At 51.4% G+C, this 69060-nt stretch overlaps 6 protein-coding genes across 11 annotated transcripts in view; 1 reads left to right on the forward strand and 5 right to left on the reverse strand.

The window, feature by feature from the left end:
- Positions 1-2152, reverse strand: part of EPS15L1 (epidermal growth factor receptor pathway substrate 15 like 1) — a 36231-nt gene extending 34079 nt beyond the window's left edge. For all 5 annotated transcript variants that reach the window (XM_081846078.1, XM_081846079.1, XM_081846077.1 and 2 more), the window contains exon 1: positions 2065-2152. In XM_081846078.1, the coding sequence (XP_081702204.1) occupies positions 2065-2115 (51 nt within the window). In that variant the 5' untranslated portion in view covers positions 2116-2152. The remainder of the gene's footprint in view (positions 1-2064) is intronic.
- A 3024-nt stretch (positions 2153-5176) lies between these two features.
- CALR3 (calreticulin 3) lies at positions 5177-13089 on the reverse strand. Its single transcript, XM_081846549.1, is given in 11 exon segments — positions 5177-5273; positions 5276-5281; positions 5283-5381; positions 5736-5828; positions 6091-6234; positions 6838-6951; positions 7277-7486; positions 8522-8616; positions 9248-9451; positions 10287-10388; positions 12938-13089. Coding segments are annotated over 11 exon segments (1248 nt in total). The 5' UTR covers positions 13038-13089; the 3' UTR covers positions 5177-5192.
- A 269-nt stretch (positions 13090-13358) lies between these two features.
- Positions 13359-19641, forward strand: LOC309332881 (uncharacterized protein C19orf44 homolog). The gene is made up of 8 exons (XM_081846187.1): positions 13359-13458; positions 15240-15809; positions 16264-16564; positions 16920-16993; positions 17724-18225; positions 18344-18442; positions 18685-18854; positions 19349-19641. The coding sequence occupies exons 1-8, from the start codon at positions 13375-13377 to the stop codon at positions 19430-19432; spliced, it is 1884 nt and encodes a 627-aa protein (XP_081702313.1). The 5' UTR covers positions 13359-13374; the 3' UTR covers positions 19433-19641.
- Positions 19642-19786: 145 nt separating this feature from the next.
- Positions 19787-35547, reverse strand: CHERP (calcium homeostasis endoplasmic reticulum protein). 2 transcript variants are annotated; one of them, XM_081846094.1, is made up of 18 exons: positions 35453-35547; positions 33093-33266; positions 31994-32178; positions 31218-31355; positions 29982-30133; positions 28995-29106; positions 28809-28898; positions 27694-27928; positions 27412-27590; positions 26298-26727; positions 24799-25037; positions 24502-24635; positions 23633-23719; positions 23219-23371; positions 22423-22533; positions 22222-22316; positions 20925-21110; positions 19787-20367 (listed from the first exon to the last, which is right to left on the reverse strand). In XM_081846094.1, the coding sequence occupies exons 1-18, from the start codon at positions 35490-35492 to the stop codon at positions 20363-20365; spliced, it is 2745 nt and encodes a 914-aa protein (XP_081702220.1). In that variant the 5' UTR covers positions 35493-35547; the 3' UTR covers positions 19787-20362. The 2 variants fall into 2 exon arrangements, with proteins under 2 accessions (XP_081702220.1, XP_081702219.1); XM_081846093.1 differs by having other exon boundaries at positions 28809-29106.
- A 2084-nt stretch (positions 35548-37631) lies between these two features.
- On the reverse strand, positions 37632-50184 carry SLC35E1 (solute carrier family 35 member E1; the record flags this gene model as incomplete). The annotated part of the gene is made up of 7 exons (XM_081845963.1): positions 37632-40690; positions 40959-41204; positions 41983-42108; positions 42853-42990; positions 43832-43902; positions 45739-46395; positions 50145-50184. The coding sequence occupies 7 exons, from the start codon at positions 50182-50184 to the stop codon at positions 40433-40435; spliced, it is 1536 nt and encodes a 511-aa protein (XP_081702089.1). The 3' UTR covers positions 37632-40432.
- On the reverse strand, positions 48898-58339 carry MED26 (mediator complex subunit 26). The gene is made up of 3 exons (XM_081846217.1): positions 58163-58339; positions 54945-55019; positions 48898-51857 (listed from the first exon to the last, which is right to left on the reverse strand). The coding sequence occupies exons 1-3, from the start codon at positions 58235-58237 to the stop codon at positions 50193-50195; spliced, it is 1815 nt and encodes a 604-aa protein (XP_081702343.1). The 5' UTR covers positions 58238-58339; the 3' UTR covers positions 48898-50192.
- Between the last annotated feature and the right edge of the window lie 10721 nt (positions 58340-69060).

Here is a 69060-nt window from a genome sequence, read left to right on the forward strand (position 1 = left end):
ACGTGCCGTGGAACCGGGACCCCCCCATGCCCATTGAGTCCGACCCCCAACAACACAGCACTCTTAGCTTTTAAAATACCCCACCCTCAGAGAATACTGGGAACTATAGTTCTCCCCTTCCCAGAACTACAATTCCCAGGATTCAGGAGGGGGGGGGGTCTTTGAGGTGTGCAAATGCCCCACCCTCTCCTGCTTCTGGCTGGTTCAACCGCTGTAGGGCAAATCAGTCAGATGAGTGGGGTATTAATTATTATTATTATTATTATTATTATTATTATTATTATTGGCTGGGGGGGGCACAGGGCCAGGTGCATGGCTTGAGGTCTCCCCCCAGCCAAAGGTCTGACTCCTCTCCAGCCCTTATTTCTCAAGAGGGGGTCCAATTATTATTTTTTGGGGGGTGCAATTATTATTATTTGGGGGGGAGGTGTTCAGCATCTTCCTAAGAAAGGCCTAAGGGGGGGTCCTGCCTCCATCCTTCTCTCTTACACACACAAACAGCTGGTTCCAGGCCCAGGAGCTTCTTGGGGGGGGTCTTCTGCTGGGGGGAGACCCTGCCCATACACCCCCACCCCACCCCCCGGCGGCAGATGGAGCCCATCTGGCGGATGACCCCCCCACCCCATGCCGCCAGATGGACGGACAGGCAAATCCGGGCCGCCGAGCCCTGGCCTGGCTGAGGGTGACCCCCCCCCCCAGAGCCGGGAGGGTTTTGGGCCCACCTTCACCCCCCCACTCCCCCCCCCAGGACAGCCCTCCAAGGGAGACTGGCCTGAGTCACCCCTGAGGGTGGGGGGCTGCAAGATGGAGTTGGGGGGCGGCTTTGGAGCTGCCTGCTGGACCCTGGGGGCCTTCCCCTTCCCCCCCCCCACCCCAAGACATGGAAGGAGGGGCCCCTTCCCCAGGCCCAGTGGTGGTGGGGGGGTGAGAGAGAGGGAGGGGCAGTCAGAGGGGAGGGGAGAAAGGTCTAAAGCCCCCTCTCCCTCCCTCCCCAGGCACTTGGGGTGCAGGAGGGGGGGCTGTTGCCTGGGGACCCATTGGGTGGGGTGGGGGAGAGACGGTGGGGGGCTCAGACCCCTCTGGTAGGGGGGTGGGAGGAAGGGGGAATGGTTTGAAGATGTGGGAGAGGGACCTGTTGGGAGGGGGGCTCAACCCCTCTTGTGGGGAAGGGAAGGAAGGGGGAATTTTTTGAACCCCCTCCCTCCCCAGGCATTTGGGATGTGGGAGGGGGACCCAGTGGGTGGGCTGGGGGAGAGAGGGGGGCCCAGCCCTTTCAGCCCCTCTGGTTGGGGGGGTGGGATTAAGGGGGACCCAGTGGGTGGGGTGGGGAAGAGAGGGGGGGCCCAGCCCTTTCAGCCCCTCTGGTTGGGGGGGTGGGATTAAGGGGGACCCAGTGGGTGGGGTGGGGAAGAGAGGGGGGGCCCAGCCCTTTCAGCCCCTCTGGTTGGGGGGGTGGGATTAAGGGGGACCCAGTGGGTGGGGTGGGGAAGAGATGGGGGGCCCAGCCCTTTCAGCCCCTCTGGTTGGGGGGGTGGGATTAAGGGGGGAAGGTTTGAAGCTCCCCTCCCTCCCCAGGTACTTAGGATGTGGGAGGGGGATCCATTGGGTGGGGGGGGGCTCAGCCCATCAGCCCCTCTGGTGGGGGGTGGGGGGAGGAAGGGAGAATGATTCGAAGCCCCCCTCCCTCCCCAGGCCCCTGGGATGGAGGAGATGGACCCATTGGGGGGGGGAGGGGGGCTCAGCCCTTTCAGCCCCTCTGGTGGGGGGAGGGGGAGAGGTGGGGGAGGGGGCGCCCCTCCTCCCTCCCAGCAAACCCTCCAATGCATATCATTGCGGGGTGGGGGTGGGGGGGGGAAATGAGGCGATCTTCCAATTTGGGGTGGGGGGAGGGTCTCCCTGCCTGGCTCAGCCCCCCCCCCCGCAATTTGGGGTGGGGGGCGCCCCCCAGCTGCTGCCCCCTCCCCTCCGGTGGGGAGGGGTCTCCCTGCCCTCGCCCCCCCCCACAAGGGCCCCTCCTGGCCCCCAAGGGGACACCTCCCCTCCCCTCCCCTCCCCTCCGGCTACCTGCGCTCCGCCGCTGCCGCTTCCTCCGCCGAGGGGGCCAAGCGCCGCCATCTTCCTCCTCCTCCTCGAGGGCGGGGCGGGGGGCGGGGCCACCAGGGGGCGGAGTCAAGCGAGAGGCGGAGCAGCGACACCTGCCGGCCGGGATGGGAAGAGGCGCCGCCGCCGCCGCGCGAGGAAGCGCTCTTTGCACAGGCTCAGAGGCAGGGGATGCAATGCCCTCCAACGTTTCTCCCCTGAAAAGAGGGACGTCCTATTCCATCCCCTTCAACGTTTCTCCCCTGAAAATAGGGACGTCCTATTCCATCCCCTCCAATGTTTCTCCAGTGTAAATAGGGACGTCCTATTCCACCCCCTCCAACGTTTCTCCCCTGGAAATAGGGATGTCCTATTCCATCCCTTCCAACGTTTCTCCCCTGAAAAGAGGGACGTCCTATTCCATCCCCTCCAACGTTTCTCCCCTGAAAAGAGGGACGTCCTATTCCATCCCCTTCAACGTTTCTCCCCTGAAAATAGGGACGTCCTATTCCATCCCCTCCAATGTTTCTCCAGTGTAAATAGGGACGTCCTATTCCATCCCCTCCAACGTTTCTCCCCTGGAAATAGGGATGTCCTATTCCATCCCTTCCAACGTTTCTCCCCTGAAAAGAGGGACGTCCTATTCCATCCCCTCCAACGTTTCTCCCCTGAAAAGAGGGACGTCCTATTCCATCCCCTCCAATGTTTCTCCCCTGGAAATGGGGACATCCTATTCCATCCCCTCCAACGTTTCTCCCCTGAAAAGAGGGACGTCCTATTCCATCCCCTCCAACGTTTCTCCCCTGAAAAGAGGGACGTCCTATTCCATCCCCTCCAACGTTTCTCCCCTGAAAAGAGGGACGTCCTATTCCATCCCCTTCAACGTTTCTCCCCTGAAAATAAGGACGTCCTATTCCATCCCCTCCAACGTTTCTCCCCTGAAAAGAGGGACGTCCTATTCCATCCCCTCCAACGTTTCTCCCCTGAAAAGAGGGACGTCCTATTCCATCCCCTCCAACGTTTCTCCCCTGAAAATAGGGACATCCTATTCCATCCCCTCCAACGTTTCTCCCCTGAAAAGAGGGACGTCCTATTCCATCCCCTCCAACGTTTCTCCCCTGAAAATAGGGACGTCCTATTCCATCCCCATTCCATTTTTGATGGCAGAAAGTGGGGAGGGATTAAAGAACCTTTTAATGAGGGCGAAAGAGGAGAGCGCAAAATATGGTCTGAAGCTCAACATCAAAAAAATGAAGATCATGGCCACTGGTCCCATCACCTCCTGGCAAATAGAAGGGGAAGAAATGCAGGCAGTGAGAGATTTTACTTTCTTGGGCTCCATGATCACTGTAGGTGGTGACAGCAGTCACGAAATTAAAAGACGCCTGCTCCTTGAGAGAAAGGCGATGGCAAACCTAGACAGCATCTTAAAAAGCAGAGACATCACCTTGCCAACAAAGGTCCGTATAGTTCAAGCTCTGGTTTTCCCAGTAGTGATGTATGGAAGTGAGAGCTGGACCATAAAGAAGGCTGATCGCCGAAGAACGGATGCTTTTGAACTGTGGTGCTGGAGGAGACTCTGGAGAGTCCCATGGACTGCAAGAAGATGAAAACTCTCCATTCGGAAGGAAATCAGCCCTGAGTGCTCAGTGGAAGGACAGATCCTGAAGCTGAGGCTCCAAGACTTTGGCCACCTCAGGAGAAGAGAAGACTCCCTGGAAAAGACCCTGATGTTGGGAAAGATGGAGGGCACAAGGAGAAGGGGACGACGGAGGACGAGATGGTGGGATAGTGTTCTCGAAGCTACAAACATGAGTTTGACCAAACTGGGGGAGGCAGTGGAAGACAGGAGGGCCTGGTGTGCTCTGGTCCAGGGGGTCACGAAGAGCCGGACACGACTAAACGACTAAACAACATTCCATCCCCTCCAACGTTTCTCCCCTGAAAATAGGGACGTCCTATTCCATCCCCTCCAACGCTTCTCCCCTGAAAATAGGGACGTCCTATTCCATCCCCTCCAATGTTTCTCCCGTGAAAATAGGGACATCCTATTCCATCCCCTCCAACGCTTCTCCCCTGAAAATAGGGACGTCCTATTCCATCCCCTCCAATGTTTCTCCCCTGAAAATAGGGACATCCTATTCCATCCCCTCCAACGCTTCTCCCCTGAAAATAGGGACGTCCTATTCCATCCCCTCCAACGCTTCTCCCCTGAAAATAGGGATGTCCCAAGGAAAAGCAGGACATTCCGGGATCAAATCAGAAACCAGGACAGTTTCTCTAAATCTGGGGTTGATAAATAGGAACCCTTGGAGGGTCTGGCATAGCTCAGTCGGTAGAGCACGAGACTCTCAATCTCAGGGTCGTCTGTCATAGACATGGCCAATGGAGGGACAGGGGGGCAGCTGTGTCCCCCCAATCAATCAGAATCAATACAAATCTGAGGTTCTGCCCGCCCCTGCAAAGCCTGCCTACCAAAAAAAACCCTGGCTAAGCCCATGTCGTGGGTTCGACCCCCACATTGGGCAAAAAGATTCCTGCCCTGCAGGGGGTTGGGCTGAATGACCCTCGGGGTCCCACTTCCAAATCTAGGATTCTGCAATTCTACTAGCAAGCTGTGAGACAACCTCTGCTGAGCAGGCCCCCCCCACAAAGCGTTCTGGGCCGCAGCTGCCGTCAGCCCAAGATGATGCAAAGATAAAGGATGCCCTTTCCCTGGACAAGTGAAGGCAGGAGTGGGATTTCTCACCCCCCCCAAAAAAGAAACCTGATTTCTTTGGGCCACATGCAGGTGGGGTGGGGAGTGGGAGAGAGGAAGGGGCCGCTAGAGGGGAGACAGGACGGAGCAGCTCCCTGGTTTGGTGCCCCCCCCCAAATACACACCCTTTTTGCCCAGGAAAGCAAAGAACATTTGAACGGGGCAGAGGAACATTGCCTGTTTATTGAACTTTTCCAGAGCTAAGTTCACTGAAAAGCCCCCCCCCCCCCGCACCCCTCTCTTCGCAATAAGACTTTTTCAGGAACGTTTGAACAGCGTAAAAATAAATACAACCCTTTCCTGCCCCTTCCCTCCCCCAGCCCCAAATTTCCCAGTCCAGGTCTGAGAAGGAGATTCAGAGCTCCTCCTTCTGTGCCACAACCCTTGTCTCTGGGATGGTTTCCCTCTTCTTCTTTTTCTCCTTCTCCTTCTTCTTCTTCTTCTCCTTCTTTTTCTTCTTCCTTTTGGCCTCCTCCTCGGCTTCCCTTCGCTCCCGCTGCTTCTCCTCCTCAATCTGCTGCTTACTCATTTTCTCCTCGGGCTCCTGGAAGGGGATTGCGGATCAAAACCTGCAGAGTTTTCCGCCCAGCAAACAAGTCCGAGGGAGAATCCTCTCCGCTGCCCACCTCACCTGGAGGAAATTGGGCACCTGGGGGAACCGGCCGGCCCAAGCCCCCCAAACACGACCCTCCAGTGTCCATTGAGCTGGAAAGAGCCTCATTTCAGGAAGCAGAGAAGCCCCCAGTCAGGGACCAGAGAGGCTGGGTCAATTGGTGGCCATGCCAGGGCCAGCGACCCGTCTCAGAGAGCGGGCGATGCGCAGAGATAGATAAACCCAGGAGAGGAAGCTGCCCCCTTTTTCCCTGGGCCCTGCTGGGTCGGGCAGGACCTCTGATACCTTTGTTTCTCCCCAGGTCTCGTCCCCAAATTCTTCCGCGTATCCTTCATCATCCGTGATCAAGAAGTTGTCGAAAATGGTCCCCGATCGCACCTGCAAGAGAGTGTGCCTTGTTAGACCCTGGACACCTTGCTCCCAACCAAAGATTTCCATTTATTTGGGACGTTCATGCCCCGTTTTGAAAGGCCACCAGAACAAAAAAACGTGTTCGATCGTGAGGTTGCCCTGGCAGCCTGGCCTGCCCTCATCCTGGCTCTCCAGCCCTTCCTGGCCACAGAGCCCACTGCAGATGACCTCTGGGACAAAGGAGGGAGAGGAGCTGAGCAGAAGCTGGAGGCTAGTCCCCCCCACTGACCTGCCACAGGTCCAGGCCGATGACGCTGATGTTCTCGTAGATGGAAATGGTGGCATCTGGCAGGTACTCCGGATTAGCGATTTGCGGGTGAGGCCAGATGCCTTTGAATCTGGGGTTGGGGATCTTCCGGGGTTGCCATTCCCCCTGGAAGAAGCCACAGGATGTTAGAAAACCCCATCGTCCAGCCCGGACACCGGGGTCCAGCTCTGAAGACCTTCTGGCGGTTCTCTCCCTGCGAGAAGCCAAGTTACAGGGAACCAGGCAGAGGGCCTTCTCAGTGGTGGCGCCCGCCCTGTGGAACACCCTCCCAAAGAGAAAAACAACTACCAGACTTTTAGAAGACATCTGAAGGCAGCCCTGTTTAGGGAGATTTTTAATGTTTGAAATTTTATTCTGTTCTTAATGCTCTGTTGAAAGCCGCCCAGGGTGGCTGGGGAAACCCAGCCAGATGGATGGGGTACAAATAATAAATTATTATTAATTATTAATTATCATTATTATTATTACAGGGCCTCAGCACTCGTGGACCAAGCTAGCCATTTCTTCTTGCAATTTAATTTCACTTATGAGGCCTCTCAAAACGACTTGCGGCACGGCGGAAACAAATGCGATTTAGAAACAAAAGACAGTTACTGTACGCAGAAAGCGAGTTTAAAAGCTAAACCAACAGTTAGACAAAAGCAAAGAGCCACCCAGCTACCATCTCCAAGGCCCCCCCCCCCATGACTGGAAAAGGAGCTGCCCTACCCGGTAAAGTGGATTCTTGAGCTGGGGGGGCTCCCAGGGGCCTTGCGCCGCGGCATCCCAGTCCTTGGGTTTCTCTGCGCTGTTGTCTACAATGTACTCGGGGATGTCCCAGTCCTTTTGCAGAGGGAGAAAGAGAGTGGAGCAGGGGAGAGAAAATAAGCAAAATCGGCAAACACTGCCCAGGTCTCAGGGAAAGCCACAAGGGATGCGACTCAGCTGTTCATTAAGGTGACTGAAATGCTAGCAGATGACAAAGGGGAGGATTGAGAGGCCCAGCTCCTCATCTGCCTCCACCTTCAGCCCAAAGGGGGATCAGAGACTGTAAAGACACACCTGTTCTGCCTGGGGTGGGCTGTCTGGGCTCCCTGCATCCGAGGCCTTATAGCCAGCAGCTCTAGGGCATGGCTCACCCACACCAGAGCAAGCCAGTCATAATCACCTCCGGCTTGGTGTCCTCTGGGTCGTCGATTTCGGCAACGTCATCCCAGTCCTCCGGCTTCCTCACCATCGGGTCGTTTATCTTCCGCGGGGGCAAGAAATCCCAGTCGTCTTCCAAGTCGCCGGACGCTACCCTCTTGTTATCGATTTTCACTTCGTACGTGAGGTTGGGTCTTAGAACCAGCGTGTACAGGTGAGTGTATCCGTCCACCTGAACCCCAACGAGAGGGGGAGAGAAACGCGGTTTTCTATCAGAGTTGACGTTGCTAAAATGCATTCCAGCAGTGTAGCTGGACTCAGGGCCGCATTGAGGCTTGATGAGGCCCTAAGCTACTGAAGGTAACGGGGCCCTTTATATGTCCAGGTATCCTTTTGTCAACAACAAAATGTCGCTGTTTGACATCTGAAGGCAGCCCTGTTTAGGGAAGATTTTAATGCTTAATAAGGGACGCGGGTTGCACTGTGGGTTAAACCACAGAGCCTAGGACTTGCCGATCAGAAGGTTGGTGGTTCGAATCCCCGCAATGACGGGGTGAGCTCCCGTTGCTCAGTCCCTGCTCCTGCCCACCTAGCAGTTTGAAAGCACGTCAAAGTGCAAGTAGATAAATAGGGTCCACTCCGGCGGGAAGGTAAACGGCGTTTCCGTGTGCTGCTCTGGTTCGCCAGAAGCAGCTTAGTCCTGCTGGCCACATGACCCAGAAGCTGTACGCCGGCTCCCTCGGCCAATAAAGCGAGATGAGCGCTGCAACCACAGAGTCGGCCACGACTGGACCTAATGGTCAGGGGTCCCTTTACCTTTACCAATGCTTAATGCTGTATTGTGTTTTTAATATTTGATTGGGAGCCGCCCAGAGTGGCTGGGGAAATCCAGCCAGGTGGGCAGGGTATAAAAATAAATTGTCATTGTTATTATTAATGAACTCTCTGGACCCAACAAAGGTCACGTGTGCTCATATGTGTTGGTAAGGCTTTCGGGGGTCCAGGTTGGTTCTGGAAGCTCAAAACTGGCCAGCAGAGCTACAAACGTATGAGAAGCTGCCCTTTTCCCTGTCACAGGAAAGGCTGCTCTTCAGGTAAAAGGCAGGGAGAAGTGAGAGGCAGCGAAAGGTAGCCACAATGTCACTTTCCTCTCAGGGCTCCTTATCACCCTTCCAAGGACATGCCCCCCTTCTCCACAAGCCGCTCCCCAGCTGACTGCCAAGAAGGATATTTCAAAACGGAACTCAAAAACGCTTCCTGCACTTACTTTGCAGCGGATCTGCCTCTTAATGGGATAGAGTTTGTTCTTGTGGTTTAAAATGACGTGGACCTTCTTGATGTCGGAGCCGCAGATGTCAGGCCCTTAAAAGAGAAAGAGTCGGGTTTTGCCTCTCGGGCGCTACTTGAAGCTTTCAGAAACTGGCTCCCCTCCCAAAACACATCGGATAAGATGCTGGGTATTTTAAGGAACAGTTTTCTAGCCGTTCCTAGCACCTACGCCCAAATGCAGCAGGTTACAGGAGCTTTGCAAAAGTGGGGAGAGGGGGGGTATCCCTAATGAAACCACAGAATGCGAAGGGGCTCTCAAGAGGTTTTGAATATACCGTATTTTTTGCTGTATAAGACTCACTTTTCCCCTCCTAAAAAGTAAGGGGAAATGTGTGTGCGTCTTATGGAGCGAATGCAGGCTGCGCAGCTATCCCAGAAGCCAGAACAGCAAGAGGGATTGCTGCTTTCACTGCGCAGAGATCCCTCTTGCTCTTCTGGCTTCTGAGATTCAGAATATTTTTTTCTCCTCCAAAATATTCTGAGATTCATAATATTTTTTTTCTCCTCCAAAAACTAGGTGAGTCTTATGGTCTGGTGCGCCTTATAGAGCGAAAAATACAGTATTGGGGGGGGGGCAGAAATTCGGGACAGGCTTGAGATCAAATTGACACCCGGTGCCATTTTTATCTGGTTCGGGTTTTTTAGAACACCCCAGCCATCTCACCGAACATGACATAATACAAGGATTCCCCGCTCATATTCTTCTGGTCCAGGTCGGAGGGGAAGATTTTCACATATCCGCCACCGCAGTCCATCTTCTGCTCGTGCTTGACCGTGTACTGAATGACCAAGGGCTTTCCCCTGTTGCTGAAGGGCTTGAACCGCGCCGAAATGGCATAAAACCTGACGTTTTCCGTCGTCTGCAGACCTGCAACACACAAGGCAACATCTCAGACCCACAGGCGATAAATGTGAAGCCTTACCAGTACAGTCAAACCTCGGTTTCCTAACGTCTTGGCTGCCAAATGTTTCGGAAGCCAAACGCCAGAAACCCAGAAGTGAATGCTTCAGTTTTCAAACTCGCCTCGGAAGTCAAACGGATTTTGAAGGCGTGTTTTTCATTCTCCCCCCCCAATTGATTTTGAAGCCCGCCCTTTGATCCTCGGTTTTCGAACGTTTCAGAAGTCGAACGGACTTCCAGAATGGATTACGTTCGAAAACCGAGAATCCACGATACTTTATTCCCTTCCCGATAATGAGCACAGCTCTGATTTTGTGGGGACTATCATGAAAATGGAGAACACAACGCTTATCGTCAGTTATCTGTGATTCGAAGCCGCATTTTTGAAACTAATTTGTGCGTATTCAGTTTTGTCTGGCTGGGAATGTGTCTTTGGACTCTCCTTTGCCTAGATGCAGAATAAAGAGAAATGTTTCAGCATATATTTTGGGACTACAATTCCCATTATCCCTGACCATGGGTTCTGTTAACTAGGGATGGTGGGAGTTGTAGTCCCAAAACATCTGGAGGGCCGAGTTTGCCTATGCCTGGCGTATGTAGAAACAAACCAGCTTTAAAACAATAAAACTAGCAGTAACTGCCCCACCTCATGTTTGCCTCTAGTCCAACCCCACACAGGTATGTGGCCCCTGGAAAATGGCTTAGAAGCTAATGTGTCCCTCGGTTTTGAAAAGCTTAACAGCAGGGATAAGTCAAAGCTGATGTTGTGTTGCTAATGCCTCCTTGGAGGACGTTCCCAAACCTTTGTCCGTTTCGCGATCTCCGTAAAAGCTCCCGGCCGTCAGCCGGAACTTCCCGTAGTTGGATTTGTGCTGAGAGAGCACCCACCTCTCTTTCCATTTTGCTGTTGAGAGAGAAGGGGAGACTCGTCACGACAGGTGGAAACGCAAGCAAAGCCTTAAAACCCTTGGAAAAACGCAACACCCCCCCCCCCCGAAAGGCGAATTGTTCAGCGACACACGTCAGGAAGCCAGCGAGCAAAACACACCCGGGTGCTCATGCAATGCACTCAAACTGTGTACCTGTGTGTCTGTATTTGTGTATCAGTTGCACAACACACTGGTGTTATTATTAATAATAATAATAATAATAATAATATGCTGGGAGCTGCCCAAAGTGGCTGGGGAAACCCAGTCAGGTGGGCAGGGTATAAGTAATAAATAATGATGATAATAATAATAATTAATTACAAGGGGTGAAGCTACGGGGAGCCAGGCAGAGCGCCTTTCTGGCTGTCCGCCCTGTGGAATGCCCTCCCGTCAGATGTCAAACAAAATCAACAGCAGTGTGACTTTAAGACATCTGAAGGTAGCCCTGTTCAGGGAAGTTTTTCAAGCGATGTCATATTGCGTTTTTACTGTTTTTTGGAGAGCAAATGAGTGAATCCGTGTTGCGAAACGACACACATCTAAAAAGTGTGTCCCCAACATGAAAAGTGTGGGAAGCTCTGGGTTTCAACAAGGACCTGGAGAACCTGGACTCAAATCCCCAGCCGGCCATCAAGCTTACTGGGCAATGTTCGGGGCCAGTCCCTGACTCTCAGCCAACCTCAAAGGGGTGTTGTGAGGATAAAATGGGGGGATGCAAGGAGAACCGGGCAGGCCGCCCTCAGCTCCCTTGGAGGAAAGGAGCGGAGTATAAAGGTGACAAGTTCATTACTGTATTTTTTGCTCTCTAAGACTCACTTTTCCCCTCCTGAAAAGTAAGGGGAAATATGTGTGCGTCTTATGGAGCGAAGGCAGGCTGTGCAGCTATCCCAGAAGCCAGAACAGCAAGAGGGATCACTGCTTTCACTGCACAGCGATCCCTCTTGCTGTTCTGGCTTCTGAGATTCAGAATATTCTTTTTCTTGTTTTCCTCCTCCAAAAACGAGGTGCGTCTTGTGGTCTGGTGCGTCTTATAGAGCAAAAAATACGGTAAATAAATGGTGTGGCTGTTGTTTTCTAAATTTGGTAGCTTTTAAAGAAACACAAAGTTTTATTGCCCTGTCCATCTTTTCTAATCTCCGAATGGGTTATTTTAAGGCCCCTTTCATTTTTGTGCAGCGCCTCACACTTTTGAAAGCTCTTTCCACAAGTAACAACACTTCTTGGTAGCTCAGCTGTTGGAGCATGGGACTCTCTCAGGGTTGTGGGTTCGAGCCCCATGTTGGGAAAAAGGATTCCTGCATTGCGGGGGGTTGGAGTAGACGGCCATAGGGGGTCCCTGGGGCGAATGCACGTGTGAACAGGGACCCAGAAGCGTGTCAAGGGGGAGAACACTGCCCTTGCCACACCAGGCTGCCTCTGTTACGATATGGATGCAATGCAGCTGCAAACTGCTAGCTTGAAAGCAAAACATAATGGGAAAGCAAAACATAATGAGCCGTCAACAGGCTCATCACAGCTATCTGCCAATCACCCATTCCCACCACCCTTCTGAGTAATACCCCTCCCCACCTTCTCACTATATAGAAGGGTCTGGTGACTTCTGTTTCAGTGTATCTGAAGAAGTGTGCATGCACACGAAAGCTCATACCAAGAACTGACTTAGTTGGTCTTTAAGGTGCTACTGGAAGGAATTTGTTTTGTTTTGACTATGGCAGACCAACACGGCTACCTATCTGTAACTGGCATAATGGGAATGTTGGGACTGCCCGTGGGAAACAGAGGGACAGTCAATTCACAGTGCGAAGCACCGGAATTAGCTCAGAGTGTAATATGAGTTCTTCTGTTTATTCCTGTCCAGGAAGTGCAGGAAGTTTTTGTCTCTAGACTGCTGGAGTTTGAAGAGAGCAGTCATGTTTTTTGTAATGCTGCAAAGACAGAAATAAAGGCATGTAAATACGTTTCTGTCTATCTCTTTCCCCTGCCCGGGGGGGGGGGCAGGAAAGAAGGGGGGGGTGTTCTTCTCACGCTGAGAAGGATCGCCTATTGCGACCTCGCCTGGATCTTGCTGGGGAATGCAGCCAGGGAGGTCAACAGGGAATCATGCTGGGTGCCTGGGAGAGTTGCCAGTTTCTCCTGATATGGGCTTGATTTCCGACAGCCTCCTCCCTGATCCTGGGGGAAAGGATGGAAGGAGCTGAATTCGAGAGTGCACATGTGAATGGGCCCCCAGACGCGGGTCAAGGGGGAGGACACCGCCCTCGCCGCGCCAGGCTGGCTTCTCCCTCCTCCCTCCAAGCAAAGCCTGGGAAAAAGGCAGGGAAGGGGCTGAACTCGCGAGTGCACGTGTGAACGGGGCCCAAGAGGCGTGTCAAGGAGGAGAACACCGCCCTCGCCGCGCCAGGCTTCCTCCTCCCTCCAAGCACAGCCTGGGGAAAAGGCCGGAAGGTGCTGGACTCGCGAGTGCACGTGTGAACGGGGCCCCGGACGCGTGTCAAGGGGAAGGCCCCGTCCCTGCCTCCTCCACCTCCGTCCAGGAACTGCTCCCGGAAGTAGACGGTGCCTCGGGCGGGCCGGGCCAGCGCCACGGCCAGGGCAGCCAGCAGCAGCCGGGCGAAGCGGCCCATCGCGAGGCGGAGGCGCAACGGCCGCTGAGGGGAGAAGCTGCCGCCGCCGCCGGCCGGCCGGTCGACGGCCGCTCCCTATTGGCTGCCTGTTTTCCCGCCTCGCGCCCCATTGGTCCGCGTCCCACTCGCGCTGCGCTCCGATTGGTGCTTTCCCTCTTCCCCCTCCCTCGCCGCCTCCCGCGCCGCCGCCCTCGAGCTCGCGGATTGGCTGCCGCCTCTCGCCAATGAGAGAGAGAGAGGCTCCGAGCGGCGACTCCGGACCAATCCGGGTGGAGGATATTGCCCCGTCGGGGCGGTTGCTAGGCGACGGGGAAAGGGCCTTCCGGCGGCGGCGGCCATGGCGGTGCGGCGGGCGGAGGGCAGGAGCGCGGCGCTCGCCCGGGCTCAGGCCCAGCTGACGGGGAGGCGCCTCACGGGGAGGGTAAAGGGTTTGCTTTCTAAAAATGAAGGTGCCGCCGCCGTGACGTCTTACGCCGCTGCTGCGACGTCAGAGGGGCCGGCTGCGTGACGTCACGCGCGTCACCCCATGGGGTTTCCGAGGGTGGAGGGTGTCTCTGAGCATGTGAAGAGCGCTCATCCTGTTAGGCGTCGCTACTCTGCGCCCCGCAGGGAGAGCAGCAATAATAATAATAATATATATGTATAATAATAATAATAATAGTAACAATAATATATTATTGTTAAAATAATTGCTATTATTTGTAAGGGATGAAGGGGGGGGGGAGATACGAAGGTCCTAGTAACGTGGAATTAAAAGCCACGCACTGAAAGCAGGAAGAATAATAATATATGTCTAATAATATTTAACAAAATAATAATAATGACAACAATAATACATAATATATAATAATATATAGTAATGGCAACAACAATATATAATAAAATATAATATTTGTAGCCCGCCCATGTGACTGGGTTCCCCTACCCGCTCTTGGGCAGCTTCCAACATATATAAAAACAGAAACATTTTAAATCATAAACCTTGTTTTTTTGCAAATGCAGCTTTTAGGGACCTGCAGGAGATTGTCCTCTCCCATGGAGCCTGGAGGAGATGCGCTGCTTGGCTTTGAAAGCGCGGCTGTAGTTAAAACGCAGAATTGCATATGTAATCATTTCAAAATCTCTATATGCGTAATTCTGTTTTTTATTGCAAGTCGCTTCAGGAAGCCTCAGGGAAAGGAATTGAAATCAGTAGTGATGATAAAGACACACCCAGGTAGGGTTGCCTGGCAAAATTCAGGACAGGGTGGGGCGATTTTTCTTTTTCTTTCCATCTGGTGTTGAAGCGACTTCAGAGCAATCCATTCCAATCTCTTGCAGCCCAGCAGGATGGCCCCTCTGGAATTTGTAACACATGTACACATACACACATGAATTTGTAAATCTGTCTGTGCTGGGCTACCTAGAGCTTAAATACATGATGTTTCATACACCCATTCAAACACATGCATTTAGAGAGGATCCCTAACTTGGCAGAGAGAGAGAGAGAGGACCTGAAATACAGGACCAAATTATATCAAAACAGGATGAAATATGGGACAGTCTTGTATTATACAGGACAGGTAGCAACCCTACCCAGGTGAACCCTGTTACTCACTTTTTATTTATTGCATTTATAACCCAGCCTAAGGAGGAAAAAAGAGCTTGATTAGGCTGAGAGCCGGTGTCTGGCCCCAAAGTTCACCCGTTGAGCATTATAAGCAAAGGTAAAGGGACCCCTGACCATTAGGTCCAGTTGTGACCGACTCTGGGGTTGCTGCACTCATCTTGCTTTACTGGCCGAGGGAGCCGGTGTACAGCTTCCGGGTCGTGTGGCCAGCAGGACTAAGCCGCTTCTGGCGAACCAGAGCAGCGCACGGAAACGCCGTTTACCTTCCCGCTGGAGCGGTACCTATTTATCTACTTGCACTTTGAGGTGCTTTCGAACTGCTAGGTGGGCAGGAGCAGGGACCGAGCAACGGGAGCTCACCCTGTTGCGGGGATTCGAACCACCAACCTTCTGATCGGCAAGTCCTAGGCTCTGTGGTTTAACCCACAGCGCCACCCGCGTCTCTGTTGAGCATCATGGCCAAGTGGGAATTTGAAACCCTCTTCTCCCAGGTCCTAGTTTGACATTAACCACTATGCCACCTTGGCTCTCCTGTCGTCCCCAACCGTCTTCCTAATATGACACCTCTTAACCCTCCGTCCTTCTCCCTGCAGGAGGAGCTGGACGGGGCTCCCAGGAACAGATTGGCAGCCTTGGAGCCCAGCAAAAGCCCTGGCCTGTCTGCCATCCACATGGCCAGTGACCTGAGCGACCTCTCCGACCTGGGAAGGAGGGAGCTGGAGGGGGCCAGCTTGGCAGAGACCCCAACACCACCGCAGACTGGACCCCGCCGCCGGTTTGTCAAGCAGAAACCGCAGGAGGTGGTCCTCGACACCCAGCAGGCAAGGCCCACTCCTGCCACAAGGACGGGGTTTGCCGCTGCCTCCAGAGGGGAGAGGTCAAGCGCCGTCCTCAGGAAGCTGGCGCAGATCGAGAGCAAGATCCGCAGGCGGAAGGCCGGGCGGGACGTCGGCCAAGCGCCCACGATGGACGAGGAGATTTCCCTGAGCGACTTCAGCCGCAGCCCTGAGCTGAGGCCGGGAGGACGAGGGAGCCTGGGAAAAGCCACGGGGCTGAAGGAGACCGCGGCCCCCGTCCGAGGCAGCAGCCAGGGTGGCACAGAGGGACGCAGGCAGGCCCCTCCCAAGGAACCGGGGGAGCAGGAGGACCTGCTGGGCAGGAAGGTAATTCGGGGGCCATGCCTAGGCTTCACAGCACTGCTGGGGAAAATAAGGTCGTGTTTTACTGACAATGGCAGCCTGGGTTTTATTGGCCGTCCAGGCCGAGCCCACAGCGTGTTGGGCTTTGAACCCTAACATTTCCCCAACAGCGCTTCTGTCTGAAAAGATGTTTGTGGAAAAGGCAGGGTGGGGGGCGCTCAGCAACTTGCCGCTTGGCCCTCTGCTCTGGCCCGCGAGGCAGTGGCCCCTCAGCTGTTGGCTTCTCCAGATCCTAACTCAGATGAGAAGAGCAGATCCTGGCAAGAAGAAGTGAAGAGGCCAACTTGGCCTCTGCAAAGGACAGCATCTGTGGCGGGTTCCATTCAGCTGCAGGAGGAGGTGGTGGTGGTAGTGATCATTTGGGGGATGCTCAGAGCCGCAATGACCTAACCCTTTCCCTCCCCTTTGCTTTCTTAAGAAATGGATCCAGTCCCCCCCAACCCCACCTTCTTCCCTCCCGAAGTCTCCTTTGCCCGGCAAAACTTTCCTGAAGAGGCCCACGCCCAGAAGTCCTTCCCCACCCGGCAGGCACTCTCCGGCACGGCTGAGCAGGGGAGCATTTCGTTCCTCGACCCCCGCAGGCTCCTCTTCCCCCGACGCGAGCTCCGTGCCCCCGAGGGAGGCGTCTCTCTCCGAGCGAAGTGTGGTGCGCTCCCTCGACGAGCTCTTCTTAGCGGCGGGCGGCGGGCCCAGCGACGACGACTCCAGCAGCAGCAGCAGTGGTGAGTCGCCTGTGCGAGAGATGCGCCAGCAGAGGAATGCGTGTCTCTGGCAAAGGGAGAGCCAAGTTGAAAGGGAGCAGGAAGCAAGTGGAGGGAGCTCTGTGGGCAGAATCCGCTCGAGGGGGGCTGGTCGAGGGTGAGAATGAGGTGACCCGGGTCCTTGCCCTGGCCTGGGCACTCCTTGGCTAACAAACGGCTGTGGAGGCTGCTGTGGTGAGAAGAGCAGCCTCTGAGGTCACAGACTTCCTGTGGGGAATTGCAGGGGAAAGGGGGGCAGCTCCTGGACCCCGGGAGGTGGAGAGAGACTCCCTGCCCCCCCGCTGCTGAATGCCCATCTCATTCCCTGCTGCAGATTTCCGAGTGAACGTGTTGAGCCTGGACGACTTGGCCCCTGCTGCAGCCAGCCAGACCGAAGTGTCAGGAGCAGTAAGTTTAGGGAAGTTTTCAACGTCTGATTTTTTTATTGTGCTTTTAATTCTGTTGGGAGCCACCCAGGATGGCCGGGGAGGCCCAGCCAGATGGGCGGAGTATAAGTCATAAATTATTATTAATATTGCTGTTATTTCGCCCCATCCTCAGCAGGAGCCAAACATTTGCCACGTCTATTTCTTTCTGGTGGCGTGAGCATTGCAAGGAAACCACAACCAAGAGTCTTAATAACAATTATTATTATTTTTATTATTATTGTCAGGGGTTTTTTTTCCCTCTGCCAGCTTCTGGCCAAAAGAGGTCCACCATGAAGGGGCTCAAAAAATCAACATCCAAATTACGAAAGAAAAAAATGCAACTTAGAAAAATGTAAAGACAACGTAACCTTTCAGAAAAAACTAAAAGAGCGAAACGTGCTCATTTTCCTCCTATGCAAAGGCAAATAGAGGCGCCCCCCCCAAAAAAAAAACTTGCCTGAGGGAGCAGAGCTCCTCTTCCTTTTCAGGGTGCTAGGCCAGTGGGGGGCAGGCAGGGAGAAAGTCTTGCTGTCTCTGCAAGAGACTAGTCGGAGTCGCCTGCCTGGGGGTGAGGGGTGGGTTGTGACTCGAGTTGCTAGCATGGAGTTTGCCATTCCAAGGTTGGCGGTTTGGGAGGGGGGTGCTGTGCTTCAGAGATCCTCAATGCCTCCGCGTCTCACATTATACTCACAGAAAAACGTCCTTTCTAGGCACCTGCGATGCCTGTAGAGTCAAAGGAGGAGCTGGGAGCCTCCCCCTTTGCTGCCGTCAGCCAGAGCCCCTTCAAAGCCCAGAGCCCCCCCAGGAGAGAAGCTGCTTCCCTGGAGGAGGAGGAGGAGGAGGAGGAGGAGGAAGAAGAGGAGGAGGAGGAAGAGGAGGAGGACACGGAGGACGATGATCCAGGAGACACTGAGATTTCCGAGCGGCTAAACAGCACTTCTGCTGGGAGCTCCCATCCCGAGGAGGAGGAAGAGGAAGAGAATCCCACCAGCGCACAGTATTCGGAGGACTTTGAGTCCTCGGCAGCATCCGGGGAGCGACCCTCCTCCAGGGACCCTTCGGGTGCCTGGACGCCTTCTGAGCATCCTGCCTCGTCCTCCCTCACCTGCCCTCCAGGGGGCGCCAGGACCACCTGCCTGCCAGCGAGGGTCCTCGTGAAGGATGCTGCCGTCCAGACAGTCCGCTCCTCTCTGGCCTATTGTTGGCTGCAAGGTAAGCCGTTCCCGGCTGAGGCTGGGCGAGATCCGTGCAAAGCTCCGACATCCTTCTAGGCCTGGCCCAGGTGCCTCAGGTGTGCCTGCTGGTCTCCCAAGAGTGTCTCCTCCTCCAGGCGATGCTCCTGCAGCTCTGGACCCAACGATGGGAGCCGGGAGCCTTCTGGAGACCCCGCCCATCGCCAGCCACGTCGTGAGCTTGGAGACGCTGGAAGGTACGCCTCTCCTCCCGCTATCCTTGAACCAAGTACCACCTCGCCCCAGCCTTTGGCTGCCTTTGAGCTGCATGGCATGCAGAAGGGTGCAGGAACGGGCGGCAGAGACCTCCAGGAGAGGTCCCTTCCCTATGGGGCCTGAGCGAAGGCTGCCCTAGAGCTAAGTCTGGGGACCTGGGAGCCTTTGGCCCTGCCAGGCCTCTCTTCCTCCCCACACCCACCTCCCGTTCTCCCTCCCGCAGCGCTGACCACCTACAGCCCGGCCGTCTTCGCCCTGAACGAGCTGCTGAAGCAGAACGTGCTGCTCATCCGGCAGTTTGCAGACGCCGCCCGCCAGCTCCACGCCTCCTGGGTGGCGTCTCTGGAGGAAGAGAGGGGCTTCCACTACCACACCCTGGAAGAAGCCAAGGAGGTAAGGCTCGCTTGCTCGCAGGCCCTCCTCCTCCTGTTCAGGGCAGCTGCGGCCAGCCTGGCACCCGGCAGGCGTTTGGGACCGCAGTGGCCGTGCTGGCTGGGGGAGGGTGGGAGATGAAGTCCAAAATGTACCCACGGGCCCGCCTCTCCTGGTGTGCCCCGTGGAGCACAAAGGTCCACAAATGACAACACTTTGGAGGTCCCAGGTCACAAGGTGGTTAGATTGGTCTCAACTAGGGCCAGGGCCTTTTCAGTACTGGCCCCGACTTGGTGGAACGCTCTGTCCCAAGAGACTAGCGCCCTGCAGGACTTGACATCTTTCCACAGGGCCTGCAAGACAGAGCCGTTCCGCCTGGCCTTTGGTTTGGACTCACGTCTGACCCTTACGGTTTTGATCTATGGGCTACTTTTACAATGAGGCTGCATTTTAAATTGTATTTTAACCTGTATTTTAAATCCCTGTGGGTCTCAACCCGCTTTGTCCCTTTGCAGTACATCGAGCGCCACAAGCCCCCGCCTCTGACGGTGGAGCAAGCTTTGCAAGAACTGGAGCACGCAGGGCAAGCTGCCTTTTGAAAAGCGCACGGGAGGAACGTCAGAGCTGGCCCTCTGGAACGAGAAATAAACCGCTCAGGAACCGACCAGCACTTTTACCAGAATGAAGAGCTGGGCTCTTTCGGAACAAGAAAAGCAGACGCCCTACAAATCACGGCAGAGCGGGGGGGGGAGGCCATTGCCCCACCGACTCCTGCACAGCCCCCCAGGACCATACAGCTTCAAATCTCAGCGGAGATCAAATTGGGGAGGGAGACGAAAGGATACCCTGCTATGTTTTGAGCGTGCAAAATTCAGTTGTGCCTGGGATGAAGCCACTTGTACATGGATGAATGTGGAGTCAGGCCTCCCCACCCAAATAAATCTCATAAACTCTATAGAGGGAGGGGAAAACTTTCTTTATTGAAAGGCAACAGTAAGAACGAGGCGGGTAGCTGACTTGGAGCAACCCGAGAGGCGGCCGAGAAGTCTCACAGGTACAGAAGTCGATCTTCAACAGTCGCTACACCATGTTGGGGGCGGGCGGTTGTGAAAGTGGGTCTACTGTACAGGGAGGGGGCTGTGTCCCCCCTCGGGGCGCTGGTGGTCTTCAGACACCCCCCTCTTGGGGCGTTTGGGCAGGAAAGGAGGGCGGCTTCGTGTTTTGAAATGGGTGGGCTGGGCAAGGGAGTGACACTACAGAAGAGTCGGTCTCCCTAGCTCCTTTTCAATCTTGCCCGAAAGGTATGTACAAAAATAGAAAAGGCCCAAATAATTTCTCTTCTTGCAAGGCCTGGAAAGAACACTCTTGGGAGCAGGTTAGCCCTCTGTATCCCGATGGGCAGAAGTGGGGGGGGGGTCATCTGGGGCAGGGGGGTCAAGAGGTACAGTAGAGAGCCTCAATTCACACGGCCAGGCCGGGGCTCAGATGCTGATGGACGACTGGCTGGGCTCCCTCGGCTCTGAGCGGCGTTAAGCTTTGGGAGGAAAAAAGAAGGGTCAGGCTGGATGCAGGGGGCAGCAGAAGCCCACGGGTCCTGGGCTAGCAGGAGGGGGGGTTCCATGTCACACGTAAGGAAACGACGGGAAGCAGACCCTTCCTGTAGCCAGCGGGGAGGCGGGTACCCTTAGGTACCCACTGGGCAGGGCTGCCCCCACGAAGATGCCCACCTGAACGAGAGGTTGCCCCAGTTCCTGCCCTCCTTTGCACTGGCCTGGCAACCTCAAGAGACCCTTCCCCCTTTCTAGCTTTCCTCATGCCAAAGGGAAGGGTTTGGCTAAAGCCCTGGGGCCAAGCAGCCTGCCGGCTCCCCACACGTTTGCCCCACGGCTCGTGGAAGCCCTTCTGCCTTAGCATCTCGGGGAGATGGGCAAAGCCACGTCTTGCCGTCCTTGCCAGGCAGTTGCTGGCAGCCCACGGGCAAGGGTACAATAATGCTGTCACGCAGATTGAAAGGGAACCGGAAATGGAACAAGGGGCTTCCTCTCCCCCCCCCCCCAGCCAGGGGTCAGACCCGGCAGCTTGCCCACTTACTTTCGTCCCTGGCCTTCATGCGGGCAATGAAGGAGTAGCTCTTGTTCCTCCGGTAGTTCTCGTAGGGGTCGTCCAGGGCCACCCCCACGCCCTTATACTGGTCCCACTTGTCTCGGATGTCGCCGCCTTTAATGGGGTCCTGGATCCCCTGCTCCTTGGCCCCCAAACCCCCGGATCCACTCCACCCTGGGGAAAAGGAAAAGCAGGCGGTTGGCAGGAGGAGGGAGGGAGGTGGCGGCGTCAAAGCACCTCTCTCCGGAAACCTCTGACCCAATGGCAGAGGAGCCCAGCAGCAGCAGAATCGGACCCAAAGGGTCCTGACCTGGCAGCGGCCAAGTAGGCGCCCCCAAACCTGAAAGCTGGACCCAGGCACCACAGCAGCGACTCGCCCCAGCTGTGGCTGGCGGATGGCAGCTCTCTGCCCAGCCCGCGAACGCTCTACGTTGGCAGGCAGACCCTCAGAATTGTAGAGTCGGAAGGGACCCTAAGGGTCATCCAGTCCAACCCCTGGAATGTTTCACTCAACGTGGGGCTCGAACCCCCAACCCTGAGATTAAGAGCTCCGTGCTCTTACTGACTGAGCTGCCCCAGAGAGAGAAGGCGATTCCTTTGGAAGGCTTTTAATTCCACGTTACTAGGACCTTCGTATCTCCCCCTCACTCTTTCCTCCCAGGCCTACACAGTTCTCCCATTCCCCATATGACCCTCACAACGAGCCTTCAAGGTAGGCATTAGGGCAGGGAGTCAACGACCAGCCTTGGAGCCACCCAATTCCTGGCCGAGTGGGAATTTAAACCCAAGTCTTCCTAGCCGGAAGCTTCTTCTTGATGCCAAAGAATTGTTGCTTTTGAATTATGGTGCAGGAGGAGACTCTTGAGAGTCCCATGGACTGCAAGAAGATCCAACCTCTCCATTCTGAAGGAAATCAGCCCTGAGTGCTCATTGGAAGGACAGATCGTGAAGCTGAGGCTCCAAGACTTTGGCCACCTCAGGAGAAGAGAAGACTCCCTGGAAAAGACCCTGATGTTGGGAAAGATGGAGGGCGCAAGGAGAAGGGGACGATGGAGGACGAGATGGTGGGACAGTGTTCTCGAAGAGGCCAACGTGAGTTTGACCAAACTGCGGGAGGCAGTGGAAGACAGGAGGGCCTGGCGTGCTCTGGTCCAGGGGGTCACAAAGAGGCAGACACCACTAAACGACTAAACAACAACAACTTCCTAGCCGGACACCCTCTAACCACCGGAGGAGTGGAACAGGCCCCCTAGACTGACCCCACCCCTGACGGACAGAGCCTTACCCATTTTCACCAGCATCTGGTGCCCCTTGTTCTCCTCTCCGAGTCTCGATTCGGGGATGGGGGGCCCCGAACTGGATCCCAATCCGGCCGAGGAGCTACAGAGGGGGCGGGAGAAACAGAGGAGAAGTGAGGATTATCGTGTCGATCCCTCAACCCCCAACCTTCCCCCCCCCCAAGCCCCTTCGCCGAGTCTCATCTTACGGAGGCGTCTGGCTGCGGGATCGGGACCGGTGCCGCCTTCCGGGGGAGTAGGATTTCGATCGGGACCTGGACCGAGAGCGGCTCTGAGAGGACCGAGAGCCGCTTCTGCTCCTGGGAAGGAGGACGGGGGAAGAAGCAAAGTCAGCCCCTCTCTCTCAGGAAGAGACCGCCCTAAAATTGTCTATCGAAAAACCGTCTAATTTGTCAGCGCCTAAATGATATCGAGCGTCAGAACAACTTGGCCACAATCAGGAGATTTTGCCCATGGTCTGACTATTTTCCACCTTCCGAATCGGTGGCGCATGCCCTTCTGGCTTGCCCTCTTGATAAAGACTTGAGGAATGAGATTATCACCCCCCTTTTATTGTCCATTCCGGGTCGCCCAGCCACTGCCCCAGGGTCCTTTCTCTTGGCAGATCAAGATGAACAGGTGACGGCAGAGGTGGCAAGGTTTCTAGCTGGGGCAGTCAGAATCCGATCCACCATTTGACCATTGATTCAAAGCTCTAAAATGTATTTTATATAATTGACTTTTTATTTCTATTCTTGGCATATCGTATTGTTTTATTGCTACAGCCAACAGCTGGTGCAAATATTCATTCATTCATTCTTGGCTGCCGCGGCATCTTATGGCAGTGAGTTCCACCGGCTAGCCGCACATCATGAAAAACGACCAGTTCCTTCCCCAAAAAGCTTCAAAGGCAAGTGGGCTGAAGAAGCCAGCCGGCCACAAAGGTAACGTCCACAGGCCCCCCCCCCCCCAGTCTTGCCAACCTGCCCTGCCCTTCCTCCTCACCTGGACTGGGAGCGAGAGTAGGACCGCGACCGGGAGCAGGATCTCGACCGGGATCGGGAGTAGGAGCCGGAGGACTTGGACGACCTCGAGTTGGAGCGCGAAGAGGAGCGGCCACGGCTCTTGGACCGGCTGCTGCGGGATGGCGAGGGGCCGCTAGGCAGGGAGAAAAGGGGGGGGGGTTTCCTGAGTGGTGCTGTGCCATCGCCCTGGACTCCTGCAGCCAAAGCGCCAGGGTACCTCGGCTGGCCTTCGGCCCCCGGACAGCAGCTGAGCTAGGAGACCCCCACAGCCCAGAATCCCCTTCCCTCCAGGTGAGGGCCGTGCTCAGTTTGGATACAGGGAGGGGGTCCCTCTGCACCTCCCCACTCCCCCTGCTGGCGGCACTCTGCACGCTCCCCGGAGCCCTGTGCCCACCTGTTCCTCTTCTCCTGCCCCTTACGCCGCCGGGCCCTCATCTTCGCCCGGAAGAACTCATACAGACCATTCTGCTCCCAGCCCTCGCTGTAGGAAAAAGAAGGGGGGGGTATTTAAAAAATATATCATTAGGTTTTCATGTAATGTATTATTATTATTATTATTATTATTATTATTAATTGAATTTATATAGTGCCCTATAATTGGAGTGCCCTATAATTGGAGGTTCGCAGAATAAATTCAAGATGTAAAAACCACAAAAGACATAATAAAAAACAACAATCCATCACCATCATCATAGGTTACTATTCTTATTTTTCTCATCCCCTATCACTCGATAAGATGTTCTGTCTCCACTCCCCAAACTGCCCATTTGTTTCTAACATCACGCAAAGTATAAAATGTAAAACTGAAAATAACATATTATCATTCTTCCGTTGCTCAAGTCATAAATCCATCTTATATTGAACAAGAGTAAAACAAAACAAAACAAAATAATAATAATTGATTTATACCCCACCCATCTGGCTGCGTTTCCCCAGCTACTCTGGGCGGCTCCCAACAGAATATTAAAAACCCCAAAAAAATCAAACATTAAAAACGTCCCTAAACAGAAGTCAGAAAGCCATCTTTCGAGTCTCTTGACTCTAGCAGTTAATTTTGCCATTTTGGCACAATCCATCAGTTTGTTAATCCATTATTCTTTTGTAGCGATTGCTGCTTCCTTCCACTTCTGCTGTTACATAAAAATCCTCGCCGCTGCCGTTGCACGCATGAGCAATTTTATCATCATTTTCGCTTTCTCTGGCCCAATTGAACCAGGGGGCGTTTTTCTAAAAAACAAGCCCTTTCTGGACCTCGCCTCTCACCTGTTCCTTGGCCGGTCGTGCGAAGGGGGGCTGTAGAAAGCCTCCACGGCTGCCAGGAGCCTCTCGCTGGGGGGCATGGGGGGCGGCAGGCGGATATCCTTGGGGTCCAGAGGCTTGTAGTCATGATCCTCCAGCTAGGAGAGGAGGGGGAAGGAGACGTCATGGCACACAGTCTGGCTGGAAAATAATTCCCTGCACCCCTGGGACCACGAAGGAGAGGCCATGGGGGTCGGGAGAGGCCTCCTCCTGCCCTTCTGGAGGTGGGGTGGGGGGCGGCTCCCCCCCCCGGTCACTTACTTTGACCAAGGGGGCCATCAGTCCAGCGGGGAGGTCGAAGTAGGGGACATTGGGCACCAGGCTAGGGTCATCGTGGTTGACGTGGGGGGGCCCCTGCCTGCGCATGTGGGGGGGCTGCCCGTTGAACCCATGGGGCGGGGGCCCGAAGTCAGGGTGCTGGGGGCCCCCCCAGGGAGGGTGCTCGCTGATCCCCGGGTGCGGCATGCGGTGGCCCGGGTGGTGGTGTGGGGGCCCAATCTCTGCAAAGGAAGGAAGAAGCTTCAGAACAGTCCGAGTAGCTGCAGGATCTGAGCACGGGACAACGCGTTGGAGCTACCTTCTTGGGGTGCAAGTGGGGGCAGTGTCTCTGGGGGTCCTGGGCTGCCCTGATGACAAGGCACACACCCCCTCTGCCTCGCTGACGGGGGTCCAAAGGAAGGATGTTTGGCACCAGCTTGGCAGAAGGAGGCGGACACGGCGCCATCCAACCGCCTTAGGGACTCGGCTTTCAATTTGTGCAGGGTTTACCCCTTAGCCCAGGGGTCAGCAAACCTTTTCAGCAGGGGGCTGGTCCACTGTCCCTCAGACCTTGTGGGGGGCTGGACTATATTTCGGAGGAAAAAAATGAACAAATTCCTATGCCCCACAAACAACCCAGAGATGCATTTTCAATAAAAGAACACATTCTACCAATGTAAAAACACACTGATTCCCGGACCGTCCACGGGTGATTGGGCCGGATCCAGCTGGCCTTAGTTTGCCTACCCATGCCTTAGCCCAGGCTTCTTCAACCTCGGCCCTCCAGATGTTTTCGGCCTACAACTCCCATGATCCCTAGCTAGCAGGACCAGTGGTCAGGGATGATGGGAATTGCAGTCTCAAAACATCTGGAGGGCTGAGGTTGAGGAAGCCTGGCTTAGCCTTTTCTCCTCCTGAAGATATCCCATAAGGCAGCGGAGGTTTCGGATCAGAGGGTCCCACGGGAATTAACCTCCCCTGAGTAAAGTTTCTTTCAACTGGGCACGGACCAGGGCTGGGCGACATGTCAATATTATCGCTCAAAACTGCTTTGAAGTTCATACTGTGACATGTCGTTTCGCAATTTTTGGCCTGGAAATACATCGTGAATCATGTCTATAGATCCATCCTCATTTCAAACACTGCAATATATTGGTATACAGCGGCACGGCGGTTTCTGAAAGTCTCCATTGACAAATGTTTCAGAACTCAAACGCCGTAAACCCGGAAGCAAACGCTTCGGTTTTAGAACGCTTTTCGGAAGTCAAATGTGCCAAAGCGCGGCTTCTGAAGAGTTTTCCCAGAAGTAAACGCTTCTGTTTTCGAACATTTCGGAACTGCAACGGTCTTCCGGAACGGGTTATGTTCGAAAACAAAGATACCACTGTATCGTGATGTTTAGCGGCTGATATATCATCAATGCGAAAACCAGATTATCATCCAGGCCTAGCAAATGACCCCCTTGCTCCCGGACCCCCCGCCTTAGCCCCCCCTCCACTCACCCTGGGGGAAGTCGCCTTGGGGGTAGTCGAAGCGGTGCGGGTAGGGGGGCCGCTCGAAGGGGTGGCGCGGCGGGAATTCGTCCTGCATGAATCGCGGGGGGAAGCGGTTGAAGTTGTGTGGGTGGGGCGGTTGGTTGAACTGGGGGTGCTGCTGGTGGGGTGGGAAGGGCCCCCGGAAGTGGGGGGGCCTCTGCATGCGGAAGGGCGGCTCCCTCTGGCCCCCTCCCCAGGGCGGCTGCTCGTGCTGGTTGTTCCAGGGGGCCTCAAACTGGCTGTTCCAGGCGGGTTCCGGCTGGCTGTTCCAAGGGGCATCGCGCTGGTTGCTCCAGCCGGGCTCCCGCTGCTCGCTCCACATCCCCTCGTGGTTGCTGTTCCAGGGGGGGCAGTGCGGGGGCCCCTGGTGGTGGGGGAAGGGGGGCTGCTCAGGCGGCTGCAGGAGACAAAAGACCTTGGTTAGCGGGCTAACCCTCCCTGCCCGCAGATTGTCTGGCCAGAGTGGTGCATGCTCTGGTTATCTCCCGCTTGGACTACTGCCATGCGCTCTCCGTGGGGCTGCCTTGGAAGGTGACCCAGAAACTGCAACTAATCCAGAATGCGGCAGCCGGACTGGGGACTGGGAGCGGAGACCATATAACACCAGTCCTGAAAGACCTCCATTGGCTCCCAGGACGTTTCTGGACACAATTGAAAGGGTTGGGGCTGACCTTGAAAGCCCTAAATGGCCTCAAAGGTCCAGTAGCCCTGAAGGAGCATCTCCACCCCACCCCAGACACCGGGGTCCTCCACCCGAGGGCCTTCTGGCTGTTCCCTCTCTGTGAGAAGCAAGGTTACAGGGAACCAGGCAGAGGGCCTTCTCGGTGGTGGCGCCTGCCCTGTGGAACGCCCTCCCGTCAGATGCCAAGGAAATCAACAACTACCTGACTTTTAGAAGACATCTGAAGGCAGCCCTGTTTAGGGAAGTTTTCAATGTTTGATGTTCTATTGTGTTTTTCATATTCTATTGGGAGCCACCCAGAGTGGCTGGGGAAACCCAGCCAGATAGGTGGGGTATAAATAATTATTATTACCAAGGTCCCCAGCCAAGCCCTCCCCTCCCGCTGCCCGCCCAAAGTACCTGCTGCTGTGCCCAGGGGGTGACCGGGTGAGGCTGCTCGAACCAGGGCGGCTTGTTGGGGGGGATGTGGTCGTGGGGGCCGGGCCCCCGGGGTCCAGGCGTGGCCGGGTCGGCGGCCCCGGCCCCCGTGGCCTCGTACTCGGCCGAGTCCGGCAGCGGAAGCTGCGGCTTCCCTTCGTCTGAAAGAAAGGCGGACGTGAGAGCCAAGCTCCTGGGGGGGGGGTTGTGGCTCGGAAAGAGGGCAGGGTACACCCCCACCACGAACGGGGACCCCAAAAGTACCTGTGGGGGTGATGGGGGCGGCCGGCGGCGGGGCGGCGGGGGCGGCCTTCACTTCGCTTTCCGGAGGTGGGATCTGCAGTTGCGGCTGCTGCTGCTGCTGTTGCTGCTGTTGTTGCTGCTGCTGACTGAGGCTGCTGACAAACTCCTCGTGTTGAGTTTTGAGGGTCTGGATCTGTTGCTGGAAGGCCACTTGGACCGGCTGGACCACGCTGCCAAACTCCATGATCAGGGTGGCCTGCCGGGACCACGCCGAAGGGGGTGGCATTTGCAGAGAGAGAGGAGGGGGGAAGGACAGAGAAAAATAACAAATGATAATAAATTTTTATTTATACGATATACGATATCTTTATTGTCATTGTCCCATACAGAACAATGAAATTGAAAAACTACATAAAACATTCAAAAACCCCTAAAAACACTGAAACCCCATTTCAAAATACACTATACTATACTATACTATACTATACTATACTATACTATACAATACTATACTATACTATACTATACTAGACACCCCGCGGTTCAGAAAACCGGGCTCAGGGCGGCTAACAAACAAATTTAAAACACTTAACTGATGCAACAAAAAACAGCATAAAATACAGTATGAAATGTGAATAACAATAAATTCAGAATAATTTAGGGGGGGGGAATCCATCCCATAAACATTAGATGATCACCAGGGCTAGCTGGCTAAATTTAGTCCTGTTTGGGCCAGCGAGGAGACCAGGGGAGAATTAGCTGTGGGGTCCCAGAGCGGGGAAACTTCATAAAAAGGGGAAGGAGAGGGAATAAAAAGATCAGGCTAAGTTGAAATTGAAAGCCAAGCAGATCCCATTCGTATCCAGAGGTACCACTGTATCTGACTTTTAGAAGACAGCTGAAGGCAGCCCTGTTTAGGGAAGCTCTTAATATTTGGTGAATCATTGTATTTTTAATATTTTGTTGGAAGCTGCCCAGAGTGGCTGGGGAAACCCAGCCAGATGAGTGGGGTAGAAATAATAAATTATTATTATTCCCCAAAATCTCTTCCTGAAGAAGGGAGCCGCTTTGGGGGAAGACCTGGCCGTTTGCTCTTTTCATCACCCCCTCGGCCTCCTCCTGCTCCCCTCCCTCACCTGGTACTGGCCCAGTCCGAGGGCCGGGCTCTGGAGCTGCTGGATGATGGCCTCGTCAAAGTAGCCGTTCTTCTCCCACAGCTGAAGGAGCTGTGGGAAACCAAGAGGGAGAGAGGGGCTGTTATTGGGCTCTGGGGCTCCAGGCAGGGCCCTGGGCACCCCCGAGGCCACGCCAGGGCGGCTCACCCGGGCAATCTTCTGCTGCTTTTCCTCCTCCACGGCCAGGAAGCTGGTGCAGTAGATGGGGACCACCACTTTCTGCAAGGCGGCCAGGAGGTCCCGCTGTTGCTTCCGCTGGCTGGGAAGGCAGAGAGAAGAGGGGGGAAGAAGGGGAGCTTCAGAAAGTTGGGCCGGAGGTTCAGTTTGCTGCCCTCTGGGGGTCCTGCCCATAGCTGTCAACTTACAGATTTGAAAATAAGGGACCAGCCGCCTCAAAAATAAGGGATCAGCAGCCAAAATAAGGGATTTTCCAAGGGGCACAGGTATCGACTTCTGAGCCCCTCCGAGCCAAAGGCAGAAAGCCCAGTCAGCAGCCAAACGAAGCCTCAAGCGGTGGTTCCCACAGCGCAGCAACCCGGCAAAGGGGACGCAGCAAGGGAAACCACCGTCACCTCTCCGCTGGGAAGCGCTGAGCAAAGGCGAGTCCCCAGGCAAGGCGGCCGATTTGATCGGCACAAGGCATGCAAGCGCCACCCCCCAGTCGTTCTTATTGGGTGAGCAATGCAGCCAAGCAACACAGTTGGAGCCTCCCTCCTCCCTGGCCGGCAGAGAGGGAGGGAGGGAGAGGAGCTGCTTGCTTTGAAACCCGGGACATTTAAGGGACATCATCAAGAAGGGACAGCAGCAGGACACGGCGCTGGGATAAGGGACTTTATCGCCAAATAAGGGACGGTCGACAGCTATCTTGCCTGCAGATATCTCTGGTTATCTCCTGCTTGGACTACTGCCATGCACTCTCCGTGGGGCTGCCTTGGAAGGTGACCAGGAAACTGCAACTAATTCAGAATGCGGCAGCCAGACTGGGACTGGGAGTGGCTGCCGGGACCACATAACCCCGGTCTCCTGAAAGAGCTACATTGGCTCCCAGGACGTTTCCGGGCACAATTCAAAGGGTTGGTGCTGACCCTGAAAGCCCTAAACGGCCCAGCAGACCCAGTAAAGGCAGGATCTCACCAGTGGTGGAGGACGTCGTTGATCAGGTAGATCAAGTGGAGGCGCAACTCGAAATGCGCCCCCTCGGCGGTGATGCGGTTGCGCAGGTGCCCGGCCATCAGCTCGCAGTGCTGCGGGGACTTGGCGTTGCTGAACATCCAGTTCTTGCCGGCCTGAGGATAACAAAAGGGAATAGTCAGAGGCAGTTAAGGGGAGAAAGTGCCCCGCAAAGTCAAGAAGAGAGGTTCCCGGGGCAGCAATGCCTCTGGGGAGAGATTAGGGTTTTTTTTAATATTCCCTTATTTTATTTTCCCTTTAATTTTTTTGGGGGCCCCCAAGAGTGTGGCCCTAAGCTGGAGCTTGCTTAGCTGATACGTAAATCCGGCACTGGCATAGATAGATGAGAGAGAGAGAGAGAGAGAGAGAGAGAGATGATAGATAGATAGATAGATAGATAGATAGACAGACAGATAGATAGATGATAGATAATATTTTGGAAACATATATCCAGTTGTTTTTTTCCTTTAATTTTTTGGGGGGGACCCAACAGAGTGGGACCCTAAGCTAGAGCCTGTTTAGCTTATACATAAATCCGGCACTGGCATAGATAGATAGATAGATAGATAGATAGATAGATAGGAGAGAGGGAGAGAAAGAAAGAAAGAAAGAAAGAAAGAAAGAAAGAAAGAAAGAAAAGAAAAGAAAAGAAAGAGTGTGAGAGGACTGATACACGAGAGATAGATGATAGATAGATAGATAGATAGATAGATAGATAGATAGATAGATAGATAGATAGATGATAGATAATATTTTGGAAATGTATGTCGAGTTGTTTTTTTCCTTTAATTTTTTGGGGGGAGCCAATAAGAGTGGGGCCCTAAGCCAGAGCTTGTTTAGCTTATACGTAAATTTGGCACTGGCACAGATAGATAGATGAGAGAGAGGGAAAGAGAGGACTGATACATGATAGATAGATAGATAGATAGATAGATAGATAGATAATATTTTGGAAATGTACATCCAAGGTTTTCTTTCCCTTTACATTTTTTTGGGGCCCCCAAGAGAGTGGGGCCCTAAGCTAGAGCTTGTTTAGCTTATACGTAAATCCAGCACTGGTCTTTAGGGAGAATCCACAGCTGGACCCAAGAGCGCACCCTCTGGGGCAGAGCGCCACGACACGTGGCCTTCGACGCCTTTTGGGGGCAGCCCCCCTTCGACATCCGGATGCAACCCCACCCACCTCCGAGCCCCGCCTACCGAGATGGCGTCTTTGGTGCAGGTGTCGATGATGGGCTGGAGCAAGTTGTCGAACTCGTTCATGTCCAGCTGGGTCTCCTCCAGGACCTTTTCCATCTGCTGTTCCACGGCCAGCGCGATGGCGGAAGTGATCTGCTCCTGGGGGTGGGGGGAGCGCAAGGGTCTTGAAGGCAGAGCTGGGTGGCGAGAGAGCCCCCCCACCCACCTGCACCCACCTCCGAGCGAGGCCCTGGCACCTTGATGCCCCTTGAGGGCTACCGAGCCCCTTAACGGACTGGTATGCAGTTGTAAATACAGGGGTACCTCGGGTTAAGTACTTAATTCGTTCCGGAGGTCCGTACTTAACCTGAAACTGTTCTTAACCTGAAGCACCACTTTAGCTAATGGGGCCTCCTGCTGCTGCCGCGCCGCCGGAGCACGATTTCTGTTCTCATCCTGAAGCAAAGTTCTTAACCTGAGGTACTATTTCTGGGTTAGCGGAGTCTGTAACCTGAAGCGTCTGTAACTTGAAGCGTATGTAACCCGAGGTACCACTGTACTGACATTGGGACCGCTGGAGGGGATGGGGGGAAGTTGACTTTGAACTGACTTTTAATTTTCTAAAACAAACCAAATAGAAATTTCAAAAAAGAAACAAAAATGCAAGTGCGCAGAGTAAAATGCAAAAAAGAAAAAAAGAAGAAGAAACAAGAAATAGTACCCATGTAGAAAACAAAACAGAAGAAGAACAATGCGTATATATATTGAGCCAAGAGCCCTTGCTTGCTTGCCCTCACCTGTCTCAGAGCCAGCAGGTGCTGCTCCTGTTGCTGGAGGTTCCACAGGCTCTGCTGCATCAGCTCCTCCATGGAGGGGGTGCCCTGCGGCGTGGCGATGGGGGCAGCTGCCGCGGCCAGGGCGGGCTGGGGCAGGGGCTGGATCTGTGGGGCGGGCTCCAGATCTTGGCTCTGCTTGCACAGCACTGAAAGGGAGGGGAGGGAGATCGGAGCCCGTCAAGGACAGAGGCCAGCCACTCGAGGGAACAGTTCCAAACCCTGCGCCAACTCGGGGGTGTTGCCTGGGCTGCGGGTGCCCCTTCCAATAATAATAATAATAATAATAATAATAATAATAATAATAATAATAATATATTTATATCCTCCCCATTCTGGGAGCTCCCAACAGAAATAATAATAATAATAATAATAATAATAATAATAATAATAATAATAATAATAATGCGATTTAAAAACTTCCCTAAACAGGGCTGCCTTCAGATGCCTTCTAAAAGTCAGATAGTTGTTTATTTCCTTGACATCTGATGGGAGGGCGCCACCACCGAGAAGACCCTCTGCCTGCTTCCCTGCAACCTCGCTTCTCGCAGGGAGGGAACCACCAGAAGGCCCTCGGGAGATGGACCCAGGAGTCCGGGCTGAACGATGGGGGTGGAGATGCTCCTTCAGGTCTACTGGGCCTTTGAGGCCATTTAGGGCTTTCAAGGTTAGCCCCAACCCTTTTTTTTGGAAAAAGATGGCAAAACACCTCCACTGATAAGCGATGAGCCGGGTTGTGAGCCCCTACAGCAAAACTCACATTTGCCATTGGCAAAGGTTGGCTGATCCCAAGCCAGAAGGAGGGCTGGCTATAATTTGCAAGGGGGGGGGGGTGTTTCAAAGGGAAGGGAAGGAAATTCTGTCCCAAAAAAAGGTCGGGAGAGAACCAAAGATTCTCATGAAGCCCCTCTCTCCACCCAGTGCCAGATGCCAGGGCGGGTGCCTGGCACCCTTCGAAAACTGATACGTGCCATACCGGTATTTCGAAACGTTCTACAGGGTTGCGGCTACTAAGAAGTCTCCTGCTAGCGGCCCCACCACCACCCTGGCCCCCCAAACTCACGCTGCTGCTGTTCCAGGGCCAGCTTGTACTTGTAGTAGCCGTAGAAGTCGCCCCCAAAGAGGAAAGAGAACTTGGGGTTCTCCTTCTGCTTCTCCATGGTCATCTTCTCAAATTCGGGACCGTTCCGCGCCACAAACTGAGCCAGCTTGTCGATGACATTGCGGAGTTCCTGGTCTGGGGTTGCAGGGGGTGGGAAGGAAATTGGTGGGGGGGACACCAATCAAGGCTTGTGTCAAAGAAAAGGTCTTGATTTCAGCTCTTTGCTGGGTCACAGGGAGCAAAGTAGCACAAAAGCCTCAGGAGCCTTCCTGCAACTGCACAATAACACCTTCCAAAATGTTATTGATAGCCCCATATCTACCTACAGTGGCGCCTTGGTTTAAGAACAGCTTAGTTTATGAACAACTTGGATTAAGAACGCTGAAAACCCGGAAGCAGGTGTTTTTGGTTTGCGAGCTTTGCCTTGGAAGCAGAACATGTTCCGCTTCCTGTTGAGTGTAAATTGAGTCCCCTGCTGCTATGGGAAAGCATGCCTTGGTTTAAGAACAGTTTTGGTTTAAGAACAGAATTCCAGAACTGAGTAAGTTCATAAACCAAGGTACCACTGTCGATAGATAGATAGATATGGGGCTATCAATAGATAGATAGATAGATAGATAGATAGATAGATAGATGATAGAGAGATAGATTAGATAGATAGATATAGATAGATAGATGATAGGTAGATAGATAGGTAGATAGATAGATAGATAGATAGATATGGGGCTATCAATAGATAGGTAGAGAGAGAGAGATGAGATAGATAGATAGCTATAGAGAGATAGATATGGGGCTATCAATAGATAGATAGAGAGATGAGATAGATAGCTATAGAGAGATAGATATGGAGCTATCAATAGATAGATAGATAGATAGAGATGAGATAGATAGATAGCTATAGAGAGATAGATATGGGGCTATCAATAGATAGATATATATATAGAGAGAGATGAGATAGATAGATAGCTATAGAGAGATAGATATGGGGCTATCAATAGATAGATAGAGAGATAGATGAAATAGATATATGGGGCTATCAATAGATACATAGAGAGATAGATGAGATAGATAGATATGGGGCTACCAATAGACAGATAGATAGACAGACAGACTGACAGATAGATATGGGGCTATCAACAGATACGTAGGTAGGTGATATGGCTGGCCTTTGATTCTCAATCCCAGAACCCCTCCCTCGGTGTGACCCCAATGCACCTGTAAGCACCTGCCAAAGGCTAATTCCGCTTGCCCCCCACCCATCCAAACGCAAGATTTCGATCCTTTTTTTTCTTTTTACTGTATTGTCTTATTTTATTAATTTGATTTAATTTAATATTGATTTCATTTCGTTTTTCCTTCCCACCCCTGGTCAGCCTCCTACTGGGAGCAGGCATTCGCTCTCATCCCCTTAACTTCTTCTATTTTTATTATTTCGTCCCTCCCTCTCAGATCCATCTACATTTAACGGCAGATGAAGATGATGGATTTTTCGGAGCTAGCCGACCTAACCGGAAGAGTCCACAACCAGAAGGAGGAGGAATATCAGGAAGAATGGAATAAATTTAATGATTACTTAGTTAAATTTGTTAAGTTAAAATAACCGGAAACAGCTCGCAGATACTTAATAGGGTTAGGATTCTGTTTTTGTTCAGTGATGAATTAATATGTTTAATTCTACAAGGTGAAGATTTCAGGATCTTAATGTTTAAGTTAAATTTCATAAAAATTGGGATTTGGAAAACCGTTCAAAGGACATGCAATGAAATTCAACCAAGGGGAAGCGAGGAAGACACTTAACAAAGTTAGTAAGTGTAATTTTCAATAAGGCTATGATTTATGTTTGTTTGTCTGTTTATAATATTGCGAAAACCAATAAAAAAAATTTTTTGGGGGGGGAAAAAAACCCAGAACATTTAATTTAACGGGTTTTATAATTTCGTTCTCTTTCCACCCCTCTCTGTTCCTGCGGGTCCCAACCACGATCAGCCTCCCCTACTCAGAGTAGACCTATTGACATGCAAGTTCGGGGGGGTGGGGGGTTATCTTGGGGGGTTCAGTTATTTTGGGGGGGGGTCTACTCGGAGTAGGGGGCGTGGCTAAAGGAGGGGAACCCCCCCTTTATTTCCCCTCTCCCCCCCCCCTCGGGGTCTCTCACAAGAGGCGAGGGGGGGGTCGGGAAATGGGGGGGGCTCCTCGTGCCCCTGCCCCCCAACCGGACCTCTGAGCATGCGCAGAGTGCCGGAGAGGGAGACGACCCCCCCAGCACTACCCCTCACGTGACCCCCACCCCAACCCCCCCCGGGGGGGGGACACACACTCACCTTCGGGCGGCGGCGGCAGCGGCGGCGGCGGCATCTCCATGGCGGCGGCGACTCGAGCGGCGCCTCCGAATGGCTGGCTAGGCCCCGGGCGGCCGTCAAGCGCGGCGGCGGCTGCTGAAAAAGGGGGCGGCGCTTCGCGACGGCGGCCGCCGAGCGCGGTTGCCGGGGAGACCGGAGCCACGCCCACCCGCCGCGTTCCATTCCGAGGGAAGGAAGGAAGGAAGGAGGGGGAAGCTGCGCGCGCAGCTCCATTCATAAGGAAGCGGCGCCTCATTCATAAGGCGGAGAGGGGAGCGCCGCGGAGGTGATATAGAGGCAGGGAAGCCCGGCCGGGTTTAGGAAGAAGCTGAGCAAGCCCCCCCCCCCAAAAAAAAATTAAAAGGGGAAAAAACAACCTGGATGGACATTTCCAAAAATATAATTTTATTTATTTATTTATTTATTTATTTTTCTTTCTTTCTATTTATGCCCCTTACAGATTTATTTATTTATTTATTTATTTATTTATTTATTTTTCTTTCTTTCTTTCTTTCTTTCTTTCTTTCTTTCTTTCTTTCTTTCTATTTATGCCACTTACAGATAGGTAGCCGTGTTGGTCTGCCATAGTCAAGACAAAATAAAAAAAAATCCTTCCAGTCGCACCTTAAAGACCAACAAAGTTAGTTCTAGGTATGAGCTTTCGTGTGCATGCACACTTCTTCAGATACATTCTTCAGATATTTATGCCAGTGTTAGATTTACATATAAGCCAAAGAAGCTCTAGCTTAGGGCCCCACTCTTGGGCGCCCCCCAAAAATTTTAAAGGGGAAAAAACAACCTGGATGTAGATTCCCAAAATATTATCTACCTATCATCTATCTATCTATCTATCTATCTATCTATCTATCTATCTATCTATCATCTATCTATCTATCTATCTACAGTGGCATAGCGTGGGTTGTCAGCACCCGGGGCAAGGCAAGTAATTTGCACCGCCTAACCCATGGATTTTAGCACTGATTTTAGCACTGCGAGTGCGAGCGCCCCCCCCAGATGTTGCGCCTGGTGCGGCCGCCCCCCCTACACCCCCCACGCTACGCCACTGTCTGTCTGTCTGTCTGTCTGTCTGTCTATCTATCTATCTATCTATCTATCTATGCCAGTGTTGGATTTGCATACAGTGGTACCTCGGGTCAGGTTACAGACTCTGCTAACCCAGAAATAGTACCTCTGGTTAAGAACTTTGCTTCAGGATCAGAGCAGAAATTGTGCTCCTGCAGCACAGCAGCAGGCCCCATTAGCTAAAGTGGTGCTTCAGGTTAAGAACAGTTTCAGGTTAAGAACGGACCTCTAGAACAAATGAAGTACTTAACCCGAGGTACGACTGTATAAGCTAAACTAGCTCTAGCCTAGGGCCCCACTTTCTTGGGGGCCCCCAAAAAAATAAAGGGGAAAAACAATCTGGATGTACACATGTACATTTCCAAATTATCTATCTATCTACGGTATCTATCTATCTATCTATCTATCTATCTATGCCAATGTTGAATTTACATATAAGCTAAACAACTCTAGCTTAGGACCCGACTCACTTGGGGGCCCCAAAAAAATTAAAGGGAAAAAAACAACCTGGATGTACATTTCCAAAATATTATCTATCTATCTATCTATCTATCTATCTATCTATCTATCTATCTATCCCAATGTTGGATTTATGTATAAGGTAAACAAGCTATAGCTTAGGGCCCCACTTTCTTGGGGCTCCCAAAATTTTTTAAAGGGGAAACAACCCCTGGATGTACATTTTCAAAATATAAAAAACAAATAAAATAAAACCTACATGCAGCAACAGTGTTTCATGTTGTGTAGTCTCCTATTTTGTTATGTGCAAATGGGTTTAAATACCTGTTGGGTCCATCAATTACCATATAGCATATATTCAACACAAAAAAGAGTGACAATTTGTTGTTGACAAAGGACAGCTGGACATAGAAAGGGCCTTCAGTAGCTGAGGGCCACATCAAACCTAAATCCGGCCCTGGTCTCCCATGCAGGTGTTTGGACCAACCATAGGCGTAGCCAAGAAGACTCCATACGGGAAAGTTTCGATTCTTGCAGAATTCAGGTTTATTTACAATTTTGATATTTTAAAAGCATAATTACAACACACCCTTTTTTCCATTTTAACTTTTTTGCCCCCTAAGTTTGCAGGCTTAAAAAAGAAAACCATTAACTTTTCTTTCTTAAGCTTGCAGGGGCTTAAAAAAGAAAAAGACAAACCACAGTTCCTGTACATCTGAAGAAACAAACTTGTAAGAAGTTCCTCGTACTTAGAGCTAGGAGGGAACGCTGTTGCTAAAAACATGTACACCTGCACCTATCGATTAAGAAACTTCCCTCCGGAAATCGCCCGCATAATTTACAAATGACCGAGGCTCCAGTCCGGAGTTTCTCAAACTTGGGTCGGTCCCCAGCTGTGGTTGGACTACAACTCCCATCGTCCCTGACCACTGGTCCTGCTAGCTACGGATGATGGGAGTTGTAGTCAGTTCGGAAAACAGCTGCAAGGCACCAGGTTGCCTCTGGAGAGGCAGGAGACGGATTGGAGTATTCATTTTTGGGGCAGAGGCAACTAATAAACTGCTCTGCCATTTCCCTCCTGAAGATGCTGATTTTAGACAAGAGGGATCCCGCCCGCCCCCCAAGCCAAGTCCTGGACCTGACAGCCTCCACACACCCCATTACACCTTGCCCATCACTTTCTCCCAGGCCACCTGAGACCACGGGGGGGCTTTGGCCATGAAAGGACCACCGGCCACACCTCCAACTGGCCGCAAAGTAAGTGTTGCATTTCGCAGCCAGGTCGGCAGGGAAAGGAAGTAAGAGAGGGGAATCAAACTTCGGTTAATTTTGCAAAAATAAAATAAAATACGATGCTCTGTCGACACGGAGATTTTGAAAAGCAGATTACCGACGATTCTTCTCTGAGCAAGACCCTTCATCCCGGGCGGTGGTTTTGCTTCTTCAGAGAAGGGGCAGAGGTTTCATGACATGTTCCAAACCAAATAAAACGGCAACATCCGGGCGGAATATATATATATACACACACACACACACACACACAAGGACTCAAGCGCTCCGCCTTCCCTCCCCTTATAGATATAACACACTCAACACGCAAACACACCGCTCCCTGCAAACGGGTCAAGGGGCGGCAAAAGAACCGGAACTGCCACAGGGCTGGGAAAACCCCGCCGTTCCGGACGGGGCAATGACGTGGGCTTTGACAGCTGGATCTGGGGCTGGTGGAGACATTGGGGGGGGGGCAACTGGGGCAGGCAAGCCGTTCTTGAAGAGTTGCTCGCCTTGGGGAGAGGCGAGCTCTGAATGGGAAAAGCTCGGTGCCGTGTCTGGTGTCCTGCTCTCCCAAGAAGGGATCTCGCCATCGCCGAGAGAGGGGAAGAAAGCCACCAGATGAAGCGAGAGACTGTTATCTGTGGGGAAAGGCACACAATTTGCCCACATCGGAGAGCAGCTGCTCCCCGCCTACGGCTTGCTCCCTCTCCTCTCTGAGCTGATTGCTGAAATGAGACACTCATTTTTTGGGGTGTGTACATATTAGAAAGCAAAACAGAGAGGGCAGGCGTGAAACTGTTCCCCTGCTTGTATCCAAGGCCGAAGAAGAGGGCTGGCCTCTTGAGACCTCCTGTCTTGGGGTCTCCGGAGCTTCCCCCCTCCTCTTTTCCCTTTGGCCAAGGCAGAAACATGATTACAAAACTCAGACGAAGAGACCTCCTCATTTCAGACAAAGCCCCGATGGGAGAAACAGCTCTAGGACGCAGGAGAAGGCAGAAGAGGGGTCTGTGTCAGACAGCGAAGGTGCAAATGGGACGAAACCGTGCGGAGAATTACGCACGAATTTATTTAAAAAGGGGGTTTCCGGTGTGGACGTCTTAATGGCCCCACCCGCAGTGGACCCCCTTTGGAAGGCCGGGGAGGAAGAAACCAAATTGGCTCCAAATCTTCCCTGTTGGCCAGTGCTACTTCACAGACACACGGCCAGTCCTACTGAGAGTTAACGGGCCCAGGAAATCCATTCATTTTTAAGGGGTGAAATGTAGTTTTGCAACCCCAAAGAAGAGCCCTTTCCTAAATGAGCAGCTTTGCTGCAGGCGGGGACATCATGAAAGCGTTCCTAGACCTCATGATTTAAAAAACAGGATCGGGGCGTGAGCAGGGAGAGGGAACGTTTAAGAAGCACATCTCTAAATTTGTCACACGTCGCTCGGCAGAACATGATTATTATTTTAAAACAGATGGCCACTCTCTCTCCGTATCTCTTTGCGACGGTCACAAGCCGGAGCAGAAGGCGGCTACAAACTCGACTGCACACACACACACACACACACACACACGCAAAACCTCGCAACGGCTGCGGGATACAAGAAACGGCCTGCTCCTCTGCAGGGAGGAGAGGAAGACGCTTCTTGCAAATTGCACTTTGAAAACAGCAGCAGAGCTCGGCCTCAGCTGACCCGGAGCCTCGCAGGGGGCTCTGTGGGTGCTGACGGGTGTCCAGAGTGCCCAGAGGGCACCAGGTCGGCAAAGGCCGGCGCGGCTGCCAGACAAAGCAACCGAAACAATAAAAAAGTTAGAGTGCAACCCAAATGAAAACAAAACAAAAATCCATACGGGGGAAAAGGAAAAATAGAATACTGGCCATCTTTCTGCTGCCCCCAGTGGGTTCAGGGGCAACCTCAGAGGCCCAGGCTGGGCTCGGGGGGGGGGGGCTCAGCCGCGATCCGCACCTGTGTCCCTGGGCAGAACGTTGATCAGCATGCAGCTGCCCTCCTCCTCCTCCTGTTCCAAGTGCACACGCGGTCCTCCTCTCCTCCTGCTCACAGGGAGTCCCGGCCCACAAACATACACTCCCAAGTGCTTAAGGACCCCTCTCCGTCCACGGAGAGTCCCGGGTTCTGCCAGCCGGGACCCAGCCTCTTGCTAGATGTCGTAGCGGCTGGAGCTGTACATCGTGGGGTAGTTTTGCCGGCTGTACTGGAAGTGGTCGGCCAGGACGCCGCCGCCTCCCCCTCCCCGGTTGCCGTACTGGAAGTCCCCGCCGTGGTGGTGCAGGAAGGAGGAAAGTCCGTTCTGGCTCTTCTCCGGGGGACTCCTGTGGCGCTCCAGGCCCCCGGGGAGATCTCCCGTCGTGATGGGCAGCAGCTGCTTCTTCCTCTCCTGGTTGGCGTCGTATTTGGTCTGTGGGGAGAAAAGCTTCCCATCAGGCTCCCTTTCGGAGAACCGGGAGGTCTCCCACAAAGGTCATCCAGCCCAACCCTCTATATTAATATGTATTAAAAAAGAGAACGGAAAACACAAAAACGCGAAGGACAGCGAAGGTAACAGACGGCAATCAGCTACGAAGGCAACGCTCTCCCTCCCTCCACTGTCGGAGACAGTATACTGGGGAATCGCGAGCAGGGAGTGCTGCCTTCCCCACCCAAAAAAAAAAAAAAGAGGCACCCACCTTGTTGTACAAGAAGACTCCCAGGATGGCAGTCATCATTCCCAGGACGTTGGTGGAGGTCACGGGGTTTCTGAGCATGAGCAGAGAGACGCTGATGACCGTGATCCTCTTGGTGGCGTTGGCGACCGAGTAGCTCAGGGGGCTTATGAGGTTGAGGATGCTGAAGGCGATGACGTTCTGGGCGAAGTTGCAGAAGCCGCTGATGGTGAGCAGGAGAAGAGTCCACGGCCAGTGGGCCATCGAGCTCTGCAAGGGAGGCAGGGTTCAAGGGACAGCGGGGAGTTTCCCCGCCAGCCCCTCGGTCACTCCCGGGGGCTGTCGGGACTCCGGTAGAAATAATAAAAAATAATAGTAATAATTTATTACAGTGGCACCTCCACCCCGTCGAGCGCCCATTCCGTCGGACGTCCGTGGCAAACCCAGAAGTACTGGAACGGGTTACTTCCGGGTTCGCCGCTCACGCATGCGCAACACTTTGTCCAGGGTTTGCCAGTGACTGGGGCTCCGGAATGGATCCCGGTCACAAAACGAGGTACTACTGTACTTATACCCTGCCTATCTGGCTGGGCTTCCCCAGCCACTCTGGGCGGCTTCCAACAGAATATTAAAAGCACAATAGAACATCAGGCATTAAAAACTTTCCTAAACAAGGCTGCCTTCAGAAGTCTCCTAAAAGTCAGGTAGTTGTTTATTTCCTTGACATCTGATGGGCAGGCGCCACTACTGAGAAGGCCCTCTGCCTGGTTCCCTGCACCCTCACTTTTCGCAGGGAGGGAACCGCCAGAAGACCCTTGAGAGGAGGACCCCGATCTTTAGGGCTTTCCATGTCAGCACCAACCCTTTGAATTGTGCTTGGAAAGGTCCTGGGAGCCAATGTAGGTCTTTCAGGACAGGTGTTATATGGTCTCCACTCCCAGTCCCCAGTCTGGCTGCCGCATTCTGGATTGGTTGTAGTTTCCGGGTCACCTTCAAAGGGAGCCCCACAGAGAGGAAGGGAAGGGAGCTCCCCGCCCCAGGAACTCACCAAGTCATTTTCGACCAGGAAGGCGGAGAGGTCGACCAGGACCCAGGTGGGGATCATGAAGAAGACCGCGTGGCAGCCCAGAATGTTCAGCAAGCGCAGGTGGTGGATCCGGGAGTCCCTCAGCACCTGCAAGGACCGAGAAAGAGATCAGGGACGGGCGCTTTCGACTTGCTTCCCCCTCCTGCTCAGCACCCACAGGGAAAGAAGAGGCCGGTCTCCACACAGAGCGCTGCCTCGCTCGCTTCCCTGGGAAAAGGGGGATGGGGCGGTTGTGGGAGATGGCTTGTAACGAACATGTTCTAAGAGATCATTTCCCCCAAAAGGACCAAGGGCATTTCTCCTAGGAATAACGGAGTCAGGCATCCAACGCAATCCGTTCCGGAAGACCGTTCGATTTCCAACAAACGTTTGACAACTAAGGCCCAACGGGTAGGCGGAGAAAAAAACAATCCTCGGAAGCAGTTTTATTTCCGAGGCAAGTTCGAAAACAGAAGCAACTACACCCGGGTTATCGGCACCCGGGTTCCAAATCGTTTGGCTCCCAAGACGCTTGAAAACTGAGGTTCCACTGTATTAGGGGCATCTCGGATCTTACAGGCTCAAAAATGGAGGGGTGCAAGGATGGAAACACTCTAGACTCTAGGTTACGATGCCTATTATCTTCCACAAATCACCACCACCACCACCACGGCACCACTGGTTCTTCTGCACCCCAAGCGCCAGTGCGATTTGGCCGGAATGGGCAGGGGCTGGTTTTGGGCGGGCAAAAGATTCCCAGGCCCAAGGCACCCCTTCTGGTTTCTGTCCCTGAGGCCGGTGGCGCAGCTGTCCCTGCCGAGCAGAACACGCGAGAGGCAACGTGGACGGTACCTTTTTGGAGAAAATGTTCTGGAGGGAGAAGCAGAGCGTGGCAGCCAGGGCACTGATCAGCCCCCACGTGTCGAAGGACAGCTCCGTGACCGTGGCCAGCAGGACACCCCCGATGATGGGGATGAGGGATAAGTACACCTGGGGGAGGAAGGAGGGGGAAAGCACTTCAGGTGGGAAAGAAGCGCCTTAAAATCACCATCCCAAAGATAATAATAACAACTTGTTTGTTGTACCCTGCCCACCTGACTTGGTTTCCCCAGCCACTCTGGGCGGCTCCCAACAGAATATTAAAAAGACGGTGAAACATCAAACATTTAAAACTTCCTGATACAGGGCTGCCTTCAGATGTCTTCTAAAAGTCAGGTAGTTCTTTCTCTCCTTGGCATCCGATGGGAGGGAATTCCACAGGGCGGGCGCCACCACCGAGAAGGCCCTCCTCCTGCTTCCCTGTAACCTCACTTCTCGCAGGGAGGGAACCGCCAGAAGACCCTCGGGAGAGGGACCCCGGTGTCCGGGGTGGAGACGCTCCTTCAGGGATACTGGGCCGTTTAGGGCTTTCAAGGTCACCACCAACACTTTGAATTGTGCTCAGAAACGTACTGGGAGCCAGTGTCAATTTTTCAGGACTGGAGTAATATGGTCCCAGCGGCCGCACCCAGTCACCAATCTGGGAGGTGCCTTCCAGATTAGTTTCCGAGTCACCTTCAAAGGGAGACACCCCCCCCCCCCGGTAGAGCGCATTGCAGCAGTCCCAAGTGGGAGATAACCAGAACATGAACCACTCTGGCAAATTAGACAACTGCCCTGGAGGCAGAACTGACTTGCGCCTCCATGGACAGCCGTGAGTCCGAAATGACCCCCAGGCTGCGCACCTGGTCATTCGGGGGCACAGTTGCCCCATTCAGGGCGAGGGAGTTTGTCTGCAGAAAGAAGGGCGACATCTCGCCCACCGTTCCTCCTCCCTCCTCCTCCCTCTTACCTTGGTTGTCTGCTTCTCCTTCAAGATGATTCTCGACAGCAGCACCACCCAGATCGGCATTGTCGCTTTGACTGAAAGGAGAAGGAGGTTAGAGAGGCAGAAGAGAAGCTAGAAGAGGAGACTGGCGAGGAGGAACGCAGGGAGCTGTAGGTCCAAGAAGCTCAGGACTGTCTACACCAACTGGCAGCCATGGCTGTGCAGGTTCTCAGGCAGAATCTCTGCCAGCCCCAGCTGGAGATGAGGGCGAGGGTTGAACCCAGGACTTCTGCACGCAGAGGGGGACAGAAGCCCATGGGAAACACGAGGGAGAATGAATGCACAGCGTGAGTCCTCACTCTCACAAGGGACCCCAAAACCAAAGCAGGCAGGAAGCCACCCAATATTTCAGCCCCTTACTTGGGTTGTATCCCATCTATGACATTTACACAGAGCAAACACAGCGAGGTTAATGGGCATTATGTGGTCATGTCCAACAGGTTTAATAAATAAAATACTCAAATGCTAGATTTGACCCACTATTTATTACTGTGGTTAACAGGAGAATGCTTTTTCTTTCCCCAGAAAAAGAAATTAAACACGAAACACCCTCAAAACCAATTATTTCAATGCGGCTGGCACCAAGAAGGCCCCGTCATGGGCTGGTGGCGTTGAAAGCCCCAGGTCTGCCATTCCAGGACCAACTTTTCTTTCTTTCTTTCTAGGAGAACTCTGCACATTCCCAGGAGCAGCAGGATGTGGAGGGCCTGTCCCCTTTGTAGGGCTGGACTAGATGATCGGGGGCCCCTCCCAAATCTGCCATTCTAGGATCAACTTCTTTCTTTCTTTCTTTCCAGGCACTCTGCACATTCCCAGGAGCAGCATGGTGCAGAAGACCTGCACCCTGTATAGAGCTGGAATAGATGTTTGTGGGGGTGCCCTCCCATATCTGCAATTCTAGCATCAACTTCTTTCTTTCCAGGCACTCTGCACATACCCAGGAACAATAGGGCACAGAGGGCCTGCCCCCTTTTATAGGGCTGGAATAGATGATCATGGGGGGTGCCCTCCCAAATCTGCCATTCTAGGACCAACTTCTTTCTTTCTTTCTTTCTTTCTTTCTTTCTTTCTTTCTTTCCAGGCACTCTGCACATTCCCCGGAGCAGAGGACCTGCCCCCTGTATAGAGCTGGAATAGATGATCATGGGGGTGCCCTCCCAAATCTGCCATTCTAGGACCAACTTCTTTCTTTCTTTCTTTCTTTTCTTTCCAGGCACTCTGCACATTCCCCGGAGCAGAGGACCTGCCCCCTTTCTAGGGCTGGACTAGATGATCATGGGGGTGCCCTCCCACATCTGCCATTCTAGGACCAACGTCTTTCTTTCCATGCACTCTGCACATTCCCAGGAGCAGCATGGTGCAGAAGACCTGCACCCTGTATAGAGCTGGAATAGATGTTTGTGGGGGTGCCCTCCCATATCTTTCTTTCCAGGCACTCTGCACATACCCAGGAACAATAGGGCACAGAGGGCCTGCCCCCTTTTATAGGGCTGGAATAGATGATGATGGGGGTGCCCTCCCAAATCTGCCATTCTAGGATCAACTTCTTTCTTTCTTTCCAGGCACTCTGCACATTCCCAGGTGGAGAGGACCTGCCCCCTTTATAGAGCTGGAATAGATGATCATGGGGGTGCCCTCCCACATCTGCCATTCTAGGACCAACGTCTTTCTTTCCAGGCACTCTGCACATTCCCCGGAGCAGAGGACCTGCCCCCTTTCTAGGGCTGGACTAGGTGATCCTGGGGGTGCCCTCCCCAATCTTCTTTAGTTCCAGGCCCTCTGCCCATTCCCAGGAGCAGGGAAGAGACCCCCTCCCCGCCCTCCCTCCGCCCGTGCCCCGGAGCCCCCCCCCCCGCCGCCGGCTGGCGTACCGGTGTGGGCGTAGGAGACGGGCACCCTCCAGAGGGAGACGTGGGCGGAGACGGAGGCCAGGTACTTCCCGAAGGCGAGCGGGAGGATGAGTCTCGGGTAGGCGCGCGGGGGCAGCTGGGCGGGGCTGGCGGCGGGCACGCGCCAGGCGCGCAGCAGGGGGGGCAGGAGGGCCACCAGGCCCAGCACGTGGCAGAGGGAGACGGTGACGGGCCGCGGGAAGGCGCCCAGCAGCACCTTGTTCACCACGTTGCCGCCCGCGCTCAGCGCGTACCAGGCCAGGCACAGCGCGGGCACGCGCAAGACCCCCGGCGGGGGCGGGGGCGGCGGCGGGGGCGCGCCCGGCGGGGCGGCGCCGGGAGGGAGGGGCGGCGAGGAAGCCGGGAGCAGGGCCGGCGGAGGCAGCAGCAGCCGCGGCGGCGGCGACGAGGAGGAGGAGGACGACGCCATCCCCAGCCGGATCCGGCCCCTTTCGGCCGCCGCTCGCTCCCCGGCGCCCTCCGACGCGTCACTTCCGCCCGGCGACGGAAGCGGACGTGGCGACGGGAGCCGCGCGGGGACAAGCGGCCGGAAGAGGCGGAGGGCCACGCCCACAAGGGGGCGGGGATCGAGACGGGGCCTTGTTGCGTCAGAGGCCGCGCCCACAAAAGGGGCGGGGCCTAGGGGAGAGAGGGCGGGGCCTGGGAATGCCTTGCTGCTGTTCTTCCTGCTATTATTATTCTTAGGCATTTTCAATATTTTGATATATATATATATATATATATATATGACCTACATTTAATCTTTATTAGTCCTGTCTCCCTGGGCGAGGATTATTATCAGTATAATAAAAATAAAAAATAAATAAATAATAAATTTATTTATTTATTATGATGATCAGTATTATTTGTTTATGCATTTTCCAAATAAAAATAATAATAATTATTTATGTATACCCCGCCCAGTAAAATTACAGTAAAAAACATAATGGGGGGGGGGGGGACCCAATTTAAAATACAGGTTAAAATGCAATTTAAAATGCAGCCTCATTTTAAAAGTAGCCCATAGATCAAAACCAAAAGGGGAGGGAAACATAGACTGAGTCCAAACCAAAGGCCAGGCGGAACAGCTCTGTCTTGCAGGCCCTGCGGAAAGATGTCAAGTCCTGCAGGGCCCTGGTCTCTTGGGACAGAGCGTTCCACCAAGTCGGGGCCAGTGCTGAAAAGACCCTGGCCCTAGTTGAGACCAATCTAACCACCTTGTGACCTCCAAAGTGTTGTCATTTGTGGACCTTAAGGTCCTCCGCGGGGCATACCAGGAGAGGTGGGCCCGTAGGTACGAGGGTCCTATGTACCTATTATTTATACCCCGGCCATCTGGCTGGGTTTCCCCAGCCACTCTGGGGGGCTCCCAACAGAATATTAAAAACACAACAAAGCATCAAACATAAAAAATGTCTCTAAACAGGGCTGCCTTCAGATGTCTTCTAAATGTCATATAGTTGTTTATCTGTTTGACATCTGGTGGGAGGGAGTTCCACAGAGCGGGCGCCACCACCGAGACTTACACTAAATGTATAAATGACTTACATTTATCTGTATTAGTCCCATTTCCCTGGGCGAGTATTATTATCATTATTTAGGCATTTTCAATATTTTGATACCTACAACTTACATTTATCTTTATTAGTCCCATCTCCTTAGACAAGTATTATTCTTATTATTACATTATGTGTATACAGCACTATATCCGCAGGTCTCAGTCTGGTTCACGACATAAGCCTTGGGACCTTCCACTGTGTTTCCCAAACTTGGGTCTCCAGCTGTTTTTTGAACCAGGCACATTCTTCATTGCAGTGCAAAGACTGCCCCCCCCAAATAAAAAAACACACACCATGGATTCAAAAAGCATGCAGTGTTCAATTAAAATTAGCCAGAGACCACAAAGCCAGTGGCACTTCTTGATTCTGCTGCCTGAACTGGGTACCACCACAATGAGGGTAAAGCCCCCCCCCCAGTGGTGAAAAAGAGGGACGGGGGCTCTCCTCTCTTTGCTTTCCTTGCCCTGGTGCAGTGGTTTTAACAACTGCAGAAGTTCGATAGAGGAAAAACTTAGTCTGCCAGGAAGGTAAAAATGGGGTGGGGGTGGGGTGAAGCTTCAGTTGCTGGATTTGTGCACAGAAACTGGTCCCAAGCAAAGCATGTCCCCCTCCCCACCCCAAACAAAACTTGGAGGTGGTGAGGTGCACTTGCATTAAAAATAAATAAATCACTTACTTGGAAACCAGCCGCCTTGTTAACCGCAAACCCCTTTTTTAAATAATAAAAATCATCAGTTCCTTTGGCACTGAAGTCCAAAAACAAATTTGCACACGTCCCGTCTTCACAAACTTGCTCAAAGGAGATAGAGTCGTACCTTGGTTTTCAAGCACCTTGGGAGTCGAACGTTTCGGCTCCCGGACGATCGAAAACCGGAAGCGATTGTTCCGGTTTTCGAACGTTCTTTGGAACGTCCGACACGGCTTACGGCTTCCTGCAGCCAATCGGAAGCTGCGCCTTGGTTCCCAAATGTTTTCAGAAGTCGAATGGACTTCCGGAACGGATTCTGTCTGACTTCCAAGGCATCACTGTATTTCTAAAAGCAGAAAAATAGCAAGGGAAGCGGGTAGGCGAAGCAAATGACCTTCTGGATGTTACCATTGGGACTCCCATCTCTTCCAGCTGGAAGGGCCAGCGGTCAAGGATTATGTTCCTGGACCGACATCAGAAGGGCCACAGGCTCCAACCCATCCCGGTTCTATAGATCACAGGTAGTTGACATGGTCTCCCTCTCTGGAGGTTATTGGACTACAACTCCCAGCACCCCCAGCCAGTAAGAGAGGGTGGGAGCTGTAGCCCACTGACACCACGCTGTAAGCCCTGGAGCGTCAGGGTGAGAAACGCACACCACCTTGCTTTCTCTGTACTGCCCTTCCCAGGCGCTTCAGACTACAACTCCCAGCAAGCACACACTACACCTGGATTGTGGGAATACTACAACTCCCAGGACCGGCGTTCAGGGACGATGGGGACTGTAGCCCAGAATCAGTTGGAGACTCAAGTCCTCCAGCTACAGGAAGCTGCCTTACTCAAGTCAGCCAACTTTTCGGGAACTTCCCTTTTTTCAAAAACGACAGCCCGTGCTTTTGTGCAAATTTTTGTTTTATTTCCACATGTATATCACAACGTGTCCACTTAAAGGACCAATAGCAAAGTTGCTCCCTTCTGCGTCCCAGGAACGCAGAAGTCTAGGATAGTTACTGTACATTCACTAAGGCTCTGTTTCGCTTTTGCAAGTCGCGCTTCTTCTTTTTCTTCTTCTCCCTCTCTCTTTTTTTTTTTAAATTTTTGTGATGGATCTCCGTAAGGCAAACAAATTATCTAAAAAGGAATGGTAACAAGTGTATTTTTCCAGCATTGCAGAACAGGCTTTCCCAATCTCTCTCCCCTCCTTTCACAGGACAAAAGTAGCACCCTCTGTACGGTTTGGATTTTGTCTTTTTTAACGTGGGGGGGGGGGCAGCGGAGGAGAGAGGGCTCCCTCCCTTGCCCCTCCCTAGAAAATGTGCAGAAAGAATTCCGGGAAGACACACTCAAGCTGGCGAAGGGTAGTGGTGCAGCAATTCTTAGGCTGAAGCCAAAAATCTGATTAGATCCCACCAAGGAAGGAGGAAGGAAGGAAGGAAGGGAGGGATATTTGTGGAATGCTAACCTGAAGGTGGGCACTAACTCCTGCCTACCCTGGCAGACTGGCACCCCTCACCGCAAGCCACACGCCTTTTTCTGGAGACAGATGTGACGCCAGGAAGAACTACGGACCACAGGATTTTTGCACAGTTTCATCTCAAACCATCTCACTGCTGTAACTATTATCCTTACTCCCTTTCCAAGAAAAAACAAACAAAATAGGGACAAAAATAAATAGGCTACGGCTACTCTTGGTTAAAACCTCCTGCTTCCCGCCACTGCTCTCCCCGCCTCCTCCCGGCCTGCCCTCGGATTTCGCCACCCGCCAATCACTGGAAAGAATTTCCACTTTTTGAAACGAAAATAAAATAAAATAAAAACCCTAACACTTTTTTTTCTTTTTGTGTTTTTTTTCAGAGCTGGCTGGCTAAAGAGTTTGGAACTCTTTCCGTTGCGGCCGTTTAAATCAAACCTCTGTTCTGTGCCTCCTCCCGCTTTGCAATTTTGTTAGTAGACTGGTAGCAGCACTTCACAAAAAAAGAAAAGAATAATTAGAAAGAAACCTAGGGAAGAAGGAACTGCCGGGGTCCAGCTCTCTCTCTCTCTCTCTCTCTCCATCCCTCCCTCTCTCTTTCTCTCTGCTGGATGAGCCTTTTTTTCAGCACAACGGGGGGCGGAGGGGTGGGCAGCCGTTGCCGCCGCACCTGCCTGCTCGCACCGAACTGCCCCTTGCGTCAGAAGCATCCCGGCGCTCAGTCCAGGCAGACGTAAGGCAGGACGTTGAGGCGCCCGTCGTCCCCGTGCGGGTCGAGGGATATTCCCTGCGTCCAATCATACCAGTTACCCTGTGTGTCGTAGCAACCATTCACGCCCGGCCAGTGGTGGCCGCAAATCCTGTCGAGGTCGCCCCTCGTCACCTCCCGGGTCACGCCGGGCAAGTCCGTGGGCTTGCTGTGGGGCGCCAGGACGTGGGTCTTGCGGGCGTCCCGGCGGGTGCTCTCCTCCTGCTTCAGGTACTCAGACATGAAGTAGTGAGCGCCCGGAGTCTGTACCCCGGAAGAGGAGAGCAAGCTGCTCTGCCGGTTCAAATAGGACTGGATTATCTCGTTCCGGGACAGCTCCTTCCAGTTGGTCTGCTCAAAGGGGCTTTGCAGGGGGGGCTTGGGCTCGGTGGCTTCCCCTGCGCCTGTCCTGTGCTGCTGCTCGGGGAGAGCGGGCGGGTGGGCCGCCAAGGGCAAGGAGTCCCTCTGCGCCAGGGGCTTGATCTCGCCCGTCATGGGGTCAAAGGTCAGCCGCCGCTCCTTTTTTAACCGCACCGGCTTGACCCCCCCTTCCAGCGCCTGCCCGTCCAAGTTGACCACGTAGTCCTTGGGCCGGTACTTCTTCTTCTTCTTGCTGTCCGACCCCGAGGCGGCCCCGTCGCTGTCCGCCCGGCACGTGTCCGGCGAGAAGCCCGCCAGCAAGGGCTCCGCCAGGAGGGGGCCCGCCCCGCTGCTCAGAGGGGGCCCCGCCGTCAGCCGGCCCGCCGGTGCCTCCTGGATGCCGTGCAGGGGCGTCTCCAGCCCCGCCTGCGCATGGGCCTCCAGCCGCTTCTCCAGCGCCGGCTGCACGAGGGCAGGGGGCGACAAGGGAGCCCCGGCGGGCGTGTCCGGGGCGGGCGGAGGCCTCGTCGGGGAAGGGGCAGGCGGCGAGCCCTTGGGCGAGTAGGTGGTGTGCTGCCGGGAAAACGTTTCTGCCCGAACGTGCCTGGGACTGAAAGAGGAGCAGCGGGGGCTCTTGGGCTGGCTGGCTGTGGGCGCCTCCTCCTTCTCCTGCTGGACCAGCAGCGCCACCTTCAGCAGGGACGAAGCAGAGGGCTTGAAGAGACCCGGGGAGCTGGTGTGGGGGCGCACCGCGTTGATGGGGATCTTGCTGAGTTTGTCGCCCTCGACCAGCTCGGCGGGCAGGCCAGCGTCCGGCGGGCTGGGGAAGCTGTCCGGGCTGCTGCCCCCAATCCCGTTCGTCGGGGGCGGCGAGGAGTTCTGTAACACTTCGAAGCAGGCCTTGGAGGCCTTCGGCAGAGGCTGGAGAGGTGCCCCCGCCAGGCCATCGCGCGGCTCCCCCCGCCTCTTCCGAGCCGCCGGCTTCTCCGCCAGCTGCTTCGGGGAGTGCAGCTTCTGGACGTCGTTCCGGACCTTCGCATCTTGCGCGGGCTTCAGCCCGACCCCCGCAGGAGGAGTCTCCACCCGGCAGTTGTGGGCCCCGCCGCCATTGGCCGACCCCGGCGGGTTGGGCGGGCCCCTGGTGGCCCCCTCGCTGGGCGCCCCCGGCTCGATCAGCTTCTGCCAGTTCCGCAGCAGCTTCTTAGCCCGCTTGGCCAGTTCCACATTCTCGGTTTTCTTCCTCACGTCGTTGATGAGTTTCCCCAGCCTCGTCTCCTGTGGAGTTTTTGGGGGGGAAAGGAAGAGGAGAGAAAATTGGGGAGGGAACGTTACTTTGCAAGATATCTGCATACCGCATCACCCCACCTTCAGCAGCCAGATGTTTCGGACTACAGGTCCCATCGTCCCCAGCCGGTGTGGCCAAATGGAACTGGGGCTGATGGGAGTCGTAGTTCAAAACACAAGGGAGGTGGCCAGGCGGGCAAAGGCTCCCGTGAACCTGTCAAAAGGAGGCAGCGTCTCCTGTCCCAGGAAGGTCTCCCTCCAATAAGAGGAATTTGGGGTCTGAGTGGGTGGGTAGCTGTGACACACATGGACACACAGCACCTTATGACAGATGTTTCCAACCTTTTTGAGTCCATGGCTCCTTGAGCAACAACATTCTGTCTGCGGCGCCCTTGTGGGGCTCAGTAGCCCAGTTATGTCACCCCTTGCCTGCAAAGCTGGCAGCCTCACCCTTTTCCAAACACCCTCCCTTGGGGAGTGTTCCCTCTGCCTCCTCTCCTCAAGGCAGAGAGGGCATCCAAGGAGCAAAGGGCAGAGGCTGGTGTTGCCCATGGCACCCCGACCATAATTTGAGGCACCCCAGGGTGCCATAGCACCCTGGTTGAAAACCACTGCTCTATGAGCGGGGAGGAGCACTACCAAGAAGGGTCAATGGTTGCACAAGTGTCTTGATATGCACACTGGTGCGGTGGAGATTTTGCCAGAAATTACAGTGGTGCCTCGCAAGACGAAATTAATCTGTTCCGCGAGTCTCTTCGTCTAGCGGTTTTTTTGTCTTGCGAAGCAAGCCCATTGACGGCTTAGCGGATTAGCGCTATTAGCGGCTTTTAGCGGATAAGCAGATAAGTGGCTTAGAAAAAAGGGGGGGGGAGGAAAAAACCCCCACAGGAACTCGCAAGACATTTTCGTCTTGTGAAGCAAGCCCATAGGAAATTCGTTTTGCGAAGCACCTCCAAAACGGAAAACCCTTTCGTCTAGCGGGTTTTCCGTCTTGCGAGGCATTCGTCTTGCGGGGCACCACTGTAGCTGCTGCCTTATTTTCCCTGTGGATTCCTCCCCCCCCCCAATTCTAAGGAGCACCTCAGTTGAGAAAATTACTCTATAACCTAATGAATGGAAAAGAGAAACAGACAACTGGAAGCAATCATAAGTCAGGATCCAAGTTGCTGCCACCTCTTCCCACAGATTATTTATATAGCCATGCTAGAATTGGAAGCTTTCAGCACTTCCACTTTTCAAAATCTACGCCGTGTAAAGGAAAGACCCGCTGCTGTGTTGTCTTAAAACCCACCGTTAATACAGTCGTACCTCGGAAGTCGAATGGAAACCGTTCCGGAAGTTCGCTCGGCTTACAAAACGTTTGGAAACCAAAGCGCAGCTTCCGATTGGCTGCAAGAGGAAGCTCCTGCAGCCAATCGGAAGCTGGCGTCCAGGTTCCAAAGAACGTTTGCAAAACGGAACACTCACTTCCAAGTTTGCAGCATTCACAAACCAAGGTACAACTGTACATAATAATAATAATAATAATAATAATAATAATGAGATACAAAGCTTTCAGTTTGACTACAATATCAACACATCGTGTCTTTTTGCTGAAACAAACATTTCAGTTCGTTTGGGCAGCGTGGGGACTGAGCTCATAAAATGAACAAGACAAACTCTCAGCTTTGTCATGCTAAATATTTCAGCCAACTAAATCAAACCCACCAAATCAGGGCAGTGGGTAAGTTCTCCAGAAAACCCTCCTGCCAGTTTGCATGTCTCCTCAGCTAGCTACACAGAGCAGGCCTCTCAAGACTGAGACAATCGCAAGCCCGCGAGGCTTGGAAAGAGAACTGCGAGCCATCTGGCATTTGCAGAAACGACCAGAGTGGCTAAGGATCGCAGCAACGCGAGGCAGCTGTGAAAATCAGTCTCCGTATCTCCGGCCAACGCTGGCACAGGGAGCGCTGGGGACGCTTCCACGGGATTCCCCCGTTTGGAGGAGGCAGGTGGGCTGAAACGTGTTCAGACAAGCGGCCAACCCTCACAGGGAGCCCCGTCCCAGTCCACAAGGCTGACTCAGCTGAGTCAGAACCCACAGTTCTGGGGAAGGGGGTGTCACACAACTGCAGAGCTGTGTGAGGATGCTTGGAAACCCAGGAGCTGCGTGAGGAAGACCAGGGCAGCCGAGAAGGCGCAGCCCATACAAGTCCGCTGTCACGGGATACAGCAACCCACCACGCTTGCTTTTAAAGCTGCAAAATGGTGAACGCGTCGAAGCAGTGTTATATTGAGGGTGCGAGAAAGCAGGTCACGCCACAGCCGACCCTTCAGACAGAAGCCAAACCAGCAAAGGTCTTGGCGACTACAATTTTGGGGTTTGCTATAAGGCCTGGGGGGAGCTCCTGCAGACCATAAACCTTGTGCTTACCCAAGGTCACTTCCCTAAGCTGCTTCAAGGCTGGGTTTCTGCGATCTGCTCTCTGACCCTGTGCACTTGACCCGGAAGCTGCAGTTGGTGCAGGATGCTGCAGCACGATTGCTGAACATGAGCGAGGCCTTGTCAGCGTATAACTCCTGTGCTCTGGTTGCCCGTTTGCAACCGGGCCAAGTTCAAGGTGTTGCTATTAGCATTTGGAGCCCTTTAACAATTTGGGACCAGTTTAGCTGTGAGATCACCTTACCCAACAGGTGGTCCCACTCAAACGCTTTGATAGGCGGAATTGGCACGACTGCAGGTGCCTGTTCCGCATGCGAACGAACCCAGTTTTTCAGAGAGGCAGTGTGGATACTTTGGAACTCCCTGGCCTATTGAAATCAAGCAGGCGCCTTTGCCGTACTCTTTTCAGCGCTTGCTAAAAACGGTCCTGTTTAGGCAAGCCCGCTCAGATGCTTAGAAATCTTAAATCTGTTTCTGCGCTTTAACTTTAAAGCACGGTTGTGCATTTTGTTCTGGGTTTCACCCTTTTATCTTTTGTAAACCTCTTCAGCGGTTTCTTTTTTGTTTTTACCATCAATGGAGAACAAATTTTTAAAAATAAAAATGAGCGCCGTGCAGCTTTTGCTGTTTCCATCAGGAGGTGAATGCCAACCCACCTCGAGCGCCTCTTTGGTGATGGGATACCTCTCCAGGCTGGAGATCACTTCCAGTACTGCCACCATGTTACGAATCTGGAAGAGAAAGAGAACAGTTAAACGTGAGGCTTTGGGCGGGAGCGTGCGGCAAACACCATGCACCCTGCGCCGTGTGACGCTAGGAGAGCTCAGCGTAGACCCGCTGAAATGAATGGATCCAGCTAACTTTGAAGGCTACCCCAACTCCCTCCGCTGCTGAGAGGCAGGTCAAGCCACCCAGTGAGTCAGAAGCCGAATGACAACCACCCCTTGCTTCTGGACTTGTGCCTCAATCACCAGTGGCGTTCACCGGCCGGGGTCGGGGTCCTTAAGAGGCTCCCAGTGACACCCCACACATCATAAAGTCACAGCGAGAACGGCAGAAATCAGCCCTGAAGACACTCTGCCAGGAGACCCTAAAAGCCAACATCTCTTCCTGCCATAGCCCAACCGGATATGAAAACTGGCCACTGCGGCCCTTAGCCTCCTTAAAGGTCACCGAAGAGGAAGGGCCTTCTCTACCAAGGTACCTCGCCAATGGTGTTCCCTCCCCAAGAATGCTCACCTGGAGAAAAACCTTCCCCCTTTCGCTCAGGGCTCTTTTAGGCGTCACCACACGAAGAGACATCAAAAGGGGCTTTGCATGCGGGAGGGCTCGGGTCAGGCCCCTGAAGCAACAACTCCAGCGCTGGAATGGAGCAAAGACTCCCCCCCCAGGCCAAAACCCTGGAGGACCAGTGCCAGTCAGAAGGCGCAATAGAAAGAGAGAGAAAGACACACAGACAGAGAGACCAAGGGCCTAGTTTCGCATGATGCATCTTCCTGTGTCCCTGGGCATCTTGCACGATTTCATCTCGTGCAAAAGATCTGAGGAGAATGGGGGGGTTAAAGCGCAGGCAGCAGGCACAGAAAGCGTGAAGGGGGAAGTCTGGAGGGCGGGGGGGGGACGCGCAAGAGGTGCGGTCGTTCAGAAAGACGCAAGCCCGAGGGAGTGGCCGGGTTAAGCCCCTCTGCGCCAAGTGCGGCCAGTGTGGTGGTGCCCATTCCAAATGATCAGCAGCCGTCAAGGCGCAAGCAGAGGGGTGATGTGGAGACCAGCAGGCGAGCGCAACACCCCCCCCCGGCTTTATACTATTAGGAGACATGTCTACCCCACCCTACAGAAAACAGGGCCTCCTATACAAGCCCAACGTAGTGCTCCCCCATAAGCAAGACTCCACAAAGTGAACACCATAAACTCAGGGCACGGAACAAGTGCCCTTAGATTAGATGGCAAGGAGGTGCCGCAGTCTACAGCTAGGATCTAGGCCGCCGGGGCCAAATAACATGGAAAGAGTGTCAGACTGGCATGTGCTGGGGCCCGAAGCGGGAGCACGGGAAAGGACCCACAGGCAAGGAGATGTGGGGAGGCACCTGCTGGCCTAATAAAACAGGGGAATGGGCTGGGGGGGCAACTGCAAGAGGAAGGTCAAGCCCAGAGGATACATGTGGTCCTGACTCCCCTTCTTTGCAGACCCGGGTGGGCGGAGAGGGAAAAGGAGGCCCAAGGGCCAACAAACTGGACTTGGCATTTCTGCAGCAGAAGGGAGATTTTTACTTTTGCAGGATGAGATGGGAAGAAAGAAAAGAGGAAATTATGTTAGCAGGTGAGAAGCCCAGAGAGGAGGAGCTGGCAGAGGCGGCAGGAAACCCGTTGAAGGAGAGCCCAACGCCCCAGAGCAACACCGTGCACTGATGCAAACCAGGTTGTCCACCCAGCTTGGCACTCCCTGCACAGACTGGCAGCACTCTCCAGGGTGTCAACCCAGGGGTCTCCCAAACCCGCAGCTGGAGACACGGGTGGTTGAGATTGGCGTAGTTCCACAAGCAAAGGGGATACCTTGCCACTGAGCAATGGCCCTTTCCTTAAAAATAAAAGCAAGATTCCTGACTTCGTGGCTCTCATTTAAGCTGGAAGCTGCTGCCTCACACTGTGTCCCGACATTGCTCCAGCCAACTCGACGTTGCCTACATTGACTGCAGGCCCTAGGGCTCACGGGTCATTCTACGTAGGAGGCAGGCCCTCTGAGCTGCAGCCTTCACCTCCTCCCGAGTCAGGCCACTGGGCCCCTATAGCTCAGCACTGTCTCTAGACCGACCGGCAGCAGCTGACCAGAGCTTCAGGCAGGAAACAATTCCCCAGCCTTCGCCGGACACCTTCTGCATGCAAAGCAAGTGATCCGCCGTACCAACAAGCCCTTCCCCACCCACCCACCTCCAGCCCTTCCCTCTCTTGCAACTTGCCCGCTTTCAGCAGGGGCCTTCCAGCTCCCTGCACCCAGGGCCTGCTTTTAACCAAACCATGTATCTGGGTACCCACTTCTTCTCAACGCTTTCGCCACAGAGCTGCACGGCGACCCACCTTGCAGGTGACCAGGGGCACAAAACACCAGTTTGGAGGACATGATTATCACGATTATTAGTATTAGATGGGAGAGCCCAGATTTGGAGTACGCTATCAGCATCATTATTATTCGTTGGAGACCCCAAATTTAGAGGACATTAAGATCAATATTATTAGTTGGAGGTTTGAGGGACACGGTTATCATCTTTATTATTAGCTGGGAGACCCCAGGTTTGAAGGACACAATTATCATCATCATCATTATTAGTTGGGAGACCCCCAGATTTGGGGGGCATGGTTATTATTGTATGAGTGGGGTGGGATTTTTTTTTTTTTTTTTTTTGCTCAGGACCAACTCTTCCTTTAAAAGCCCAAGCCAAGAAACCAGGAAGGAAAGGCAGGTGAGAGACCCCCCCCCATGGTGGCAGCAGCGATTATCATGGGCTGGTGTGTGTGTGTCTGTGTGTGTGTGCATGTGTGTGTGTGTGTGTGTGTGTATATATATATATATATATATATATATATATGCCAGACTTCTTCTTCTTCTCCCCCCACACTCGCATCCCCACGTGCCAAAACGCTACACCCCCCCCACAAACACATTAACCCTCCCCTCTCCCTGTCTCTCCCTCCCATTAATAATACTACTACTACTACTACTAATAATAATAATTTATTATTTATACCCCGCCCAACTGGCTGGGCAGCCCCCCCCCCCGCAACCAAACACCAAAATACAATAATAACCTATTAAGACCTTCCAAGCTTCCCTGCCTAGCTTGAACCCTCTCCCTCCCTCCCCGTCTCCCCGACTCACGTTGCTGTTGGGGTCGACGGCCTGCAGCAGCCGGTCCCTGATCTGCTGCGGGGAGGGTCCCGGAGCCGCTGTCATTGCCCCCCCCGTCGAGGCGGCGACCCCGAGCCCGGAGGAGGAGGAGGAGGAGGAGGAGGAGGAGGAGCCCCCCCGGCCCCCTCCCCCCCGCTTCCTGCCGGGCCTCCTGCTGCTGCTGCTGCTGCTGCTGCTGGGCTCGCCGGCCTTCCTCCTCTTCCTCCTCTTCTTCCTCCTCCTCCTCCGCTCCGCTCACTCGCCGGCCGCGCCGCGGGGCAGCCGGAGCCGCATGTTCCTCGGGGGCGGGGCCTGGCCCGGGCTCCTCCTCCTCCTCCTCCTCCTCCTCCTCCTCGGGGCCCCCTTCTCCCGTCCTCCTCGGGGCTCCTCCGTCCAGGCGGCTGAGGAGGCCGCGCTGCTGCTGCCGCCGCTGCTGCTCAACTGTGGGCAAGAGCCAGCAGCCGCGCGCGGGGCACCCTGGGACACGCCCGACGCCGCCGCGCAAGGCACGCAGGGACGCAGGCCGACGCACGCACGCAACGGGGGAGGGCGGGAGGAGAGGGAGGAGGAAAGGGAGGAGGAACGTCGCGTCTGTGACGTCGGGGCGCAAGGGGCGGGGGCGGGGGCGCCGCTGTTCTCTCGCTCTCTCTCTCTCCGCGCTCTCTCTCTGGCAGGCCGGGCGCGCATGCGCAGTGAGGGGGGAGCCGGGGAGGGGGGAGGGGGAGAAAGGGCGGGAAAAAAAAAGAGAGGGAGGCGTTGGGCGCGAAGATTTACCTCAGTTGAAACGTGAAAGATATATACGTGTGTGTGTATATATATATATATATATATATATATATATATATATATATATGACAATAAAGATATTATTATTATTATTATATATATATATATATATATATATATATACACACACACACGTATATATCTTTCACGTTTCAACTGAGGTAAATCTTCGCGCCAAATGCTTCCCTCTCTTTTTTTCCCCGCCCTTTTTTCCCGCCCTTTATGACAATAAAGATATTATTATTATTATTATATATATATATATATATATATATATGACAATAAAGATATTATTCTTATTATTATTAATATATATGCACACACATACATATACATATATATGTGTGTGTGTGTGTGTATATATATATATATATATATATGTATATCTTATATATGTGTATGTGTGTGTATATTACTATTGAAATACGTATTCAATAGCCCGTCCCTCAGATTTACCTCAGTTTAAACGTGAACGATATAAAATATATGCAGAAAAGCAATATGTATTCAATACTTCATCCCATCCCTCAGATTTACCTGTTTAAACGTGAAAGATGCAACTTAGTTTTATATATATATATATATATATATATATATATATATTTGTTTTCGTAGATTTTCACGGGTACAGGAATGCAGGTTTTGGTGTCCTCGGGTGTCTTCCCGTGTAAAAGTTGGGGTGTCTAGGCGACGTTTCGACGAGGTCTCACTCGTCATCTTCAGGCTGGTGCTTTCGGCTTCTTGTTACTGGAACAGAGCAGGATCTCAGTGTTTGAGTTCCTATAAATACTGTAGAGGGGGTGTGGTGTATAGCCTCCAATGTTCTGGGCAGAGAGGAAGTTCCCAGGCTAGTGTGCCTTTTCTTCTTTTGTTCCTTAATTACTTGAGAGATATCTTGAGTGATTTCTTGAGTGATATCCTGAGTACCACTTAGGTGGGTCATTAGGTGTGGATTATTTGCTAAAGTCTTTGTGTCTTGACCTCTTGAACTTTGTGAAGAGTTTTCATGAGAAGATGGCTGTACTGTACTTAGTTGTGCTCTGGCTTGGCTTCGTGTATAGGGGCGAGCTGTGGTTTTGTGGCTTGTGTCAGCCAGATCTGTGTAGGGATTGCAGGGGGGTGCAGCATCCGGAGGTGCCACCATGGATTGGCTACTGGATGGTGTCTGTAATTCATCTGTGGAGAGGGTCTGGGTTTGGGTCTGGTGTGGTTGATTGGTGTTGGCGTTCTCCTTCCAGTTCATAGAAACAATAAAGAAGCAAAACCTACATCCTAATGACCTACTTGTGAGCTTCGATGTTGTATCTCTCTTCACACAAGTGCCCATTAATGAAGCCTTGACAGCTATTCAAAACAAATACAATCCCCCCGAATACATCTTGGACCTGACCAACCACTGCCTAACCAACACGTACTTCATCCACAATGGACAAAGATACAAACAGATAGAAGGAGCACCTATGGGATCACCCCTCTCACCGGTCATCGCAAACCTGTACATGGAACACTTTGAAACCAATGCTTTAGACAAGTCAGAACACAAACCCAAACTTTGGCTCAGATATGTTGACGACACCTTTGTAATTTGGCCACACGGGAAGGAAAAACTGGATAGCTTCCTCTCACATCTCAACAACTTACACCCCAAAAATACAATTCACTATGGAAATAGAAGCCAACAACCAACTTCCCTTCCTTGACGTCCTAATCTACAAAAAACCTGATGGCTCCCTAGGACACACTATCTACCGGAAAAAAACACACACCAACCGCTACTTACATGCACAATCACACCACCACCCTGCACAAATAAACTCCGTAGCCAAGACTCTCATCTCCAGAACCAAACGCCTGGCTGACAAAGACCACTTGACAACTGAGTTACAGAATCTCTCAAACGTGTTAATTGCCAATGGATACCAGCAAAACAGGATTACGAAGCTAATCCAAAAGGAAACACCCCCCAAAAACCAAGACACAGAAGAAAACAATGGCATGGCCCTCCTTCCTTATATCAAGGGCACTACAGATAAAATTAGCAAAATCCTCCATAAACACAATATCAAAACAGCCTTTTGCACCAACCAAAAAATAGCCAATATCCTCAGAAACCCCAAGGATAAAATCCAGTTGGAAAACCAAGGGATCTATGAAATACCCTGCAAAGTCTGCCCAGCCACGTACATTGGACAAACAAACAGACGAATAAATGCACGTATCGCAGAACACAAGAATGCCGTCAAAAAAGAAGAAAAAACTTCCTCTCTTTTCCAACACATGAAAGAAACAGGACACGAAATTAATTTTGCAGATTCCAAATTGCTCTTTAACACGGAACATCACCACAAGAGAATAATCATGGAAGCCATCGAGATAGAGAAACACCCTCACAACATGAACAAGCGTGACGACACATCCCGCTTGCCAGACATCTGGAAATTAGCCCTCCCCACAAAAACTGACACCAGATCCAGAGGCACACAGAACGCCAACACCAATCAACCACACCAGACCCAAACCCAGACCCTCTCCACAGATGAATTACAGACACCATCCAGTAGCCAATCCATGGTGGCACCTCCGGATGCTGCACCCCCCTGCAATCCCTACACAGATCTGGCTGACACAAGCCACAAAACCACAGCTCGCCCCTATACACGAAGCCAAGCCAGAGCACAACTAAGTACAGTACAGCCATCTTCTCAGGAAAACTCTTCACAAAGTTCAAGAGGTCAAGACACAAAGACTTTAACAACTAATCCACACCTAATGACCCACCTAAGTGGTACTCAGGATATCACTCAAGAAATCACTCAAGATATCTCTCAAGTAATTAAGGAACAAAAGAAGAAAAGGCACACTAGCCTGGGAACTTCCTCTCTGCCCAGAACATTGGAGGCTATACACCACACCCCCTCTACAGTATTTATAGGAACTCAAACACTGAGATCCTGCTCTGTTCCAGTAACAAGAAGCCGAAAGCACCAGCCTGAAGATGACGAGTGAGACCTCGTCGAAACGTCGCCTAGACACCCCAACTTTTACACGGGAAGACACCCGAGGACACCAAAACCTGCATATATATATATACACATACACACACACACATATATATACTATATGTGTATATATTATATATGTATATGTGTGTGTATATATTACTGCTGTAATATGTATTCAAAACCCATCCCTCAGGTTTACCTCAGTTTAAACGTGAAAAATATAAAATGCATGTATAAAAGCAATATGTATTCAATAGTTCGTCCCGTCCCTCAGATTTACCTGTTTAAATGTGATATATCATAGTTATATATATATAGTTACAGGAACCCCTCTCCATTAATCCATTAACGATTTTACATATATATATATATATATATATATATATATATATATATATATAAACTGTGATGTATATATTCAATAGCCCGTCCCTTAGATTTACGTAATTTTAAACGTGAAAGATATATGTATAAAAGCAATATGTATTCGTTTGTCCCGTCCCTCAGATTTACCTGTTTAAACATGAAAGATATCAGGTTTTTTTTAATATATAAATATGTTCAATAGCCCGTCCCTCAGATTTACGTCAGTTTAAACGCAATATAAAATACATGTATAGAAGAAATATGTATTCAATAGTTCGTCCCGTCCTTCAGATTTACCTGTTTAAAAACTATGAAATATATTCAATAGTTTGTAATATATATATGTGTGTGTGTGTTAAATAGTAGGATAGACGGACAAAGATCTCAGCCCTTTTATTTTTTTTATTTTTTTATTTTTTTATTAAATTTTGACATAAATATATTTCACAAACGTACAAAAGACAAAATGAAAAAGAAAAAACAGAAAAAGAGAAGAAAAAGAAAAGAAAAGAAAAAGATCTATATAAGAAGATCTATAGAAGAAATATGTATTCAATAGTTCGTCCCGTCCTTCAGATTTACCTGTTTAAAAACTATGAAATATATTCAATAGTTTGTAATATATATGTATGTGTGTGTGTGTGTTAAATAGTAGGAAAGACGGACAAAGATCTCAGCTCTTTTAGATTCCCAGCTCTTTATTGCAGCAGCTAGAACTCTTCCTGGAGTCAGACTGACCGCAGCCTAGCCGGCTTCTTGATATATATAATGCTAAGTGACTTCGAACACTAACAACTTCCAACTAACTGACCAATCAGTGAGCGACAGTTCTCAATCCTGGTGGACCTGAGTGAGAACTGCAGTCAATCTTAATACATTATATATGTTATATGGGGTGCGGGTGGCGCTGTGGGTTAAACCACCGAGCTTCTTCGGCTGGCTGATCAGAAGGTTGGCGGTTCGAATCCCCGCCATGTGAGATGAGCGCCACAACCCCAGAGTCAGTCATGACTGGACCTAACAGTCAGGGGTCCCTTTATATATGTTATAAGAATTTTAATATATATTCAATATATTAATATGAATATATTTTCAATAAATTCAGAATTCAAAAATCAATTTGGGTGGGGAATACGGTACAGAAATCTAGACTTCCAACACACCAGCTAATTGTTGGCCCAGCCAAACCACAACGTTTTTGAAAAATTTGGCCCCCCGTCCATGATTCCTCTCAGGATGTTCCCTCAGAGCTATGAATCCATTATGTTGCAGGTGCATTTTTAACTTTTTGATCCAGCAGAAACGAAGCTAAAATACATGTGCCCCATTGATCAGTAATAGGTAAAAAAAGCATTCAGAAGGGGCCGTGGTGTTTCTGGGCATGTCTAAAGTACACCCCCCCCCCACCGCTGGCCTTGCCGCTGAGGTAAACCAAGGCAGGCCTGGCTTCTTTTTCAAAATAAAAAATAAAAATGTATGTGACAGTAGACACTTCAGTTTTAGCAGTCAAGCAGAAATGAAAATAAAAAGGGGGGGAACCCTTCTGTGAATCCCCCAAAATCACTGGGATCATTAAATTATTTGTCATTTGCAAAGGTGTGTGTGTGTGTATTACTGTTGAAATATGTATTCAAAACCCATCCCTCAGATTTACCTCAGTTTAAACGTGAAAAAAAATAATATATATATATATATATATATAAAAGCAATATGTATTCAATAGTTCGTCCCGTCCCTCAGATTTACCTGTTTAAATGTGATATATCATAGTTTTATATATATATATAGTTACAGGAACCCCTCTCCATTAATCCATTAACTATATATATATAAATCTATGATGTATATATTCAATAGCCCGTCCCTCAGATTTACGTAATTTTAAACGTGAAAGATATATGTATAAAAGCACTATGCATTTGTTTGTCCCGTCCCTCAGATTTACCTGTTTAAACACAAAAGATATCAGTTTATATATATATACAGTATGTTCAATAGCCCGTCCCTCAGATTTACGTCAGTTTAAACGCAATATAAAATACATGTATAGAAGAAATATGTATTCAATAGTTTGTCCCGTCCTTCAGATTTACCTGTTTAAAAACTATGAAATATATTCAATAGTTTGTAATATATATATGTGTGTGTGTGTGTGTTAAATAGTAGGAAAGACGGACAAAGATCTCAGCTCTTTTAGATTCCCAGCTCTTTATTGCAGCAGCTAGAACTCTTCCTGGAGTCAGACTGACCGCAGCCTAGCCGGCTTCTTGATATATAATGCTAAGTGACTTCGAACACTAGCAACTTCCAACTAACTGACCAATCAGTGAGCGACAGTTCTCAATCCTGGTGGACCTGAGTGAGAACTGCAGTCAATCTTAATACATTATATGTTATATGGGGTGCGGGTGGCGCTGTGGGTTAAACCACCGAGCTTCTTCGGCTGGCTGATCAGAAGGTTGGCGGTTCGAATCCCCGTGATGTGAGATGAGCGCTGCAACCCCAGAGTCAGTCATGACTGGACCTAACAGTCAGGGGTCCCTTTATATATGTTATAAGAATTTTAATATATATCCAATATATTAATATGAATATATTTTCAATAAATTCAGAATTCAAAAATAAATTTGGGTGGGGAATACGGTACAGAAATCTAGACTTCCAACACACCACCTAATTGTTGGCCCAGCCAAACCACAACGTTTTTGAAAAATTTGGCATGTTTAAACATGAAAGATATCAGTTTATATATATATATACACACACACACACACACACACACACACACACATTATGTTCAATAGCCCGTCCCTCAGATTTACGTCAGTTTAAACGCAATATAAAATACATGTACAGAAGAAATATGTATTCAATACTTCGTCCCGTCCTTCAGATTTACCTGTTTAAAAACTATGAAATATATTCAGTTTGTAATATATATGTATGTTTGTGTGTGTGTGTTAAATAGTAGGAAAGACGGACAAAGATCTCAGCTCTTTTAGATTCCCAGCTCTTTATTGCAGCAGCTAGAACTCTTCCTGGAGTCAGACTGACCGCAGCCTAGCCGGCTTCTTGATATATATAATAGTAAGTGACTTCGAACACTAACAACTTCCAACTAACTGACCAATCAGTGAGCGACAGTTCTCAATCCTGGTGGACCTGAGTGAGAACTGCAGTCAATCTTAATGCATTATATATGTTATATGGGGCGTGGGTGGCGCTGTGGGTTAAACCACCGAGCTTCTTCGGCTGGCTGATCAGAAGGTTGGCGGTTCGAATCCCCGCGATGTGAGATGAGCGCCACAACCCCAGAGTCAGTCATGACTGGACCTAACAGTCAGGGGTCCCTTTATATATGTTATAAGAATTTTAATATATATCCAATATATTAATATGAATATATTTTCAATAAATTCAGAATTCAAAAATCAATTTGGGTGGGGAATACGGTACAGAAATCTAGACTTCCAACACACCACCTAATTGTTGGCCCAGCCAAACCACAACGTTTTTGAAAAATTTGGCCCCCCGTCCACGACTCCTCTCACGATGTTCCCTCAGAGCTATGAATCCATTATGTTGCAGGTGCATTTTTAACTTTTTAATAGGTAAAAAAAGCATTCAGAATCTAAGATGTCTGTGTTCTCAAGAAGTAGCCATTCCTTCAACCAGCAAAAAGCTGCTGATTCATAATAAAGCTTCAAGTCTGGCAGGGCAAATCCCCCACTATCTTTAGTATCCGTAAGTATCTTGAATTTTATTCTGGGCTTTTTGCCCTGCCAGACAAATCTGGAGATATCTCTTTGCCACCTCTGGAAACAATCCATCTTATCAATAATTTGCAAAGATTGAAACAAAAACAGCATTCTCAGCAATACATTCATCTTAATAACAGCAATTCGGCCTAGCAAGGAAAGCTTCAAGTTTGACCAAATTTCTAGATCTTTTTTCACTTCTGACCAACATTTCTCATAATTGTCTTAGATCTTGAAGGTTATGATAATGCATTTGGGTGGCATGCATATTTGTGGTACGGCAAGGTTAAAGTACATAAGGCTTTTAAAAACCATATTGTCAGGAAAGCATTGTTTAATGTATGGTTGAGATATAAAGATTTTCTGGAAGGTAAAACCCCAAGGTGGCTCTCACCTATGGAAGCGAAAGCATTGAAAAAACTTAATATGGAGACTAAATGGCCAAAATATTGGGAAATTTTGGAAGAGGAAGGTGACAAATTGAAACTGCAGAGTTATGAGAAGCTTAAAGATAAGGTGTGAGACTGGCTACATTATTTTCAAATAAGAGAGGCCTATAACCGGGATAAAAAAGTGGGCTTCCAGGTGGAAAAATCAAAGTTAGAGACAGTGTTAGAGCCCAATGCTAAGACATTATCAAGAATGTGTGTGTGTATATATTACTGTTGTAATATGTATTCAAAACCCATCCCTCAGATTTACCTCAGTTTAAACGTGAAAAATATAAAATACACGTATAAAAGCAATATGTATTCAATAGTTCGTCCCGTACCTCAGATTTACCTGTTTAAATGTGATATATCATAGTTTTATATATATATATAGTTACAGGAACCCCTCTCCGTTAATCCATTAACTATATCTATCTATCTATCTATATATAGATATAGATTTAGATATATATATAAACTATGATGTATATATTCAATAGCCCGTCCCTCAGATTTATGTAATTTTAAACGTGAAAGATATATGTATAAAAGCAATATGTATTCGTTTGTCCCGTCCCTCAGATTTACCTGTTTAAACATGAAAGATATCAGTTTTTTATATATATCTATATATATGTTCAATAGCCCGTCCCTCAGATTTACGTCAGTTTAAACGCAATATAAAATACATGTATAAAAGAAATATGTATTCAATAGTTCATCCTGTTCGTCCCGTCCTTCAGATTTACCTGTTTAAAAACTATGAAATATATTCAATAGTTTGTAATATATATATATGTGTGTGTGTGTGTTAAATGGTAGGAAAGACGGACAAAGATCTCAGCCCTTTTAGATTCCCAGCTCTTTATTGCAGCAGCTAGAACTCTTCCTGGAGTCAGACTGACTGCAGCCTAGCCGGCTTCTTGATATATATAATGCTAAGTGACTTCGAACACTAACAACTTCCAACTAACTGACCAATCAGTGAGCGACAGTTCTCAATCCTGGTGGACCTGAGTGAGAACTGCAGTCAATCTTAATGCATTATATATGTTATATGGGGCGTGGGTGGCGCTGTGGGTTAAACCACCGAGCTTCTTCGGCTGGCTGATCAGAAGGTTGGCGGTTCGAATCCCCGCCATGTCATGACTGGACCTAACAGTCAGGGGTCCCTTTACCTTTTATATATGTTATAAGAATTTTAATATATATTCAGTATGTTAATATATTTTCAATAAAATCAGAATTCAAAAATCAATTTGGGTGGGGAATACGGTACAGAAATCTAGACTTCCAACACACCAGCTAATTGTTGGCCCAGCCAAACCACGACGTTTTTGAAAAATCTGGCCCCCCGTCCACGATTCCTCTCAGGGTGTTCCCTCAGAGCTATGTTGCAGGTGCATTTTTAACTTTTTGATCCAGCAGAACCGAAGCTAAAATACACGTACCCCATTGATCAGTAATAGGTAAAAAAAGCATTCAGAAGGGGCCGTGGTGTTTCTGGGCATGTCTAAAGTACGCCCCCCCCCCCCCCACCGCTGGCCTTGCCGCTGAGGTAAACCAAGGCAGGCCTAGTTACAGATAGGTAGCCGTGTTGGTCTGCCATGGTCAAAACAAAATAAAAAAATTCCTTCCAGTAGCACCTTAAAGACCAACTGAGTTAGTTCTAGGTATGAGCTTTCGTGTGCATGCACACGAAAGCTCATACCTAGAACTAACTCAGTTGGTCTTTAAGGTGCTACTGGAAGGAATTTTTTTATTTTGTTTTGACCAAGGCAGGCCTGGCTTCTTTTTCAAAATAAAAAATAAAAATGAATGTGACAGTAGACACTTCAGTTTTAGCAGTCAAGCAGAACTGAAAATAAAAAGGGGGGAAACCCTTCTGTGAATCCCCCAAAATCACTGGGATCATTAAATTATTTGTCATTTGCAAAGGTGTGTGTGTGTGTATTACTGTTGAAATATGTATTCAAAACCCATCCCTCAGATTTACCTCAGTTTAAACGTGAACGATATAAAATATATGCAGAAAAGCAATATGTACTCAATAGTTCATCCCATCCCTCAGATTTACCTGTTTAAACGTGAAAGATGCAACAGTTTTATATATACACACACCTATATATATACTATACGTGTATATATTATATATGTATATATCTCTGTGTGTGTATTACTGTTGTAATATGTATTCACAACCCATCCCTCAGATTTACCTCAGTTTAAACGTGAAAAAAAATTATTTATATATATATATATATATATATATATATAAGCAATATGTATTCAATAGTTCGTCCCGTCCCTCAGATTTACCTGTTTAAATGTGATATATCATAGTTTTATATATATATATAGTTACAGGAACCCCTCTCCATTAATCCATTAACTATATATATATATAAAAATCTATGATGTATATATTCAATAGCCCGTCCCTCAGATTTACGTAATTTTAAACGTGAAAGATATATGTATAAAAGCAATATGTATTCGTTTGTCCCGTCCCTCAGATTTACCTGTTTAAACATGAAAGATATCAG

Source organism: Podarcis erhardii (assembly GCF_964252035.2).
Source record: "Podarcis erhardii genome assembly, chromosome: 18".
Lineage (NCBI taxonomy): Eukaryota > Metazoa > Chordata > Lepidosauria > Squamata > Lacertidae > Podarcis > Podarcis erhardii.

Excerpts from the sequence above, each read along its gene's own strand:
- CHERP (XM_081846093.1), bottom strand. The coding sequence starts at position 35,492 with ATGGAGATGCCGCCGCCGCCGCTGCCGCCGCCGCCCGAAG. Across the intron at positions 23,372-23,632 it reads GGGCAGGAGAAGAGGAACAG|CGGCCCCTCGCCATCCCGCA; the intron begins GTGGGCACAGGG and ends CTCCCTGCCTAG. Across the intron at positions 21,111-22,221 it reads CCAGATGCTGGTGAAAATGG|GGTGGAGTGGATCCGGGGGT; the intron begins GTAAGGCTCTGT and ends CCTTTTCCCCAG.
- LOC309332881 (XM_081846187.1), top strand. The coding sequence starts at position 13,375 with ATGGCGGTGCGGCGGGCGGAGGGCAGGAGCGCGGCGCTCGCCCGGGCT. Across the intron at positions 13,459-15,239 it reads GGAGGCGCCTCACGGGGAGG|GAGGAGCTGGACGGGGCTCC; the intron begins GTAAAGGGTTTG and ends TTCTCCCTGCAG. Across the intron at positions 18,226-18,343 it reads GGCCTATTGTTGGCTGCAAG|GCGATGCTCCTGCAGCTCTG; the intron begins GTAAGCCGTTCC and ends CTCCTCCTCCAG.
- MED26 (XM_081846217.1), bottom strand. The coding sequence starts at position 58,237 with ATGACAGCGGCTCCGGGACCCTCCCCGCAGCAGATCAGGGACCGGCTG. Across the intron at positions 55,020-58,162 it reads CCGTCGACCCCAACAGCAAC|ATTCGTAACATGGTGGCAGT; the intron begins GTGAGTCGGGGA and ends TTTCTCTTCCAG. Across the intron at positions 51,858-54,944 it reads TCACCAAAGAGGCGCTCGAG|GAGACGAGGCTGGGGAAACT; the intron begins GTGGGTTGGCAT and ends AAAACTCCACAG.